The sequence below is a fragment of the Papio anubis genome, chromosome 7 (genome assembly GCF_008728515.1).
Source record: "Papio anubis isolate 15944 chromosome 7, Panubis1.0, whole genome shotgun sequence".
In the NCBI taxonomy this organism is placed as follows: domain Eukaryota; kingdom Metazoa; phylum Chordata; class Mammalia; order Primates; family Cercopithecidae; genus Papio; species Papio anubis.
The window spans coordinates 105386549-105457711 of NC_044982.1; the positions used below are offsets into that span (position 1 = coordinate 105386549).

Below are 71163 nucleotides of genomic sequence, written 5' to 3' on the forward strand. Positions count from 1 at the left end.
GTAAGCTATGCCTCAATAAAAAAAGAAAAATAAACATTTTAAATGCTGTTTTCATTGCTTTGCTATGCCAGCAGTTTGGGAAGGTGCTTTTATTTCCAAAAGCTAAATCATGTATAAGTTATATGATATTTCAAGCCATCTCTGGGGTTCTCTCCTATAATACCTTTTGTGCCCAAACTCTTACCTTATAAAATGTGACCGACTTTTAAGGGTCAAAGATGATTTTTCTCCATCTGTCATCCTTGTCCGTGGCAAATGTGGACATGTCATTCAGAATGTAGCATGGAGGCCCTGATGAAACTGGAAAAGCATGTGGAGATAAAATTCACTCTGGGATGAATCCAGATACTTCTTGCCATTGGCCAGATGTCACAGAGCTGGACGCCACCCTCCCAGAGGAAGCGATTCAACCAGTCTAAGCCAGATGTGTAGGAAGCTGCCTCGGACCCACAGGCTAACACTGTCCCGATTGTGTGGAGCATATGCTTTCAGTCAAGAGTGAAAAATGCAGGCAGGGGCACATGCCAGGAGTCTTTCAAGCATGGCCCACCCATCAGCCTACAGCAGGATGCGCTGATGCGTCCAGTCAGCAAATGTGTGTCACCACGACACAGGCTGAGGCTGATTAAACAGTAACAGAGCTCAGTGACCTAATGCTCACACTCAGCCCTTCCTGAGAACCTCGCGCCACAGTTGTCATGCTGTGGGATGTGTCAGCTTGATTCTGAGGCTGCCTGGAACCATCTGTGCTTAAACTACGTGGAGTGGCAGAAACACCCCTTCCTGTACCCAGCAGTGTGTCAAGAGACCTCAATGAGCTGCCAGGGAACATGGGTGCAGTGCGTTTTTGCTCCATGTTATTTTGAATAATCTCAAATGCAACTGCATGGCAGGCTGTTTGGGAAAAACTGTTTAGTGACTGAGTTTTGTGTCCTGGTGTGGCTTTCCAGGAGCCCACACTGCCTGCAAGGATACCCTTCTGTGCCTCTTGGTAAGCCTCCAAGGCCTCTACCTGCCCCTCCCCTTTATAGAAAGCTCTGAGTGTAGAGTTTGTCCAGATGTTCTGAACTGAGTGAGACAGACTTTGCAAGAATCCTGCCTGCTCTGATTAAAGAGAAAGAAATGTCTATGCCTACTTGCTCACAAGTGCATGCGCGCACACACACACTTCTGTGTGTTTGAGAGGAAGCAGGTAACCACACACAATGTCGTTCAGAGAAAGACACATGGATGAAGAGACAAGGACAGAGACACCCCAGGGCAGCCTATACCTGCACACAACCCCTTGGTTGACCAATAGCAGCAAATATTGTACTGAGGCAGAAGTCATGGTATGTAGTTTGCAGACCTCCTAGCCGCTGCAGAATTCACTGATACTGCATGAGGACACCCTCGATAGACTTGTTAGGCTGCCATTTTTGGCAAAGACACACACCTGTTTTCCTCCTACCTAGACGTTGGGAAAGTCAAATCGACTTCAGTCATCACTTCACCTCATCAAAAACTATGGCCTTCCTGTCTACCCAAAGATCTTCCTTTATATAATCACAGTTCTGGTTGCTTAAAAGCTGATCCTTAGAACTGCAAGCACCAGAGAAACTATCATCCATAACGTATCTCTTTCCTTTAGGTCATCAGCAGTATGTGTGCTTGGACTGTGTGCATTGACCTGTCTGCCAGTCACCATTTCAGTACCAAGCACTAAAAATAGTCACCAAAAAGTTATCTAAACCTCATATTTTTGGGATGGATTCCCCTCCCTTCACAGAGAAAATTCACAGGGTAAAGCAATGGTCACGATAATACATACCTGTGGCTCATCACCAGTCATTTACTTGGCTTTAGAATTTGTCTTTGTGCTTACACTGGAATATGAGTCTGCCTAAGGCTGTGGGAATTCACAGCACTTTAGATAAACTAAATGATCTTCCCTTTAAAGACCTGACTCAGGCAGAACCAAAGGTGGTTTAGTCTCCTGTTCTGCCTCCCTACTCAAAACCAGGCTCTGCATGCTAGATTCAGACACGTTGGAGCTAGAGGCAAGATGCCAGCCTAGGAGGAGCTTCCCTGATCACCTAGGTGCAATGGACTGAATAAATCCTTTTAGAGTTTCAGCTAATCTGCAAAGTGAGGAGCTTATAGTTAACCTTTTCTCATGCTCCCCACCCCTGTCCCATGGGTCCCTATCTACAAGTTTCTGTTTCCTCACTGTCATCATCCCAAGACTCCTTTTCATGCTGTTAATACCCATAAGACTTCAGTTAATTTTCACACGTGATGGTTAAATTTTATGTATCAACATGGCTAGGCTATGGTGCCCACTCATTTGGTCAAACACTAGCCTAGATATGCTTCACATCTAGAATTCATTGACTTTAAGTAGAGGAGATTGCCTTCAATAATCTGGGTACCCTCATTCAATCAGTTGAAAGCCTTAAGAGTAAAGACAGATTTCCCAGAGATGAAGGAATTCTGCCTCAACACTGTAACATAGAAATCTTACTGTAGTTGCCAGCCTGCCAGCCTGCCCTACAGATTTCGGACTTGCCAGCCCCTATAATCACGTGAGAAGATTCCTTAAAAGAAATATCTTAATGTACCCACCCACTCCCAACACACTATTGGTTCTGTTTCTCCGGAGAACCCTATTAGAACACAGTTCCCATTCCTATTTCCTCAACTTGTCTATTTCCTCCATCTCCACTGCCAGGTCTTCTTTTTGTTCTCCTCCCTAGACAATATGCACAGTCCCTTTTCCCCCTCTCTGTATGCATATGCATTTTAAGATCTCAGAGTAGTCTCCAAGAAGGTCTGGGTTTTACTTTTAGGAAACTTTCTTCTTTCAGCTCAACCTCACCACCTGGCTGAGCCATGAGTGGCCTCTCAGAGATCAGCTTCCATCTGGACTGCAGTGAGGGAGGCCCCTGTCTCCACATTCCAGAGAGTACAAATGGAGATGTCCAGGCTCTGAAAGCCTGAACCCTGAAGGGCATGAGATGAGGGCGGTGCCCTGTCTTTCCTTGGGTGGTTCAAACCATCTTTGGCTGCCATTGTGTCTAATGAGGTGATCAGAGCTCGGGGAAGGTCTCACTCACTGTCTTACTGTCTGCTCTGCCTGCACTTCGAGGTTGCTGCCTTCCTCTGACACCTTGTCTCCTAAAAAACTCCTTAGTTAACAGCATGGATTTTGGGGGGGCACTGAAAGGTCAAAAAGGGGAGTCTACTATTTTACATACGTATTTATTTTATAGTTGTACCCTGGTTATTTTGTTTATTTGGTGGAAACTGGTTAGACGGTTTGTTGTCTTCAGGGAAAAGGGCTAGAGAGGAAAATATAAGGTAGGAAACTACGGAGGAATGCCAGTACCTGAGAAAAAATATCACCACTAGTATGTTAGTACCTTGAGAGCAGGTTTTTGTCTTTTTTGCTTCCCCAGCACCAAAGATAGTGCCTAGTACATCACAGAAAGTCAAAAAATGTTCACTTAATAAATGAGATGAATCATTTCATTAAAACACCCTGCCTGTCTCCAGAAATCCTAAGATGTTGTTTTCTTAAAAGCAACAGACAAACAAGAAAAAAAAAATACCTTGGAGTATTAACTCTTGATTTTCTGAGGAAATGGTAAAGAAGGGCCATTTGAGTTTATTTGTGCATTCAACATACATTTCTTACACTCCGGTCATGTGCCAAGCACTGGGCCCAGAATCTCTGGGACTTAAGCTGATGAAAGAATACAGCTCCAACCTCGGGGAGTTCCCATCCAATGGCAGACAGACGAGGGCCCTGATAATTACTACACAATGTGATGAGTGTTCTCAAGTCCTGGAGAGGGTCTCCAGGAGCCAGGGAGGGAGTGACTAACTTCTGACTGCCTGGGGGTCTGAGAGAAGGCTGGGACTTGAAGCCGTAACAGGAGTTCACATGCCTGACAAGGGGCAGGGTGAGGGAAAGAGTTCAAATTCTGCCTCGGACCATGGTTCCATCAGATTACACACTTACCAGAGTTGCTGATGGGGAGCCAGATGGACAAGCAAATGTTGGCTCTCCTTTCCTTTTTCTCCTCTACTCCTGGGAGTGATGCTAATGAACAACAGTGGCCAAGTGGCAGGTGAGAGTAAGGAGGAAACTGGATCATGGGCCAACTGGATAGCCATCCCCTCCAAATCATGTGGCCGTGGCTGTACTTGAAGTCCCCAATGTGGAGCCAGGCTGATAACCCCATGGCAACCCCATGGCTACCCCATGAGGGTGGGCCCTTGGAGGAAGAGGTCCCATCTGTGACATTTACTTGGTTTACCACCTTGCGGAGAGCCAGCCACTGGGGGCTGCTTAATCAGGACAACTTGGTAACATGATAGACAGGGATTCTTAAGACAAAAGGTAGCTGCTCTGAAGAGAGTGGGTGCTGCTAAAAACCTGTTGCCTGTTAATTGCTGTGGAGTGGAATATGCCAAGGTATCTTAATTCAAATCTTACCTCACCGTCCTGGGGACCTTTTGTTGCTGTAAGTAAGGATGGTCATTGGTTCCAAGAAGAAAATTAAAGGCTGCTCCTGAGATGAGCACAGTCATTTGGATGAAAGAAAACACATGGTTGCATTTAGAGATCAGATCTCAACAAGACAGGGCACCACCTCCTGCCCAGAGAGGAACAGGCCACAGGATGCAAAACTGGAATTTATATGAGAATACTTTGCCCTTATTATAGCACCTCTAGCAGAGAATCTTGACACTCGTTTCAGGCACTAATTAGTTCTTGCACCTATTGCCATGGGTGCACATTGTATTAATATGTGCCCATTTTCCTGATGGAAGAACTGACAAGGAGATGGGCAGAAAAGATGTTCTTAGAGGAAGTCTGCTTGAGTGTGTTCATCCAGGGAGAACTGTGCCTTATTTCTTTTGCCTGAGGGCATTGTTTGCTGCTGAGCTCAGAGTCTCTGTCCTCCAGGGTTTGGCTTCATAATGTGCCCCTGAATTTGGAATAAAAATGGCAAAGCCCTACATTAGAAGCGAAGTGTTCACTGGATCACTACCTCTGAATAGTAGTGCAGCTGTTAAGGGCATGATCTCTGAAACCAGCCTTCCTGGGTTTGCACTCACGCTGTGGCACTTAACAACTGTGTGGCCTTGGTGAGTTTTCCTTCCTTCCTTCCTTCCTTCCTTCCTTCCTTCCTTCCTTCCTTCCTTCCTTCCCTCATTCTTTCCTTCCTTCCTTCCTTCCTTCCTTCCTTCCTTCCTTCCTTCCTTCCTTCCTTCCTTCCTTCCTTTCCTTCTTTCTTTCAAGATTTTATTTAAGATATTTTTGGAAGGAAGGGAATGAGGTTTTTACAAATATTTTCTATAACATGTATATATGCTCATTTTAGACAATTTGATCAGTATAAATATTAAAGAAGAGAGTAGGCCAGGTGCCGGTGGCTCACACCTGTGATCCCAGCATTTTGGGAGGCCGAAGTGGGTGGATCACTTGAGGTCAGGAGTTCGAGACCAGCCTGGCCAACATGGTGAAACCCCCTCTCTACCAAAAATACAAAAATTAGCTGGGTGTGGTGGTGGGTGCCTGTAATCCCAGTTATTCAGGAGGCTGAGGCAGGAGAATTGCTTGAACCCAGGAGGTGGAGGTTGCAGTGAGCTGAGATTGTGCCACTGTACTCCAGCTTGGGTGACAGAGAGAGACTCAGTCTCAAAAAAATTAAAAAAAAAAGAGTAAGAAAGTTAAAAACTCACTTGGAATCTTAGCTGTCAGAAGTAATCACTGTATTACTATATTTTGGTGAATATCCTTTTGATGGTGTGCATATGAGTGTGTGTGTTTGTAACTTGAATTTTTAAAATTTGAGAATATACTCTAGTCATCTTTTTATGTCAATGGATTTAAGAATATATTATATCATTTTTGGTGTAATATTTGAATACACCACAATTTATTTAACCATTCCCCTGTTAGTGAATATTTAGGGTATAAAAATATTTTACAATGTGGTTATGAAATGTTCTTTTGAATATATATCTATATTTATCTACATTTGCCTACTTATTCAACTATTTCTTCATGATAAATTCCGAGAAATGAAGTTATAGAAAATGTTTCATTTGGCGGATGGATATACACACACATTATGTATATGTGTGTATATACATACATTCACACATACACTCATACATACATGTGTACATGTACATATATAGTCATAAAATATATTTTAAACTTAAATATAGCCATTACTTCTTGAGAAGGGACTTGTATTGGGGATGTAGTCAAAGAGGAATTTGACTAAATCTGTAATGCTTTAGTTTTTTTTTTTAAGAGGGAGAAAATATATATGTAACTTAAAATTAGTTAAAATTAAATATAACAATAACAAAGAGGACAAAATAAGTAGTTATCAACTGATAGTCACATATCATATCAACTGACAGTCACATATCATTGGACATAAAACTATTTGCTTTGTTTGCTGAAAAAAAGGTAACTGTCAGGCCTCTGAGCCCAAGCTAAGCCATCATATCCCCTGTGACCTGCACGTATACATCCAGATGGCCTGAAGCAACTGAAGATCCACAAAAGAAGTGAAAATAGCCTTAACTGATGACATTTCACCATTGTGATTTGTTCCCGCCCCACCCTAACTGATATGAAATATTCTCCCCAGCCCTTAAGAAGGTACTTTGTAATATTCTCCCCCACTCTTAAGAAGGTACTCTGTAATATTCTCCCCGCCCTTGAGAATGTACTTTGTACACCTATCCCAAGCCTATAAGAACTAATGATAATCCCACCACCCTTTGCTGACTCCTTTTTGGGACTCAGCCTGCCTGCACCCAGGTGAAATAAACAGCCTTGTTGCTCACACAAAGCCTGTTTGGTGGACTCTCTTCACACGGACACACGTGACAGTAACTACTAGAAGAATAGAAATAGGATATGTCATTGTTAAACTGCCAAAACAGAAAAAAAAAATCAGAACACCTAAACCCTTGATTAATCCAACAAAAGTAAGGAATGGAAAAAAAGAAAAGAAATAATAAGAAAGCACAGTAAATAAAAAGTATAAGTGTATGAAAAAAATAAGTCCAAATACACCACTATTTAGAATCAATATAATTTGGTTAATATTTCCATTAAAAGATAGCAACTCTCTGGGTAACAAAACAAAATGCAGTTGTATGTATCTCAAAAAAAAAAGAAAAGAAAAGAAAAATATATATTAACTCGGGAAATGCTAGCATCAAGAAACAGTTGTCAATATTAATATGAGATAAAAATGAATTCAAAGCCTAAAGAGTTAATGGTCAAAAAAGAATTTTTTTGTTTTGTTTTCTTGTCCATCCATGAACCTTTGTATACAGCTTCAAAATATATAAAGAAAGCACAAGTAGAAAAAAACAAGGATTTAGAGGTGCACTGTCCAATATAGTAGTCACTAGCCACATAATCACTAGGTTATTGACCATTTAGATATGGCTAGTCCGAATTGAAATATGCTCTAAGTTGGAAAACATACATTAGATTTCAAACACTTGGTATGAAAAACAAAGTAAAATATCTCATTAATATTTTTAAAATATTGATTACATGTTGAAAATATCATACTTTAGATATGGTTAAAATTAGATATGGTTAAAATTAATCTTACCAATTTATTTTTACATATCTTAAAGTAGCTACTAGAAAATTTAAAATAACATGTGACTTTATTGGACAGCACTGAAGAGGATTTAAATTAATAAAATAAAACATTTGGACTAATAATTATATAAAAGAAACATTTTGGCTGTATCAGAAATTTTATATTCTTTTCAGTCATGCGACATTTATAAATTCATCAATTACCTGATCATAGGAAGATCTCAAAAATGTTTAAAAACTAGCTATTGCAGAGGCTCTGATATCTTTTTTTCTTTAATTTATTTTTTATTTCAATAGGTTTTTGGGGAACAGGTGGTGTTTGGCTACATGAATAAGTTCCTTTTTTTTTGTTTTGAGATGGAGTCTCACTGTGTCACCAGGCTGGAGTTCAGTGGCATGGTCTCGGGTCATTGCAACCTCTGCCTCCCAGATTCAAGCGATTCTCCTGCTTCACCCTCCTGAGTAGCTGAGACTACAGGTGCGCACCACCACCCCTGGATAATTTTTGTATTTTTAGTAGATACAGGGTTTCACCATGTTGGCCAGGATGGTCTCCATCTCTTGACCTTGTGATCTACCCACTTTGGCCTCCCAAAGTGCAGGGATTACAGGCATAAGCCACTGCACCTGGCCTTTAAATATTATTTATACAATGATCATATTTATAATAGTTTATTATTGTTGTCAATTGACGACTTTATTATTATATTTATAATATGGGTTTATAAACTGTTCCCGTGATAGTGTATAAATCTCATGAGATCTGATGGTTTTATAAAGGGGAGTTCCCCTGCACATACTCTCTCTTGCTTGCCTGCTGCCATTCAAGACGTGACTTTGCTCCTCTGCCTTCTACCATGATTGTGAGGCCTCCCCAGCCATGTGGAACTGTGAGTCAATTAAACCTCTTTCCTTTATAAATTACCTAGTCTCAGGTATGTCTTTATTAGCAGTGTGAGAGCAGGTTAATACAGATAAAACAATATTCACTCTCAATGAGTTGAGACTCCTTGGTGAGCCACTTTCTCACAGCCTTCTCTGTTCCTTCCTGTGAGCTGTGAGGTAAGCACTGTTATTATTTTCATTTTACAGACAAGGAAACTGAGTTTTAAGAGTTTAAATTATGTGCTCAAGGTCACCCACCTACAAGTGGTGAAGCTGGGTGTTTGAAGCAAGTTCTTTTGACCTTAGAACCTAAGCTTTGAACCTCTTCCTCATGGAGGATGTCAATATGAAGCTCACATACATGTTGCCATTTTTGGTCTAGTTGGCCTATGGAAGAAGACACAGTGTAGAGCTATGATATGAGGGAGAAAGGTAAGAAGATTCATGAAACAGGTGCATGTGACATTTTGAGTGGGTGGAGGATAGATAGACTCAAAGTTACAACTCCTTAAAATAATTAAAAAGGACAGGACTAAGAACACTACTACACATTGCAAAACAGTAATGGTGATGACACCATTTTGAGCCTTTACATAGCACCAGATTCAAAGGAAGGCTTAGTTAACCTAAGCTTCATGGTAACCTTAGGAGACAGGTGATATCTACTCCATTTTGTGGATGAAAACCCAAAGCTCAGAGATGTTAGTCGACTTACTCAAGGATGCACAGCTCATAAAGAGATAAATACAGATTAAAATCAGGTTTGGCTGGTTCTAAGCCTAAACCTTTCCTCCAACATAGCGGCTATTTTCAGAGCACCACTGTCATCTTCCCTCATCTGATTCTCATGGGGATCTGAAGCAGAGGAGGGACTGTTATTCCCACTCAACACAGGGCATAGCACTACAAAGGCTGTGCCCACAAATTCTCTCCGGAGCTCAGACCTGCAGATACAACAGTCTCATGCACATTTCTCCACTCAGATATCCCACAGATTCCTTAAGCCCACCACGTCCAAAACTGAACACATCATTTCATCTCCTTTGAAAATGATTGTCCGTATTCTTCCATTCATTCATTGATTCATTTAATAAATAGTTCCCAGGCTCTGGGAATAAACAGTGAACACCTCAGTAGTAAGAGACTCACTCTTCAGCCAGTTGCCTAAACCAGAAACCTAGAAATATTCCTGCATGACCCCAACCCTCCACATCTACTAATTCATCGAGTTTTTGTACGTCTCCTACTAAATATCTTTAAAATTTATCCATATCGGCCGGGCGCGGTGGCTCAAGCCTGTAATCCCAGCACTTTGGGAGGCCGAGACAGAGGCCAGTCACAAGGTCAGGGAGGTCCGAGACCATCCTGGCCTAACATGTGAAACCCGATCTCTACTAAAAACACAAAAAATTAGCCGAGGCGAGGTGGCAGTAGCCTGTGGTCCCAGCTACTTTCGGGAGGCTGAGGCAGGAGAATGGCCGAGGGAACCCGAGGCCGGAGCTTGCAGTGAGCTGAGATCTGGCCGCACTCCCAGCCTGGGCAACAGAGCAGACTCCGTCTCAAAAAAAAAAAAAAATTATCCATATATCCGTATCTCCCAGGCTTCTATTATCTCTCCGCTAGATTTTTTTTTTTTTTTTTAAATGGAACATCTTGCTTTGTTGCCAGGCCCCTGAAGATAATAGCGTCAGTCTCATTTCGCTGCAACATCTGCCTCAGGTTCAAGTGATTCTCCTGCCTCAGCCTCCCGGGTAGACCCAAACATATTATACTGCACCCGGCTAATTTTGTATTACAATAAGAGATGCCCCGATTTCGCCATGTTAACTGCTCTTGAACTCCTGATACTCATCCGCCATTAAACCTCCCAAAGTGCTGAGATTACAGGCTTCAGCCACTTCGCCTGGCTTGGCTAGAATGCTATATCAGCTTCCAGATGTCTCATGTCTCCCTATTGTTTGTCCTCCTCTTCCTTCTCCTCCTCCAATGCATATTCCCTGCTAGAAGTCTGAATGATCTTTCTAAAATGCAAATCTATGTCAATCCCCTCCACTGAATGCTCTTCAATAGCTTCTGAAACTGCTGAGGATGGCTTACAAGGCTCTAGGGCCTGGCCCCACCCACCTCTTAAGCCTCAGTTGTAACTGTTCTTCCCTGGCATTTTCTACTCAAGTTTTGCTGCACTCATTTTGGTTTTTGGAGCTTCATCACAGTGGCTCTCACTCCCAGGATTTCATACATCCTGCCTCCTCTGGCAAAACATCCTTCTGATTTCTGTTCACCTGGCTGATGTCTACACATCCTTCAGATCTCAGTTTAAATGTCTCCTCCTCAGGGAGGTCTTTTTTGACCCCATGTATTAGGTATTTGTTCCCCTGTCCCAGCACATTCCCTATTTCACCAGCCATTGTTTGTTGATATACTGACTTATTTAACACACTTTTTCTGTGAAGATCAAGTTGTCCTGCCCACCAGTGATACATACTAACTGAACATAAACAAATGAGTCAATTAATCCATGAATAGATGAATAGATGAGGGCTTAGAGTTACTAAAGAACATGGCAAAGTCTGGAAAGACAAAGTGTCTCTGGGGACTCCAGCAGGGAATTTCAGAGGCCAATGACAGCAGGTGATACTGGAGAAGTAATCAGGGACTGGAATAGGGTGGACCTTGTGTGCCTGTCCCTTTCTGGATCATCCCTGAAGGACAGTGGTCAAGGGAAGTCCTCCCAGTGGGCATAACTTTGAGTGATGTACCTGGTTGTTCACTTTGGTTGAAAGGAGGAATGGTCAGACATGTGATTCTATACTGATTCATGGCTGTGCCCATGGTTTGGCTCGATAATCAGGGACTTGGAAGGAACATGATTAGAAAACTGGTGACAAGAAAATTTGGGGAAGAGGTATGTGGATAGACCTCTGTGAATGAGCAAAAAATGTAAAGATATTTGTATTCTATATTAATGCCTATCGAAGGGTGGCCTCAGCAGAGGATTTTGATAATCAAGTGGCTAAGATGACTTGTCTGTGGATATCAGTCAGCCTCCTTCCTTAGCGCCTTCTGTCATTGCCCAGTGGCTCCTGAATGAAGTGGCCATGGTGACAGGGATGATGGTTATGCATGGGCTCAGCAACAATGACTTTCATTCAGCAAGGCCAACCTGCCTAGAGCCACCACCGTGTGCCCAATCTGCCAGCAGAAGAAACCAACACCGACTCCTTGATATGGCACCATTCTCTGGGGTGACCAGCCAGCTACCTGGCAGCTGGTTGATTACACTGGACCCCTTCCATCATCAGAAGGCCAGCATTTTGCCCTTAATGGAATAGACTCTTACTCTGAACATGGATTTGCCTTCCATTGCATGCAATACTTCTGCCAAAATACCATTTTGAACTTACAGGATCCTGAACTTACAGGATGCTTTATCCAACATCACAGTATTACACACAGCACAGCTGTGAGATTGAGGAACTGCTTCACTTCAGTGAAGTGTGGTGATGAGCCCCATGCTTGTGGAATTCACTGGTTTTACCATGTTCCCCACCATCCTGAAGCAGCTGGATTGATAGGATGGCGGAATAGCCTTTAGAAGACTCAGTCACAGTGCCAGGTAGGTGACATTACCTCATTGGGCTGGTGCAAGGTTCTCCAGGAAGTTGTATATGCTCAGAATCAGTGTCCAATATTAGCACTGTTTCTCTCATAACCAGGAATCACAGGTCCAGAAATCAAGAGGTGGAAATGAGAGTGGCACCAGTCACTATCACCCCTAGTGACCCACTAACAAAATTTTTCCTTTGTCCCTGTGACCTTTTGCTCTGCTAGCCCCTAAATGTCGGGTCTAAAGTGAATGCGCTTCCACCAGGAGACAACGTGATCCCATTCAATGAGAAGTTAAGGCTGCCACCTGGCCACTTTGGGCTTTCAGACCGCTAAATTAACAGGCAAAGAAAGTTACTGTGCTTGTGGAGATGGTTGATCCTGACTACAAAGGAGGGTGGACTGCTACTTACATAATGGAGGTAAGGAAGAGTATGTCTGGAATACATAAAATTCCTTACAGCATGTCTTAGTATTAGCATGCTCTGTGATTAAAGTCAATAGAAAATTATAGTTAGTCTCTGACTTATGATGGTTTGACATATGACTTTTTGACTTTACCATGCAAAGCAATAGGTAGTCAGTGCTTTCCTCAACTTACCATGGGACTATATGCAGATAAGCCCATTGTAAATTGAGCACCATTATAAAGCCAGGAACATTCGTACAAAAACCCAATCCAGGCAGGACTACTCATGGCTCAGACTTTTGAGGAATGAAAATTTAAGTCACCATCACCAGGTAAAGAACCATGACCAGCTAAGGTGCTTGCTGAGGGTAAAGGGAATATGGAATAAGTAATAGAAGAAGGTTGTTGTAAATACCAGCTGTGACTATGTGGTCAGTTACAGAATGGAGGACTGTAATTGTTATAAGCATTTCCTCCTTATTTTGTTATATGTTTATGTGTGTGTACAAATATCTTTCTTTCTTCCTTTTATTCTTTTTTTCTTTTTTGAGACAGACTCTCACTCTGTCGCCCAGGCTGGAGTGCAGTGGCAATATCTTGGCTCACTGCAAGATCTGCCTCCTGGGTTCATGCCATTCTCCTGCCTCAGTCTCCTGAGTAGCCAGGACTACAGGTGCCCACCACCACGCCCGGCTAATTTTTTGTATTTTTCAGTAGAGAGGGGGTTTAACCGTGTTAGCCAGGATGGTCTTGATCTCCTGACCTCGTGATCCACCTGCCTCAGGCTCCCAAAGTGCTGGGATTACAGGCGTGAGCCACCGTGCCTAGCCTCTTCCTCTTCCTCTTTGATCATGTAACACAAGATGTACTGACTTTATATCATAGAATTTAAGTATTGTTAGCTTTCCATCATAGTATTTAAGTTACAGAATATTAAAGAGTAAACATCACTTGAGGAGTTTGTATCATTTTCTGGGGAAAGGGTTAGTGCCTCTTTGATTGTATGCAGGATAGTTATATCATGTTAGGTAGAAGTATGACCTTTTACTGTCTTTATTTGGAGATAAAGTATGGTTCAAGGAAATGTGTATGGGTGCCGAGTTGACAAGAGGTAGATTTGTGATGGTTAGTTTTCTGTCAATTTGGTTGGGCCATGGTGCCCAGGTATTTGGTAAGACATTATTCTGGACGTGTCTGTGAGGGTATTTTTTTGAGGGGTGAGATTAACATTTAAGTTAATGGACTTTGAGTAAAGCAGGCTACCCTCCATAATATGGGTGGGCCTCATCCAATCAGTTGAAGGCCTCAGCAGAACAAAGACTGACCTCCCACAAGCAAGAAGGAATTCTGTCAGCAGTGGACTTCTGACTTGAATGCCAACATCAGCTCCTCCCTCAGTCTCCAGCCTGCTGGTCCATCGTGCAGATTTTGGACTTGCCATCTTCCATAATCTATGAGATTTATTTTTCCTTAAAATAAATCTCTCAGCCAGGCATGGTGGCTCATGCCTGTAATCCCAGCACTTTGGGAGGCTGAGCTGATCATATCACCTGAGGTCAGGAGTTCAAGGCCAGCCTGGCCAACATGGTGAAACCCTGTCTCTACTAAAAATACAAAAATTAGCCAGCGGTGGTGGTGCATGCTTGTCATCCCAGCTACTCAGGAGGCTGAGGTATGAGAATCACTTGAACCTGGGAGGCAGAGGTTGCAGTGAGCCAAGATTGTGCCACTGCACTCCAGCCTGGGCAACAAGAATGAAACTCCGTCTCAAAAATAAATGAAATAAAGTAAAATAAAATAAAATAAAAATAAAAAAAACTGTCTCACTCTCTATACATTCTATATGTCCTATTTCTCTGGAGAACTCTAATATAAGGGCCCCTGAGACAATGGGACAAGCTGACTCCTCATACTCTGAAGTAGATAAATGAAGTAGGGGTGAGGACGACATTGCTGCACATCAGGGTATTTAAATACAAGGAAGAGGGGCTTTTGTTTTCACATCCCCCAGTCTGCCCACCTAACTCTAGGGCTAGCAAGGTACCTATGGGAGGCCATTTTCCTGGGGGCCAGCCTTAGGGAGTGAGTCTCCACTGCTTTCTCTACTAAGAGGAGATGTGCCCCTGATGTTGAGCTTAGGTAGACCCCTCCCTCAGAGATCACCTGGAATGTTCCTGTCAGGTCTCTCAGATGAGGAAACTGAGGCCCAGCAGGGGAAGGGACCTACCCAGGTTTGCTCAGTTACATTTAGAACTAAGGTAATTACGTATCAGAACTAAAACTGATTGTCAGGTTCTTATTCTAGTGCACCGAGCATGAACACACCATACTGTTCACCTATTTTTTACCTCAGTTTATTTATTGTATTATTCAGAAGAGGGCCCCATGCTGAAAAGCACAGAGATAAAAGGGAATTGATTTAGCTTTTTTGTACTCAAAAGGTGAGTTTTAAAATATTCAAGGGATGGTTATTGATCTAAAGGAATTTACTGTCCCATCAAGGTAAACATTTTGATGAACAGTGTGATTGTAAACTGTAATTCCTAATGCCGTGAGATGGTTAACAAAAATTTGAAAGATTATCAGTGACAAGTACTCTTACAATGGTTATTGTACATGCTTATATGCTCCATTTGGTGTTTTAATTGCAGAGGTGTTCAAAATTAGTCACATAGCACAGTAAAGACTTAATGCTATTTAGGCTATCACCAGAAATATGTACAAAAAATTACAAGGCTATACTGACAGTTTAATTGGTGACTGAGGGAATTTGGGGTGCTATAGTCTCTTCCCTAATATTTTCAGGTATAGTCAACCTTAAAGGTGAGGTCTAGATAAGAGGCTCTCAAGCTTTTTGGGCTTCTATACTGTATAATTTTTGGGATTTTTAATCTTTTCTGAAATCTGTTGATGTCCCTAGTTTACCAGATATTATATGCTGTAAGAAGTTTATTGAGTACTTTATTAAGCCAGGGTTAATGAAGTAAAATTTATATATCTAGGCTCCCATCTTAAAATAGAAAAAAAGCTGTTGAGGACTTCAAGTAATTCTGCCATTTTTATTTCTATTTAAAATGTTTTCAAATTTAGCATCATTATTTTATATCATCAGATTGAGAGATTCCCTTGTTGAGAATTTTCATGCCTGTGGCAACTATAGTGATGTATCCTTTTTCATTCCAGATATTGGTTTATTTGTGCCTTCTTTCTTCTTGATTAATCTTGCCACACATTTATGAATTTTATTGTTCTTCTTATAGACGTAGCTTTTGGTTCTATTGATCTCTCAACTGTTCTTTGTTTCTTCATTAATTTCTACTCTTATTTTTCATCATTTCCTTCAATTTCCTTCCTTCTCCTTTTTTTTTTTTTTTTTTTTTTTTGAGATGGAGTCTTGCTCTGTCGCCCAGGCTGGAGTGCAGTGGCGCAATCTCAGCTTACTGCAAGCTCTGCCTCCTGCGTTCAGCCATTCTCCTGTCTCAGCCTACGGAGTAGTTGGGATGGCTCCCGCAGCCACTAAGCCCGGCTAATTTTTCATATTTTTTAGTAGAGATGGGGTTTCACCATGTTAGTCAGGATGGTCTCCATCTCCTGACCTCGTGATCCGCCTGCCTCAGCCTCCCAAAGTGCTGGGATTACAGGCGTGAGTCACTACGCCTGGCCAGACCTCTGTTTTTCTAATATATGCATTTAAAGTCATAAATTTCCTTCTAAGCCCTGGCTTTGGCTGCATACCACACATTGTGATGTCATATACTTATTATCATTTAATTCAAAATATTTTATAGTTTCCACTGTGGTTCTTCTTTGACCTATAGGTTATTTAGACATATATTGCCAATGTCCAAACATTAGAAATTTTAAAAGTTATATTGCACGATACTAATCTATAGAGTAATTTTTTACTGTGATCTTAGAACATGTGTCCTGTATAATTTCAACACTCTGGGTAGGGTGTGGTGGCTTACGCCCGTAATCCCAGCACTTTGGGAGGCCGAGGTGGGAGGATCACTTCAGCCCAGGAGTTCAAGACCAACCCTAGGCAACACAGGGGGAGACCCTGTTTCCACAAAAAATAAAACAAATTAAGATGGGTGTGAGTGGCCGCGCGCCCCTTGGTTCCAACTACTCCAGAAGGCTAAGTGGGAAGATTGAGCGTGGGAGGTTGAGGCTGCAGTGAGCCATGACAATACCCTGCACTCCAGCCTGGGTGACAAGTAAAAGACCCTATCTCAAAACAAAACAAAAAACAAAAAGCAAAACATGCCCCAAAATGCTGGAATTTGTTGAGACTTAAGTTTTGGACATACCGGGTGTGGTGGCTCATGCCTATAATCCCAGCACTTTGGGAGGCCCCAGCGGTCAGATCACTTGAGGTCAGGAGTTTAAGACCAGCCTGGCCAACATGGTGAAACTCTGTCTCTACTAAAAATACAAAAATTAGACAGGCATGGTGACGCGTGCCTGTAATCCCAGCAACTTGGGAGGCTGAGGCACGAGAATCACTGGAACTCAGGAGGCAGAGGCTGCAGTAAGCCAAGATTGCACCACTGCACTCCAGCCTGGGCAACAGAGCGAGACTCTGTCTCAAAAATAAATTTTTGTGGAACCAGGATTATATGGTCAATTTTGGAAAAGTGTTCCTATGTACACTTCAAAAGATATTGGTTGCTATAGACAATGGGAAAGACGTAAATCAACAGGTGCTCATCAGCAGTGGATTGGATAAAAGGGAATGTGGTAGATATACACCATGGAATACTAAGCAGCCATACAAAAGAATGAGATTATGTGCTTTGCAACAGCATGGATGCAACTAGAGGTCATTATCCTAAGCAAATTGACATAGAAACAGAAGACCAAATATCACATGCTCTCACTTATAAGTGGGAGCTAAACATTACACTAACATAAAGATGGGAACAATAAACACTGGAGACTCCAAAAGAGGGGAGGTAGGGAAGTGGGGCAAAGGCTAAAGAACTTTCTATCAGGTACAATGTTCACCATATGGGTGATGAGATCAGTATAGCATAAGTATATACCCTTGTAACACACCGGTATGTACCCCCTGAATCTAAAATGAAAATTTAAAAAAGAATGTGCATTCTGCATTTATTAAAAGTGTGTCTGTAATCAGATCAAGTTTGTTAAAACCTTCCCATCCATATTGTTACTTACCTTTTGTCTACTTATTCTATCAGTTACTACTACAAGAAGCGTGTTACTATCTTTTACCATGAGGCCAGGCTGGGCTCTTGTCTTGGTGAGTGCTACCTTATTTCCAAGTCTCCTTTATTCCTGGAGTCTCAGTTCTTCAGGGGCTTCAAATGAAATCCTGAGTGTTTACCATGCATGGCCGTTTCTCCCTGGTGGTCCTGAATATTTACTCCTCTCAGCTGTATGAGACTGCAGTAAGCTCTAGCCAGCTTCTCAGCTGTTCCTTCATAGCTTTCTGTGCAGTGCCGAGTGCCCAGTCTCTCAGCTGTTGCCTTAGAGTTAACAAGAGCAAGAGTGGTGCCTCCACCAGGCTTGCTAGTCTGTGTCTCCCTCCTCTCCGGGATCTTGGCCTCTCCGGGATCTTGGCCCCCCGGTTCACTGCCTGCATGGCTCTTGCACAACTTCAAACAGGTTTTATTTTCCTTACTATTATCCAGTTTTAAGCAGGTCTCCCCTTGCTGGAAGTGAAAAATCCTTTTTCAGAGAATTTTTATCTCTTTTAAAAATATGGTAAGAATTTAAAATTCAAAAAATTAAGAGTAAGTTGACCCCCAGTGGAAAGAAATACCTTCTTTACAAGGTTCAACTAAGAGCCCAAACCACAGATATGATTAACCGATAATTCGTCTAGTGAGATTTTTCACTTTGTGTTCCTCCTCCCCAATTTTATTTATTATATGAACAACAGTAATAAAGAAGCAGTTAATAACCCATGATCTCATTCTTCTAAATAAAAACACACCTCTGTTTTTATTTTTATTTTGGAGTATGTACTTTTATAATATGCCCTTTGTTCATGCATAAATTCTATCTATGGTGCCATAGTTGATGTATTTTTTCCCTTAACATCACTTCATAAAAATATTCTATCAGGCCAGGCGCCATGGCTCATGCCTGTAATCCCAGCAATTTGGGAGGTGGAGGTGGGCAGATCACTTGAGGTTGGGACCATCCTGGCTAACATGGTAAAACCCTGTCTCTATAAAAAATACAAAAATTAGCCAGGCATGGTGCCACATGCCTGTACTCCTGGCTACTTGGGAGGCTGAGGTAGGAGAATTGCTTGAACGTGTGAGGTGGAGGTTGCAATGAGCTGAGATTGCGCCACTGCACTCCTGCCCAGTGACAGAGTGAGACTTCGTCTCAAAAAAATATATATATATATAAAATATATATATAACAAAAATATATATATAACATTCTATCAGTCTATGTAATCCTCATTTTGATAGCTATATCACATAGCCTGAATTATCTTATATACTTGTCTTGAAACTTGTCTTAACTCAGTAAATTGCCTGCATATCTACTTATTTGACCAATATTTATTTTTAAAATCGAGTCTATCATAAATACTTAAAAATGGCTTTCTTTAGGCCAGGCATGGTGGCTCACGCCTGTAATCCCAGCACTTTGGGAGGCTGAGGCAGGCAGATCACAAGGTCAGTAGATCGAGACCATCCTGGCTAACAGGTGAAACCCCGTCTCTACTAAAATTGCAAAAAATTAGCCAGGCATGGTGGCGGGCACCTGTAATCCCAGCTACTCGGGCGGCTGAGGCAGGAAGAATGAGTGAACCCGAGGGAGGCCGGGCTTGCAGTAAGCTGAGATCGGGCCACTGCAGTACAGCCTGGGCAACAGAGTGAGACTCTGTCTCGAAAAGAAAAGAAAAGAAAAGAAAAGGCTTTCCTTTTAAATCTATGCTATTTTATTTCTCAAAGATTTTCCCCCATACAGTTAAATTTGAAATTTGTCACTCTTTATCCCCTTGTGATTTCTTATATTGCAGAAAAACCAAACCATAACTGGCTCTTTGCATTTGCTGAGAATGTATTTTAGAGTGCCCGCACAGCAAGAGTCTATGGTTATTGCACTAAACCACAGCAAGCATTGTAAGGAAATGAGGATGAGGATATGCTCTTGCTCTCCAGTGGCTTGGGCCCTCAAGGGAGTGCTAAGTGTTCCTTGCACATAAGTTACTTGTGTTATTCCAAGTATGATGAGGAGGTAATAGAGGCATCAAGAAAGGACCTGGGAAACTGTGAAAAGTCTAGGGGAAAACAAAGTAAGTATTTTCCTTCTTAACTGTCCTTCATATCTGGGGGAAACAGGCAAGACTTTGCTGAGAAGTTAAGTGAATAGAAATTGTTAGTAGAGAAGACAGTTGTAGGCAGAGGGAAACACACGTGTCACAATGTGGAAGCTTGTGAGAGCATCAAGTGTCAAGGAAGCAAGGCATGCTTAGCATGTAGGGGAATGGAGAGGAATGGAGAACAGTGGCCGCAAAGGTGGCCAAGTGAGGTTGAAACCTTTCTTACTTCTTTGCCCAATCAAAATTCCTCTTCTCTGAGCGCTGATATCAGCAAACAACTGCCTGGAATGAGGTTTTTTGAGGGCTTTTGAATTTTCAAGATTAATCTAACTGGTGTAGAGCATATGGAAAATCTTTTTTAAGCAAGGAACTTCTGTACCTATTCCAGACCATCAGCTCCTCCTCTCTGGGTTCCATTCCTATCCTTTCCTTTCTTTTGCAATTTGGCCTCAGTAAAAATAAATATTTAGTGCTTAAATTGGCACAGAGAACCATGAACATGTTCATCAGCTGGTTAATGAGAACTTCTGAATACCTCTTTATTAAGAGAACTGAAATTAGATATGAACTCAGATCAGTGTTCTCAAGTTGCATGTGGCTGTTTCAAGAACTCAAACCTCAGCACTACACCATTATGCTAGATGTGGAGCACAAAGAAGTCATTTGATTACTGTCAGTTACAGTTCTGAACTCTTAAGTTACGATAGCAGAGTATCATTTATTTGTTCTTTATGGAGCAAAATTTAAAAGGAATCGGGCGGGCATGGTCACTCACACCCGTAATCCCAGCACTTTGGGAGGCAGAGGCAAGCAGATTACCTGAGGTCAGGAGTTCGAGACCAGCCTGGCTAACATAGTAAAACCTTGTCTCTAGTAAAAAATACAAAAATTAGCCAGGTGTGGTGGTGCACACCTGTAATCCCAGCTACTTGGGAGGCTGAGGCAGGAGAATGGCTTGAACCTGGGAGGCAGAGGCTGCAGTGAGCCAAGATCATGCCATTGCACTCCAGCCTGGGCAACAGAGTGAGACCCATCTCAAAAAAAATAGAAAATAAAAATAAATAAAAGGAATCGGCAGCTCTGCATCTTTCACCCTAAAGGTAAACTTTCATCATTCTTAATTCTTGCTTTTTCCCATGAGTACTATACTACATGTGCCATCCCAATTGTCCCTTCCTGTGTCCATGGCAGAAATTACCAGTTGGTCCTGAGGACTTCACAGTTGAGCCCCAGTATGGCCTTAAACCCTTCCCAACCTGAGTCCCAGGCATCACAATTCATGGATTGTATGTGTTTGTGAGATGAAACCTATTTACTTCCCCAGCATCATTTCTACTTTCTCCTTTTTTTTTTTGAGACGGAGTCTTCACTTTGTTGCCAGGCTGGAGTGCAGTGGCATCATCTCAGCTCACTGTAACCCTCCATCTCCGGAGTTCAATGCTTCAACCTCCTGAGAAACAACTCAATTATAGACACGTGCCGCAAGTCGAGGCTTCAATTTTTGGCCATTTTTAGTAGTAATTTGTATTTTGTATTTGGGCCTCCCAAATTGCTGGGATTACAGGTATGAGCCACCACACCCAGCCTCCTTATTTTTTCTGACAGAAACCCTATGCTTTGAACATAAGTCTCCAGCTCTGTGGCATTCATACATTTCTTCGCAGTTCATGACACATTTACAGTCTTATTTTCCTCCTCAATCTTTAGCAATGGAGGACTTGCCTCACGTCCCCATAACAGAAACATCAATGGCAAAATATCCAGCTTGAGAATTCCTATACCAGGAACAAATCACCAGCCCAGCAGTCTTTTCCAAATGAGGAGAATTCTAAAAAGGAATTTGGAGAAAACAACACAGTTCCCAAAATTTTTTCTTATCTATGAGATTTCCTGAAAGATTTTTTTTTCTTAAGTGTAAATGATGGTAAAAAGATGGCCTTGAAATGGCCCCAACCTTCTGGCACAGAAAGCTTTTCTTTGTAGAGCTTCTGTTTGAGCTCACAGCAGACTATTTACACTACAAAAATAGCATATGCTTGTTTATTGTAAAAACAGTCACAAAATACAAAGCAAAATGTGAAAGTCCCCACTTTCCTTTCCAACTCCCTAAAGGTAATTACTATTAAAGGATTTTTAAGACAGTCTTCTATGCTTATATAAGTCTCTGTGTCTCTCTGCATGTAATGAGAGCAATTTTTTAAACAAGAATGAGATCAGCTGGGCTTGGTGGCATGTGCCTGTAGTCCCAGCTACTCAGGAGGCTGAGGCAGGAGGAGCACTTGAGCCCAAGAGTTCAAGTTTAGCCTGGGCAACATAGGGAGACCTGCATCTCTAAAAAAAAAAAAAAAAAAGAAAGAAAGAAAGATTATACCAGACATTATTCTGTGATTTGCTTTATTCCTCATATGATACACATGTGTACAGATATATATTGTATCTTTCCATGTCAATATATACAATTATACTCCTCTTTCTATCAGTAGCTGAATAATTTTTCATTATGCGGATGTACCACAATTATTGAACTTTCTACAATTACTAGGCTTTATTACTATGCGTTATTAAATGGCACGATATGTTAAATATATTTATAAAATATATATTTATGTATGAAATATAAAATATCTATATATATTTAATGTTACATTTCCTTGATCATTATTAAGGTTAAACATTAACATTTCCCCACACACTGATTAACCATTTGCATTTCTTCTATAAACTGCTTGTTTATATTCTTTGCTATTTTTAATTTTAAATTTATTTTTATTTTTTGAGACAGGGTCTTGCACTGTTGCCAAGACTGGAGTGCAGTGGTGAGATCAGAGCTCACTGCAGTCTCGTCCTCCCAGGCTTAGGTGATCCTCTCACCTCAACCTCACTTGGCTGAGTGTAGTCAGCTGGGACTACAGGCGCACACCACCACATTTGGCTAATTTTTGTATTTTTTGGTAGAGATGGGGTTCCACTATGTTGCCCAGGGTGGTCTCGAACTCCTGGGCTCAAGCAATCCTCTTGCCTCAGCCTCCCAAAGTGCTGGGGTTACAGGTGTGAGTCACCACACCGGCTTCTTTGCCTAATTTTATATAAGGTTGTCATTTTATTGATTTGAACTTGCTTGAGTGTGTTTGCAGTAATTTTCAATCATGGCCACACACTAGAACCACCCAGGGAACTTTTAAATAACAGGCCCCACCTTGTGAAATACCCTGATTCCAGTGGACTGTGGTGATGTCCAGGTGTTGAGTTTTAGATTTTCTGGGTGAGTCTGATGTGTAGTCAGGGTGGAGAGTCCCTAGTCCAGGTGATTTAGATAGCAGTGGGTGATTAGGTAGGATGGAATGCAGGGTCACAGGGAATAAGAAGTCAAGGAGCTAAGAGGCCAGGGTGTTGGAATAATTGTGTATATGGTTGTATCAGTCTGCTTGCGCTGCCATAAGAAAATACCACAGGTGGATTGGTTTCAACAATAAAATTTATTTTCTCATAGTGTTGAAAGCTAGAAAGTCCAAGACCAAAGTCTGGCTGTTTTCCTAGCTTGCAGCCAGACACTTCTCACTGTGTTCTCAAATGGCAGAGAAAGAGGGTGCTCTGGTCTCTCTTCGTTTTCTTCTGAGGACACTAATTCCATCTTTGAGGTCCTACCCTCATGACCTCATCTAAACCTAATTACCTCTCCAAAGCCCCATCTCCAAATACACATTGGTGGTTAGGGCTTCAACATAATACATTTTAGGGGGACACACACTTTCAGTCCATAACAGTGGTATCCACTATTTCATTACTCATGTTGTAATTTTGAGCTTATTATCTTTTTGTTCTGAGACTTGTTGGTTTTGCTATGTTAATCTTTCTGCTATTGTGCTTGGTTTTCACCTTTGTTCTGAATATTCACTCCACTTTCATTTGCTCCTCTTCACAGTCATATCAAAGTCACAGGTTCAGAGGGCAGCCCATTTGTAGGACCCCGTTCATCAGTGTTTACCCCCAAATTAGGAGTAGAAACCACATCTGGACATTGGAGATTCATGGATAAAATGCTTTTATATTGCTTATTCTCAGGCACCCTCATTAGACCTTTATAGTACCCAATTTTTTGGAGAGTTTTTAGGAGGCTGGGTCAGGTAGGAGCAACTAGTTTTGAAACAGAAGTAGGTGTGCATGCCCTGGAAGCACAGGAAATCCTCAGATCTGACAAGTGATTTCATAATTTGATCCAAAGTGCCATAGGCTGAAGGCAAGGAGAACAAGTGCAGTGAAAATCAAAGGAAGAGGCAATATGGGGATGTGGTATGCACCCTACAGAGAAAAGTAGAGGATCATCCTATCCCAGTCTTGCCACCAACTTGCCAAGGGGACCTAGGCCAGCACTGGCCCACCCTGGACTCACTTTACCTTTTGGTGATAGAAGGGGCTGGAGGGGTTTCTGAGGTCTCTTCCAGCCCTACATGCCTTTAACCAGCAGAACAACATCAAACCCCAAACTTTGCATTTAGAATTTAATTGTCCATGGATACAGTAAAGTCTCCATGGGTATCTTCTCTCTGGTTTATAAAGCTTTTTTTTTTTAAAGTAATTAAATCCTTAAGTCAGGAGAAAAGAATTGGGACAATTGGGTCTAAAGTGCGTAGCTTCCACACCTTTACATCTGCCTGTGGTCCTAGCCGTAGAATATTTGCCAAACAGTAACCACTTCGTTGAAGGGCATTTTACCAGGTAATGATGTTTAAAGTGCAGCACAGTGGCATTTAAACATGAATACTAAACGTTTAAAATATGCACACATGACATATAGTTCTAGAAAATTTCAAGGAAAGGAGAGTTCTATAGTACCAAAATTTATTCACCAATTTCTTGCCTGCCTGCCTTCCTCCCTCCTTTCCTTTCACAAATATATCAGCATCTTCCACGTGCCAACCATCTTACTTTGCCCAGGACTTTCCCAGCTTTAACACTGAAAGTCTCGGGTCCTGGGTACCCTTTAGTTCTCAAGTAAATGGGGACAGTTTTGCAGGCACTGCACAAAGTCTAGAGCAGTAAACAAACAACCAAACAATTACAATAGCTCATCTATCCCAGGCAGTATTTTAAAGACAAAATTTATGAGTAACATAATACATCATCCTTTACTCTATCATAGGCTTTTCCACAAAGAGCTCCTAAATTTGACTTCAAATACAAGTTCCCAGATTACCAAAAGGTAGTTCTATTGTTTTTGAATAGGGTAAAATTAAAACACTGAGATTTAGGAAGTAATAATTAACAAAATGTGGTGTTGTCTCAGTACAGTGAAATGGCTAGTTCCCATATAAACTCAATATCTATTCAAGACTGTATTAATGACTTAAAGCTAACTTTAAATCATTCTTTCACCTTTTTCTTCAGCAATCAGTTTAACAGCCATGCAATTGAAAATGTCTGAATAAAGTGCTAATAAAGAACCATTCACTGGCCAGGCGTGGTGGCTCACGCCTGTAATCCCACCACTTTGGGAGGCCAAGGCGGGCAGATCACGAGGTCAGGAGATCGAGATCATCCTGGCTAACATGGTGAAACCCCGTCTCTACTAAAAACAATACACAAAACTAGCTGGGCGTGGCGGCAGGCACCTGTAGTCCCAACTACTCGGGAGGCTGAGGCAGGAGAATGGCGTGAACCCAGGAAGTGACACTTGCAGTGAGCTGATATCGTGCCACTGCACTCCAGCCTGCAGAATGGGCAACAGAGCAAGACTCTGTCTCAAAAAAAGAAAAAAAAGAAAAGAAAGAAAAAGAACCTTTCACTAAAATATAATATACATCCACATTTGAACTGTACAGCTCAATGAGTTTTACACGGTGCAAGCACTGCACCATTTTAAAGTACTTGCATGTACACCATCTCACTTAACTTTCACAGCCATTCTGGAGATAGGCAAGCCAGATGGCATTATTTACAGTTGAAAAACTGAAGCCCAGGCAAATTCAATGGCTTGTGCAGCATCACTCAGCTAGTAAGGGGTATAGCTGGGATTTGAACCCTGGTCTCTGAGCTCTTATTGTCAACTCCTGGTCTCTATTTTCTATACTGGAGTAATAGGTAAACAGCAGAAAGAATGAAGAAGGAGGGAAGGAAGACAGAGAAAATTATCAAGTCACATTTCTGGGTGACAGGGCACTAAAGAGAAGTGCTCTGCTTGTTTGCTTTCAGTCAAGAAAAATGTTTAGAAATTCAACACAATCAGACTTAACATTAAGACCTCTTTCATTAAAATTCATCATATTCTATAAACAGTAATTTGTACTCAAATATTCCCAGAGTGATGTAGATAGAACAAACAAGAGAGTCCTTCTTCAGTGTTAAGATAATAGAGGATGAAGATGATTAAGAATGCACAGTCTTGGGCTGGGCGCGGTGGCTCACGCCTGTAATCCCTGCACTTTGGGAGGCCGAGGCGGGCGGATCACAAGGTCAGGAGATCGAGACCATCCTGGCTAACACGGTGAAACCCCGTCTCTACTAAAATACAAAAAATTAGCTGGGCGCGGTGGCGGGCGCCTGTAGTCCCAGCTACTCGGGAGGCTGAGGCAGGAGAATGGCGTGAACCCGGGAGGCGGAGCTTGCAGTGAGCCGAGATGGTGCCACTGCACTCCAGCCTGGGCGACAGAGTGAAGACTCCGCCTCGGAAAAAAAAAAAAAAGAATGCACAGTCTTTCTCGTGAGGACTTTGCAATTTGTAGGTAAGACAGTATGCAAATGGCTGCATTTCAAGAGTGACGTAGTGCCAGAAAGGAGAAAAGAAACACCGAGAATAACAATTACAAGGCCCTTATGGAGGTGAGGTAGCATGTGAGCTGGGCCTGAGAGGCATTTCATCTGAGAAGGCAGGGAATGAAGGTTCAGGCAACAGGCCCTGAGTGGGTAAAGGCATGGGAATGGGGGTGAGGGTGGGGAAAGTAAGTAAAGGACATTTGTTACAGAACAGTGACTTGTCAATTTAGCTGGGAAGTTGGGCAGAAGGAAGACCATACTTTGGTTCCTTTAGCACATCAAATGCTTTGCCTAGCCACTCTGACTCGAGTTCTCACTATACACACCGCTTATGCAACCTACTTTCTATGAACCACACCTGACGAGCCCAATTTGTTGATTCCGAGCCATACATCTAACCCAATAACGAACCACACCACTCAATGATCTATGATTTAACATTAAACTTTATGCGCGACTTCAGGACAGCTTATTCTTCCTTATAAGACCCGTCTGCTACAGCCCAATAATTTAACACTGGTCCCGACCATTCCACACCTTTGGTAAAATCTCTTAACGCCTGATCCCAGTGACCACTCTCACCAAGGAGCATATTGCTAAAAGCACAACATCACTCTGAGGTGAGGCTACAAGGAGCATCTCACACTTCGCCCTGGGTCTCCATTGCTCCCTCTGATGGAAGCCAGTTGCCATGTGATGAGGTGCCCTATGGAGAGGCCCACATGGCAAGGTATTGTGAAAGGCCTCCAACCAGTAGCCATCTAGAAAAGGAGGCCCAGTCCAACCGCTTCTGAGATGAATCCTGCCAACGTGAGCTTGGAGATGGATTATCTCCCTATCCTGCCTTGGGATGATCACAGCCGCCACCAACACCACTGCCTGGTGAGAGGTCAAGCCAGTGAACCCAAGGTAAACAGGACAGAAACCTGACCCACAGAAACAGATAATGTGTGTTGTTTTGAGCTGCTAAATTAAAGAGCAATAGATAACTAATTCAAACACCATAAAATTCTAACATTTTATTCTATCACACGAACCAAGTAATACCAATAAATGCCATTACTATACATATATTTTTGGGACACAATTACATGTGATTTTTTTTTATTTATTTTTATTGACAAGGTTTATAAGAACAAATTAAATATTTAAAATCAAAGGCCAATTATTAGGTCTCATTTAGTTGCTTATTTTGTTCACTTCTATTTACCTTTCCCTAGTGTCTGAGTAACTATCAAGAAACAAGTCAAATTTTTGAAAATACCTGTCAACATTCAACATATATTTTTATATATTTCTGTTCTATGATGCAAACATAGTTTTAACACTTACTTGGTACATCAATTGTGTCATTCTGTCATAAGCAGCATGTTTTAAAATTCAGATTTAATAAACTGATTTAATACAGTAAATTTGAAAGACAAAATCAGTCTCATTCAGGAGTGGTCCATTATGTTGATCATCTAGAATCAACACTGATTAGCCAAACTTTAAAAGCCAAGAGCCCCAATTCCAGAGAAACATTAAATTTCTTTAACATAAAAGTATATTATTTCTGAGACACACCTTGTCAGAGATATCCACGATTGCCTGCACATTATATTCTGGCATTATAATCTGGTACTTTAATCGTAATCATGAAGGTGGCTAGGTTTCTGGTAAATATCAGCATTTTATATAGGCAAAAGCAGTTAATAAAATTTGGTTCATTTACTATAAACCAAATGAGCTTGTACTTAATCCCACCCTTTCCCAAAGTTTTTGAAGCTTTGATATGTTGGTTTTTGGTCTGTTCTTAATAGAAAATGTACCTACAGATACTTTTACAGAGTTAATACTAAAATTACAAATTGATGACACTTTTGAGGCAAAGCAGGATAACTGTCTGTTCCTTCAGTGTTCCATCACTGAATTGACTTTCACTGCTCCATCATACTGTCTGGCTGAACACTGACATTCCATAGTCTACAACTGTAAAGATACCTACCTACGTGAGTTTAAAAAGTGGTCTGCACAAAAGAAATAAAAAAAACTTTATATACAACAAACTTTTTTAAAAATACAAAAATAGCATCTGTCACTTTTGTCATGCTGACAATCTGACATATATACACATGCAGGAGAAAAGTTCCAATTCAGTCAACTGGACAACTGTAGCTTGTATATTTTTAATACGATGGACACACCGCTGTTGAATTTTCATACTGACAGAGATGTGTATTCAAAATATTTCATATACTAAATACTGCAATCTCTGTGTGTATAAATCCCAGTCATAATAGTTTTTGTTCTACTTGATTAAAAAGTATGCCTTGCTTAGCTAATATTATGCACCAAAACCACAACAGTTCAAGAATCTATGATGTTATATAAAGAAACCCAAAATGTACAAAATACAACTATAAAAGCAAGGAACAATGAATGCCATGCAAGATTTTCAACTAAAAGTGGCATGGAAATGCAATTTAAAATAGCAAACAGAAATTCACATAACACTCAAGATAAAAGGTCAGCAGTAAGTTCTAACGTTAAGCGCATCAAGGATTTGTAGCAAACACATTCTTTGCTGGTATAATGGTATAACCAGATCTTCAAATCTATGGAATGAGTCATCTCTGTCCCTCTATCTCAAGAAATTAGCTCTTTTACAGTTGCTTTTATGAAATCTTTTTCTTTCTTGAAGCTTCTAATCATAAGTGGATAATTTTCATAGACCTTTTTGCAAACCTGTTTCATTGTGACTTGGCTTCCAAGTTAGCACTGGCCAGTAATTTCTTTTATTGTTTCCTTTAATTTCATTCAGTTTCTTCAACTTTTTCAAATTAAAGATTCATCTGAACTCTCCCTCAGACTTACTTTTCGTAACTGTTTCGACCTCTCGGTGCCAAGTATCTGCTTTCTTAATGCCACTTTTCTCACAGATTTTTTACTTTAGAAGTAGTTTTCGTTTAGGTTTTTCTTTTGGCTGTCTTTTGGTGGCTCTTCACTTTTCTTATCTTCATCATCTGAAGACTTTTGTTTTTCTTTTCATCTTCATCACTACCAGATTTTATCTGACAGAATTCCAGGACATTTGGTTAGCTTTTAGCCTTCTTGCCATTCCAGAACTGTTCCGCTTCCTTTTACTGCCTTTGCTAGAAGTTGTTTTAAGATTTTGGCAATGGTTTGCCAGAAGACTTGATGCATTAAGAAATTCAAGATCCTCTTTGCTAGTTCACTATTTTACAATTTATCTTCTCCAAATCAAGAACCTCACAGATGCTCTTAACATGGCATTTCTAAATTTTTTCAACATTCCTTCCTTCGCTTTATTGACACCTCCTTTTTTCAAGTGGAAAGCCACTGAACTGACCCACATTCTTCTTTAATGAGGACACAGTGCCTGGCCTGTTGTAAAGCAGTTTGTGTAGATTTCTAAGTTCGTCGGTTTTCTTCTTACTTAGAAAAAAAATGTATCCTCTCCATTTCACAAAGTTTCTGCCCCTTTCCTTGTGCAATTGTAAATGGCTCTCTCTGTAAGGAAGCGGACTTGCATTGTCAACCTCTACTTTTTCTTCTCCTCTTGCCTTCCACGATGGTTCTTTTTCCTCCTCCCCGCCGCCGCCGTTGTCCTCATCCTCTTCCTCTTTCTCCTCTCTGGGACTGGGCATTTCGGTTCTTTTTTCGTCGCGGGCTGGGTGGGGGTTCCCTCTCCCTCCGCAGCAGGGGCCGAGGCGGACATGATGTGAACCGCGGACCCCGCTTGATACTGCATAATCAAATGTTTCAACATATAGAAGATCTCAGTGAACCATTATTTTCAAAGTGACCAATGCATGATGTTATCATATCATGCAAGTGTAAAAGATCCAAAGTTCAAGAAAAATCAAGTTTTGATGGAGTATCAAAAAAGAAGCCAAGGCAACAAGGCAAAACCCTGTCTCTACAAAAAATACAAAAAATTAGCTAGGTGTGGTAGTACACACCTGTAGTCTCAACTACTCTGGAGGCTGAGGTGGGAGGTTCACCCGTGTCCCTAGAGACTGAGGCTCCAGTAAGCCGTGATCATACCACTGCATTCCAGCCTAGGCAACGGAGCAAGATCCCATCTCATAAAAAAGAAAAAAAAGAAATATCCACAATGATGTAAAATGGCCATCTGTATGAGATTGGCCTTTCTTCACATTTTTTCAAGCAAATATCACACAATAAATGGAATGCAGATGCAAATGACAAATCAAACATCAAAGAAATTTGCAAAAGATTTTAGATTGTACTACTTTGGGTTTAGAAATTTTCTTTTCATAAAAGCATTTATAACAATATTTGGTGAGCTGTTAAAGAATATTTTAAATATTTCTGATTTAATTTCTAGTGATAAATACAAATAGATATAACCTACATACACAAAAGCTCCTTGGGCCATCAATACATTTTTACGAGTGTGAAGGAATCCTGACCCCAAAACTTTGAGAACTGCTACCTTCCCCTCCACTTTCTTCCTTCCCTAGAATTTCTTCCTTGGAAGAAACATTCCTTTGCCATTCTACATTAACTTACTTAGTTCCACTGAGGCCAGTTTTGCTACCTCTCTCTCATCTTTCCACATCCCTCTCTTGACACAAAACCTGACCAAAGGAGTCTACCAGCCCACCCCATTTCCAGTGATTAGCTGTCAGGTGGGCTAAGCCAAGCAAATCTGGGTTTTCTCTGAGACTAGTCCTGTCTTTCTGGGAGATATGGAACCACAGGGACAAGATTGGCAACTGAGGGGTGGTCAGAATTCATCTTGCCTAAATGGGAAGAGGTTAGGCAAGTTTCTAGAATGCCAGACTGCTTTCTAGAAAGTCAAAGATAACTATACTTTCTGCCATGACTGTGAGAATGCCCATTTCATTGCACACTTTCTAACATTTTTACCAATCTCATATATAACAGCTGGTACCTAGAAGAAAAAAAGGCTGGGTGGGGTGGTTCATTCCTGAATCCCAGCACTTTGGGAGGCCAAGGTGAGTGGATCACCTGAGGTCAGGAGTTCCAGACCAGCCTGGCCAACATGGTGAAACCTCATCTATACTAAAATTACAAAAATTATCTGGGCATGGTGGCAGGCACCTGTAATCCCAGTTACTCAGGAGGCTGAGGCAGGAGAATCACTTGAACCTGGGAGGTGCAGGTTGTAGTGAGTCAAGATCATGCCTTTGCACTCCAGCCTGGGTGACAAGAGCGAGACTTCATCTCAAAAAAAATTTTTTCCATACAATATAATTTGTTCCATCTCTAGAAAATGAATCAGCAATGAGAAATGAAAGCCACCTCTTGGAAGGTTTCAAGGATTTAGCTCTACCTATTGATGTCCAAAGCATTAGTTAAGGTAGAAAACACACACACACACACACTCTCACTCACTCACTTACCCCTATGTATTCAGTACCAGGAAACATGAATGACTAGATGGTATAGTCATCCAACACAACCACAGAATAACTGAAGGCACTGTGTAGAGGAGTAACTTATGACATGGATCTACAATATTGTTGAGTGAAAAAGCAGATTACAAAAACAAAATCTGATTTTGTAAGGGAGAGGGAACACATACGAGCACAGGAGAAAAGAGATGAGCAGAGGACTGGAAAGATACAAAATTCTCATGGTGGTGCCTTCTGAGTGGTAGAATTATCGGTATGATTTTCTAGTTTTGCCTAAAAATTTTCTAAACTTCTTAAAATAAGTTTTTGTTATGCATATTATAAAACATCCATCACCCCAGGAAACTTCACCTTGAGCACAAACTCTACAATATGTTCAATGTTTGTTCAGTTTAATATTTAAGAGATGATCTTTTTGGAAAGACATCTAAAATGATGACCTATATTTGAACCTATGCATTAATATTTTTCAATAATATGCTTTACATTTTGTAATTTTGATAAGGTTAAGCTTTATAACCGTCTTGAAAACATAAGTGTTCTATTTGTCTTTAAAATATGACCTACAATATGCCAGGTTTTAAACAGTAAATGATGCTCAAAAATCGCAATATAAATTCAGGCAGTGTTCCTTACATGGAGTGTTTAAGTGATTCTAATACTGTTCTTTTTCACTGGTTATGAAAACACAGAACAATTATTTAAGCATCTAAGTATTCAGGTCTTTTGTTTCTCCTCCATTCTATTAGTTTTATAGTAATTTTAAGGCCTGTGAGGATGAAGTTGTCTGTGACAGCTACCACAAAGCTTACTATAAGCAGACAAATTTCAAACAGGTTTATCACCACTACCATCCCCACCATACAACTGTCTCAATCAAGGGCAACACAATTCAAGGTTAGCAAGGCAAACTCTTTACCTGTCACTGCTTAAGAAAGGATTTTTTGGTCTTATTTAGAAATAACTTTCTGTATCTATTTTTCTCCACAAATCCACTGAGACCAACGTGTGGCTCTATCTCAAGCACCAACAAGCAAAACTGCCTGCCAGTATGTTCATTTTCTGTATCTTTCTAAATGTAGGGCATGGCTATCTTTTGATATCATAATTTTTTGAAGACTGATGCAGAAACTTCTTCTTGAAAGTTCAGCCGGGTGCAGTAGCTCATGTCTGTAATCCCAGCACTTTGGGAGGCTGAGGCAGGCAGATCACGAAGTCAGGAGTTCAAGACCAGCCTGGCCAACATGGTGAAACCTGTCTCTACTAATACTACAAAAATTAGCCAGATGCGGTAGGAGGTGCCTGTAATCCCAGCTACTCAGGAGGCTGAGGCAGGAAAATCACTTGAGCCTGGCTGGCAGAGGTTCCAGTGAGTCAAGATCGTACCACTGCACTCCAGCCTGGCTGATAGAGTGACACTCTGTCCCCACACAAAAAAAAATTCAGATATACAGCAGTTGTAATTCTTCTGAAGGCTGGTTATGGGACACATTACTTTCATACTTTGCTGTTCAATAAATATGGGGTGGAGAATAAAGTAAATTGACAGAATTATCATATAAAATAAAATTCTAAGTCCTCTGAAAACAAACGAAACTTAAAACACACACACACACACACAAACGGTTTTCCCTGCTAATCATTTTACAACCACGTAGATAACCCAGAGCCCACAAAAGCAGAATAAAAATTCTAACACTTGGTAAAATGAAAATGCACATATATCCCTGTCATCTAAAAAAATGCTTAAGGATTCAAAGACAGAGAGCAATTACAGCTACTGAGAACATCATTGTAAGCAAACTGAGGCAGAGAAAGGAAACGTGCTGATGAGGATTTGAACCACCTAAGCTGCAGAAACCCACTGGGGGTTTCCTAGGTTCCGAGCTGGCATTATCTTTCAGAACGATCTTCTAGAAGAGATCACATAACACTGTTACAAAGGATCTGGAGAAAGGGACCCTGGCTTCATGACTCCGACTCTCCAGTCATGATTTACATTTTCACTTCTTACACTCTCTTTCATATGAAGTCAATTTACAGACTTTCATCAAGCCCTTAGAGACTTTTTGTACTATCCACGACAAGTTCTTGATGTTATCTCTGCACTTTTGACAAATTCTTAGCAGTTAACTTACAAGGCAGTTAAGATTTTTGTTCCAGCACAACATAGTTAGGATAGGGTCAGACATTCAACAAAACAAATATTTCCCAAGCATTTATTGAGTGGGAGATAAAAAGCACAAAGCATAATTATAAAACATTCTCCCCTGCCACCATAAACATTTTTTTAAAGCCTTACAGAACACAGTATAACATGACCAAAGCAAAAATAGTAAGGACGAAAGAGAGGAGGAAGGGGAAATATCAGCATAAACTAAATATGACCCAGAAGAGCCTTGATGGTCAGACATGCAAAGCCAAATTGGGTAGGGTTAGTGGGTGGCTGTCAGGGGCACATTCTACAGGGGAAAAATAGCTGATACAGAAGCCTGAAAGGAAAAGCAGGCAGAGCGCCTGTACAGGACTCTTACCTGCAGCATCCACGGTACAATGCGCCTTTCCAGAACATAGCAGTGGCCAGCCCGGCCCTGGGGAGAGGGATCGCTCAAACAGCACCAGAGGCTGCATTCCAACTTTTCCTCCCTCAACGAGTCCGTTTTCATTGTTAGTTTCTCCTTAAACACAAACTTAAAAACGATTGGCTGAACATGCAGGAACAAGGAAAACCTGACTGAAGAATGAGGCCTTTACACTTAAGGGCCTTGGGTCCGCGTAAAGTTGCTCAGGTCTGTAATCACACAACTTTGGGAGGCAGAGGTGGGTCATTTGAGGTCAGGAGTTCGAGACCAGCCTGGCCAACAAGGTGAAACCCCATCTCTACTAAACAACGCAAAAGTTAGCCACGCATGGCGGCGGGCGCCTGTAATCCCAGCTACTTGGGAGGCTGAGGCAGGAGAATCACTTGAACCCATGGATTGTCAAGAGAAGGAGGCTGCAGTAAGCCGAGATCGCCCCACTGCACTGCAGCCTGGGCGACAGAGTGAGACTCCATCTCAACAAGCGCCTGCCATCATGCCCAGCTAACTTTTGTATTTTTAGTAAAGACAGGGTTTTACCATGTTGGCCAGGCTGGTCTAGAACTCCTGACCTCAGGTGATCCACCCCCCTCAGCCTCCCAAAGTGCTAGGATTACAGGAAAGAGCCACTGCGCCCTGTCAAAAACAGAAAATCTTAAAGGCCTTTCCCTTTTCCCCGCCTGGGCTCAAACATCAGCTGGAGCCGCCCTGCCACGCCCCCTCGCGGTTCTGGGGAGCAGGCCGGCTGACTGAGCGCGATCATGGTCCCCGAAAGGGCTGCGGGCGACGCGGGCTCCCAGCTCGGGGCTCCGGGACGAGGGCGAGAGGTGCCAGCAGCCCCCAAGCCAGCCCCCCGCAAGGAGAAAGAGAGATGCGCCCTCCGCCTCCTCCCACCCAAGCCTCAGGCAGTCCTGGCTATCGGGGCGGGCTAGTCACAGGAGTAAGGGGCGCGTTGGCCCCGCCCGGAGAACCAGGGCCTCTCCCGGGCAGGCTCCCCTTTGTCCCGGTACTTCCGGAGCCTCCTCTCCACCCTCGCCCTGCCCCTTGGGGCCGCCGCTGGGCGCTGACACGGACACGGACCCACAGACGCGGACATCTTACCCTCATCTCCGGCGGCAGGGGCGCGGAAGGTGAGCCGGTGAGGAGCCGCTGTTATGGCCGCGACCACCCGGTGGGGCCGCTCCGCTGCGCTCTCGCGGCTCCGCCTCTTCCCACTGCCTTGACTCTAGTCGGAGCACTGCAGGGAAACCGCAAGGGACACCGAGGCCTCTGCAGGGAGCTGTGGGGCGGCCCCTGGGCGGCTGCTCCCCTTGTAACCGACTCCACCGACAGGAGGCGGGGCTCCTGTGAAGCGGCAGCTTAAAAGGGCAACAGCACCACCGCCCCCGCTGCGGCCTGGGAAGGGGCTGCCTCCACCCCGTACCCCTCCCTCTCATCCCTCACCCCTCACCCCTCACCCCTCACCCCCCACCCGTCACTCCCGCGCGCCCAGTGAGCACCCATTTCGGCGGGTGCAGGAGTCCAGAGCATGGGCGCGCTTCCGGCTGCCCTCTCCTTGCCTTGACCCAACACTACTGGACCCATCTGGTCCGTTCCTCACACTGGCAGACTGGAGGCTCCGGGCGGCACAACCGCCAATGTGTGTGTGTTTTGGCGGGGAGGCACAAAACCACCAACTCGTGTGTGTGTCTCCCAAGGGAACAGCACTGCTGAGTTCAGGCTGAGTATTAGCTCGTAGACTGTCAGCAAAATACAGTCACAAGAAGGCTATGTGCTGTTTTGTCTTTTGCAGTGACATCATGTTTGCAGTGACATCATGTGGCTCATGTTTTATGTTTTTCAGAGTTCATTAGTTTCTGTTTGTTCTCAGTTAATATCCAGCTCAATAGATTGTGTAAGTAGAATACCCCCTGAAAGTCACCAACATAAAATATAGTGAAAAATTTGTCACCCACTTAAACTATAGTTGAAAACATGTACTCATTAGTTTTGTGTAGCCGACACTGGATACTGGGTAAGGGCACAGGATCCCAGGGCTAGACTGCCTGGGTTCAAGTTCCGATTGAGCCACTTGCTGGCTTTGAAATGCTTGACAGCTTTAAGCCTCAGTTTCTTTTCTTTTCTTTTCTTTTTTTTTTTAAACTTAATCCCAAATGTGATAGTAAGTCTCAGTTTCTTGATCTGAAAAACAGAAATTATTCAATGAGAGTCTGTATGAAAACTTTAAAGGTTTTAAAGCCCCTATCTGGCTCAGGAAAGTTCTCAGCTTTAGCTGTTAAAGTTTTAAAAGCCACTTTAAAGTTTTTAAAGTCACTGCCTGGCTCAGGAAAGCCCTCAGCTTTAGCCATTGATAGCTATGATTATTATTGTGCTGGGTACACATGCATTAATGAGGCAGGAAAATGCTCAAGGATAACAACCGATACCCAGATTATCTCATCAGACCGAGACAGATGCGTATGCGTGCATGCTCATGTTTTAGCTCAGAGCCATTTGTCTAAAAGGCTGTTGAATTCAGAGGCCCAGGCAGTATCAACTTTACTTTGTAGTGGAGCCATCAGTTTTGTTAATCAATGAAATTGACATAACACTCTTTTTTTCTTTTTAGCACCAGCCATGTGCCTAGAGCTAACTGTGTCAAGAAGAGCATGCTTCAAGTGGCTGGAGTGAGCAGTTCAACCTGTGGAGGAATGAGAAATGATAGTGTTGAGACCAGAAACACAAAACCCAGGGTAAGGTAGGAATCACTGAAAGTCAGGCAAAGGAACTGGCATCCAGTGATGCGTCAGGCTTTGCCAGCCTCTGGCCCACAGGTGGCTTAGGAGGAAAAATTAGAGATCCAGACCCGAGGCACAGATCCTGAGGAATGCGGCAGCTCTGGGCTGTCTGGCGAGAGTCAGGTGCTGCTTCATCCTGGGAGCTTTAGGCAAGTCCCTTTTCCTCCCAGAGCTCCAGTATCCCTTCTATCAAATGATGATGTTCTGCCTTTCTCCCAGGATGGCTGTGGGGGTCCGAGGAGGCAGTGGCCATAAAGGGATGCTATATTAACTGCAGATGCAGCCGTGGGAGCACTTTGCTGGCTGCGTGAGTTCAGACTCTTCAGGCTATTGGCACCAGGGTCTATGGTGGTGTGACATGTGGGATGTAAGGTTTGATGCCTGCTCCGACTCGTCTTGCTAACACACACGCTAAACATTTGACAAATCATGGCCGAGGAAAGGGCAGTCCTGGGGAGAGCTGCCTTCCAAGGCAGGCTGGCTTCAATGCAGTCCGGGGCATGACTGAGATAGGCTTATGTGGTGAGGAATTGGAGAATAACTGGGTAAAAAGCTGCCATGGGCAGAGGTGTAGTGTGGAGTCGCGCTCGAGGGACTGGCCAAAGCAGGGAGCAGGAACAGAATGAGGAAGAGGAAGCTCTGTATGGGGGAGGTGGGGCATAGAGGTGGAGAGGGAACCTTCAAAAGGGGAATCTGAAGAGTGTGACTTATTTGGGGTTCAATGCTGTAGGCAGTAGGGAGCCATGGAAGGCTCTTAGGTGGAAAGTATGACAGCTGGACATTGGTGGAGGCAAGCCCTGTCTCCATGAGGCAAGCGTGGGGTGGTCCTCTGAGCACACCAGGCACGGTGGTGGGCTGGTGGAAATGCCTCGTAGAGCATGCAATGTTGTGACTCTGCCTTGTGCCAGTGTGCCCGTGTGGCTGCATGTCCCAGATCCATGCGGCACCTGCCAGGTGAGGGAGTGCTGGGCACCTGCAGGTGGCAGAGAAGGCAGCGTATGCGTGTTTTTTGTGGGCATGTGTGTTAGTGTGTGCATGCAGGCCGTGGGGCCTCACAGCATGTGTGTGCACACTCCGGCGTGTGCGTGTGTGTCCCCCACCCTCAGGCTGCTCCACCATGCGTGTGACCTGCCATGTGATTTGATGCTGTCTTTCAGAATCACTATCGGTGTTCCCTGAGGAGCGTCAGCCTTGGTAGGTACATGCGTTGCTGCCTGCTGCATGAAGGTCTGCCTGCCCGCTGCCCCAGCCCCACATGGGGGCACACCTGAGACTCAGAGGCCAGGCTCCCTGCCCCTCCCTTCTGGGCTGCAGACTTGCTCTTTGCCTCTTTCTGTCCTTGTGCTGCTGGCTGTCACCTCCCTGCTTGCTGAGCCATGGGACTGGTGTCACTGCTCCAAGGCCTCCATGGCTGGGCCACAGGGCTCTTAGGGCAATCCCATGCCAAACTGGCAGATGTGGAGCCAGCCATCAGAGGAAGGACCCACAGAGCTTGTGGTTTTATGGTGTAAGGGGCTGGAAGCTTGGAGGGTTGTGTGTGGGGCGCGGAATCTGGTCAGAGATCTGGGCACATCATCCTGGGCACTGTACCTGTCATGCAGTCTGGGTCATGCCAGGGCAGGGTATCCAGCTCCCAGCCTGGGGTGCAGAGAGCCAAATCACTGCAGATTAGGATGATGGTTAGGGTCCCACATCCTCTATCTGTCGCTTAATCCAGTGGTGATCGAGGATAAAAGCCTGAGAGTCCCATACACACAGTCATCCCACAACACACTTCACAGACCAGGCAGGGACACACAGTCCCCTTCCCTCCCTCCCAGGTACCATCATAGCTGCTAGTGTGGACTGAAGGCAGGGTCCCTGGCCCCCGCTGAAGCACTACCGCCGACCAGCAGGCTCACTCACCTTGGCCTGTTGCTCCTAGGGGTCTCCTGTGCTATTCAGCCAAGGAGACCACAGTGCCTGCTGGCCCAGCCAAATCCTGCCTAGCGAGCCCACCTGCCTGTCCTGCCACGGACTCTCCCTCTTCTGCTTTTCCCATCATAAAGGGCCCAGCCTCACCTATGCAACCTGCAGCCCCCTGCCTACCAGTTGAGGCTCCCCTGTTAGACTTATAAGTCTATGTCCGTGGCATCGGGCTACCTGTCCTCCTTGCCTTCCCCAGGGTCCCTCAGAGGACCCTGAGCTTTCTGACTGCCCAGAGGGGCCTGTGGTGCTCACTCCAGCCAGCCATCCCCTTATAGCTTCACCATTTTGTTTCAAGCAGTGTTCCTTCTCTATCAGGCCTGGTGGCTGTTGGGTGGGGCTCCCCAAGCAAGAGGTGGCCCTGGGCCAGTGGGTTGGAAGACGGTGACCAGAAAAGAGGGAAGTCCTGGGGGCTGGCATTGGTCTGAACTGTGGGTGGACTGCCTGGATGCTATGAGAGAGGTCAGCGTGTGTGGGGTGCGGAGGACCGCCGCAGCCCCCGGGCACTACCTATGAAGCTCTGGCTTCTCCCTCCATCTTCTTCCCCTTTCCCTTCCAGCCTCTCTTTTCCAGGAACCTTGCCATGCCCACACTTACACTCTCCCCTTCCCGGCCCTCTCGCAGCTGCTACGGTGCACCCATGCTCTGTACTTGCCTCACCAGCTCTGGCTTTTCTCTAACCTGTTTTCTCTCTGCGTTCTCTCCAATGCCAGCTAATTGGGTCAGGCAAGTCCATCCCGTCCTGAGAGCCCCAGGTCCCACTTTGACCTCTGAAGTGATGAACAGATCCTCCTCTTCTCAGAGACCTCCTCTCCAAGCCTGCCTGGGTGGGTGCCCTGTGACTTGACAGTGGCTCCCACAGCCCCAGAGCCAGCCCCCTTCATCTTTGACTTAGTCTGTTGTAGTGGTGAGCTGCCACATCCAGCTGTGACCATTGCTGAAAACTTGTGCCCCCTCTGTGGTATGCCCCTGCCCTGTTCTATAAATAGCTATAAATACACACACACACACGTGGCTGACTGCCTGGCCTCTAGCACTGGGAATCAGTCCTCGTGCTGTCCTTGCGGAGACTTGTGGCCCAACAAGAGGAAGCTGTCTCCTGACATTGCCCCTCGAAAGGGCACCACCTCCAGGGAGCCTCCCTGTCATGCCCGGCCTGTGGACAGCCAGCCCCCGCCATCCTTCCCGCCTTCTGGGCAAGCATGGGGGTGCTGTGCGGGCAGCTCTGTGGACTGACAGTCTTCCAGTCCTACTCTCCCTCGGCTGAGACCCCAACTCATTTCTGGATGACAGAGAATGTGTCCTCTGCTGGGTGTGTTTTCTGTGGAGCTCAGGGGAGGGAAAAGTCCAAGCCATTTTTATGCTTTTGGGAGCGGTGAAAAGGTCACACCCTTTCCAAGGGACTCTTTTCCTGGAAAGTCCCTGGAGCTTAGCTGGCTCTTATCTTGTGACGCCGGCTCTGGCCACTAGGGGGCAGGGCCGTGAACTCAGCCTGGAGGGAGCCTGCGGGGCAGCAGGCACTCTGGACAGACAGCCCACCTGGTGCAGACAGGAGAAGGAGGCAGGAGGACGGAATGGAAGACACCTGGGGTGGGTGAAAGTCAGTGCTGGTATCTGTCTTCCCGGCCACAGCTAGATCAGTCTTCTGAACCTGTTGGCCGTCAGGGCTGCACTGTGCCCATTAGGCACCATGGCAGTCCCTGTGAAATCTACCAGGTGTCACCAGGCAGCATACAGGCAACAGGCCTGGAAGATCCCCAGCAGCCCAACTGGACATGCTCAGACGCTCTGGGGCTCCTCTTTCAATGGGACAAACTGCAGGACCCACTGAGGGAAACGGGAACATACCAGGCTGAGCAGTATGGCTAAATCCATTTATTCCCAAATAAAAAACAAGAAAACGGGAGTCCCGTCACTAGGGAGCCATGACTCCATCCCTGCCTCCTTCCTCGCTCCTATGCTAGCAATAAATAAGTTTCCCAGCTGCAAATAACTATCAGAACCTCTTCTTCATATGCCAGCTGCAACCTCCGCTAGGTACGATACATACAGAATGTTACACAGATACAGTATGTACATGGGGGAAGGGCGGGTCACCCCTAGCAGCCCGTGCCCTCGCCTGGTCTACAGTTAGCTCCACTGTCCCGCCTCAGATGCCTCTCTGAGTAAGATGATGGGAGCACCCCTGAGGAAAAAGTAAGGAGGCCATCACACCTCCTCCAAACAAACCAACTCCATCAACCTCTGGCTCTTAAATAACAAACATCATCATCCAGAAATGTAAAGACTCAGCCTTGGTCAAGGTGGTAAAGGGTCTGTTTCTCTCCCTCCATTAGACAGGGGTCTTGTGTTGCTACCTAATGATAAAGGGGTGACTGGGAAGGGGTTGTAGGGACATAGTGTGGGCGAAGACTGCAGACCCACTTCCCCAGGCTTATGCTGACAGGGGCCTGCTTTTATTTATTTTTATTCCATGATTTTTTTTAAATCCAGTAACTTCTTTTTCATAACTTTTAAAAAAACTTTGCATAAAACTTTTTTTTAACTTTTTTTCACAACTTTTTTGTCACAACTTTTCCACCGTATTTTTTATCCCATAACTTTTTCATTCCACAACTTTTAATTCCTGTAACCTTTTTAGTTTATGTTCTTTTAATAAACACACTTACATAGTTACAATTTTGTGAGAATAAAAACTGATTATCTCATGCCAATGTTCCCGGCATTTGCACAGTCTCAATACCTTTAATACTAGAATTTTCAAGACACACAAAATTTTAAGGCAAAAACAGCACCTTGCAACAATTTCATAATTTATTACATTATAGTAGCATCACAGAAGCAGTCAAGAATGCCACGTTAGACAAAAGTCAGTATTTCTATTATACATTCTGTTTACAAGAAATCATAAGTTGGTCAAAGTAAGTCTAAGAAAACTTGGCAAATAAAGCTTTGGACTGGAACTGGCATTTCTTTCTCTACTTTTCCTTCCCCTAGATTCTTTCTTTTAAACTATGGTGTTCATATTTTAAAATGTTTTAACTTATTTCAAGACATTAATACAGCAGTTACGTTTTTGAATAGTTATTTGAAAGTGACTGTAAGATAAAGTTTTAGAGAAGCTATTATGGATAGGGGTGATTTACATTTTCATGTTTTGTAGAAAGCAGCTTTGGTTTTAGAACTGAGTTTTTTCATTTTGGGAAAACCTATCAGGTTTAATCAAACACTTTAAAAATAATTTTCATATATTGCAGTCTTTCAATAGGCATTTTGATTCTTTACTTCCTACAGAAATTCAAATTTATTCAGTTGAACTCACACTTTAACTCTAACCTTCTAATGTCGCCTTCTAAGCAAATTGAAAGCTGCCTTATACTGAATGAGGAAGAGAACAAATACTTGGCTGAATGAGGTATTGCAAATGACTGCATACACTTAGAAGAAAGACTTAAGTTATTGTCATAGGATTTCCATCTTTTTAGCTTTTTCTTAAACTTATGACAAAATACCTACACAAAGAGTAGTATTTCAGGTAATATAGCACATTTATTTTTCAAACTGACATTCAGCTTAAATATGCCGGTATGTGATTTAATCCATAGGTCCCTGATGAACACATTATTGTCAGATAGGTTACAGATGCTAAACGCTATCTGAAGGTCATTCCTAGACATTTATATGTGTCAGGGTAAAAGTGAAGTGATTTGAACTATCAAAATACCTTTGAAATAATTTCTCAATGTATTAGAAAAACCCAGTTTCAGAATGATAAAGAAAAACTGTTAGACCAAATAATTTGGCTAATTAACAGTGGTACAATCCCTTTTTAGGTGATAATCCCTTTTTAGGTTATCAAAAAGGAGTAATATCTTCATGAGTCCAGAGCACATACAAATCCTAAGGGGAGTACCATAGTAACGCACTCATTCTTGGCTCCAAAACAAATGAAACGTATTCTATCCTGCACACATCTGCCAGAGCAGGCCACTTTCCTCTTTTGGGAGATTTAAAAATCTGCCCAAAATGTTATTACGCCCATCCCCAATACACAGAAAAAGGGAGAAAGGCTCTCTCCAGTGTTCCATCTTTAAACAACTGTAAATGTCACTACTCACAGTGGCACATTACAAACTAATAAACAGCGCACTTGAGGGCAAACCACATATTGAGCTAATGAAGAGCTCACTGTGATTAGGAGTCGATCAAGCATACTAGCAGAACATAAGCAAATTTTATCTGAATTCTGTAATGAATATACATGCTGCAATAACATTAAAAAATCATGGCAGCCTATTCCAAACCAGCAAGAACAGTTTTGTGCATATAGTGGGTCTTTGCGTGTTTGAACTCCCAACACATAGGGCAAACTCGATATGCGTGCTAATGACCTACAGTTATCAAATAAAAAGAAAAATGTTAAAGGATGCCATAGTGAACATGAGGGAAAGACCCACTTGAATTTTTACAAATAAATTTATATTAAGTTAGAAACACAAATAAACATGAGTGGCTCTAACGTTCAAATGAAGTAAATGAATTGTGTAGGAGATTAACCCCTAAACTTTTTTTGTTTGTTTGTTTTTAAATTTCTTGACCAGCTCTTAGATGATGGTGATGTTTATCTCCCTGATCTCAGGACTGTGAAAACAATGGCATGCAGGGGTTGCTGCCCAAGCCTCGGTGCTCCTGGAGAGTCCTGCGTTAGAGGAAGCAGCTGCAAGATCTGCTGTGCTGTGGGGTTGTCGTGGGGAGAACCCTCTCTGGCCTCTCCTGGTGCAGGCTCGACGCTGTCAGTGAGGCTCAGCCACGAAGATCTTCAGACAGAGGGAGGAGGGGATCTGAGGTCAGTGCGAGCCTCCCCTGCTCCTGCCCGCCCACCCCGCCTGAGCGCTCTACCCACCACCCTGCTTGTCAGCACACCCAAGCTAATGCGGGATTGGGGCTCCTAGAGCGGGCTGATCAGCAGGGCTCTGGGCAGTGGTCAAGAATTTGTCGTGCCCCTCATTATGGTCACCCACAAGCCACAACACCTGTCCCTGCAGCTCCAGCAGGTTCACCTGGAGGGAGGGGTGCTTAGCTGCCATGCCGGTGCCAGTGCCCAAATTCACCCTCACCCCTACTCCCACCCCCACAGAGATGTTGCACACCCTACTTGCATCTCCTGGTCCTGGGCCAGCCTGATGATGTCCTCCTCTCCCAGTGACGCATTTTGGCACTGCCCCCTGTCTGGTGTACTTTCCTGTGAGAGGACACAACTCAGATGCTGAGGCCCCTCTGACGGCCCTGCAGCTCCCCCTGCCGTACCCTGGCCTCCCGCTCACTTATGGTGTCTGTCCCGAGAGGTGGATGAATCGAAGCTCTAGTTTCTCCCCATGCTCCTTCAGGTCCACCTTGTCCTCCATAAAGTTGCTCTGGAGCCAAAATAATGGGGTCACATCTCAAGAACCACCTGCCTTGCCCCACCCACACCGTTCTTGGCCCCCTGAAGGGCTCGGTGGGTCTCCCCACACACAGACTCACCCCCAGTCCCTGGGGTCCTCTGGGATGAAGCCCTTGGGTGAGCCAGGGGCTGGCAGCACACCCTTTGCTCTTCCTGGGCACTGGCTCCAGCGTCGTTTGAAAAATGCCTGCAGAGGCAAAGAGGTGAAGGTATTCTTGTAAGGACATACACAGAACAACCCGGGGCAGGGGTGGGCGCCCAGCCCTTCCCATGGGGCTCAGAGTGTGCACCTGTTGGTCACAGGTGAAATGGTGTTTGACCACTGGCTCCCAGAAGGAGTGAAAGTCACAGAAATCAGAGAAGGCAGGAAACCAAGAACATAAGGGGATCTGGGAGGGACCAGCGAGGAAGGTGACAAAGTAGGGGCAGGGAAAGTCAGGCTCACCTGACCTCCTGGCTCTCCCGGTCCTCAGGGATGTCCTGCATGGGCTGAGGTGCCTCCTCCTCCTCACTGTCCAGATGTCCTCCTCCATCCCTTCTAGGGAGTGGCCAGAGGGGTCCTCAGACAACCCAACAAGGGAAGTGGGGGCCCACCTCTGCCCCCACCCTCACTGTGTAGCCCTGAGCCAGCCCATTCCCAGAGGGGAATGAGCTGTTCTGTATTATTACTTTTAAGAACCAAGATCTTGCTATACTGCCCAGGCACAGTCCCACTACCGATTGGTGCCGGAGTCCTGACCTGGTCCCTTTCTGACCTGGGCCAGTTCTCCCGTCCTTAGGCAACCTGATGGCCTCCTGCTCCCAGGAGGTCACCATATTGATACCGAACTTAGCGCGGACACCCGGTCGGCATAATGACCAGCTGTGTTAAAGGTCTCTTCCAACTCCTCAATCCTATGCTGCTAACAGTCCCCCTTTCCTCCTGGGGCTCTCGCCTCTTCCTCCGAGTGGTCTCCCGTACCTTCCCCAGGGAGAGCCATGAGGCTCAACCTGGCTTTAGCTGCTGTTTCTGCTGGCTGGTAGCTTCCAGGTGCTCCTAAGAGGCCAGGAAAGAGGGTGAGAAGGCACGGAGGTTGCCAGGTTGTCCCTCTTGGGGCCCTGTCCTCAGCAACTCCCTCCCCTGGGTCTCCTGCAACTTTTGGTGGGCCATCTTAGCTACCACTTTGCCTTGAGCTTCCTGCTGCAGCTGGTCCAGGAGCTGGGTTTGCAGCAGCACTGCTCAGCAGCACCTCTTCAGAGGTCAGGCTAAGCGATGGTGGCCACCGCTGATAAGCAGGTACTGCTGCAGGTGACCCGGGTACTGGTCTCGCTGCTCTGAGCCTCTTGGCTCTTCAGCTCCACCTGCAGGAAGACCTTGGGCATGAGGGCATGTGGTGGCTAGCTTCCAGATTCCTGGCCCATTAATAGGGTAGTGAGGGCACTGTGGTGCTCTGTGGCCTGTCCAGGCCCCTGGTCCCTTGCTCCAGGCCTAATGTCTCCCTTGCCTAGAACCCCATGCCTCCCTCCCCAGCCTCAAATTTCAGGTCCTTCTTCCAACTATTTAAACTGTAAGCCACAGACTGGTCTGCCTAGCAGCAAGGGTGGGAGTTCCCTGGTTGTCCCTGGATTTGTAGTGCTGCCCTTTCCAGAGATTTGAGGCGGAGCCAGATATCCAAAAAGAGGGCATGAGTGGGGAATCAGTAATACAGTCTACTTCAACAAGAAAGTATAAAGTAGAGGCAGTGGCTTATGTGCTGTAATCCCAGCACTTTAGGAGGCCGAGGCAGGTGGATTACTTAAACTCAGGAATTTGAGACCAGACTGGGCAACATGGCAAAACCCCATCTCTACTAAGAATACAAAAAATTAGCTGGGTGTGGTGGCACATGCCTGTAGTCCCAGCTACTTAGGAGGTTGAGGTGAGAGGCTTGCTTGAGCCCAGGAAGTTGAGGCTGCAGTGAGCCGAGATCACCGTGCCACTGCACTCCAGCCTGGGTGACAGAGCGAGACCCTGTCTCAAAAAAAAAAAAAAAAAAAAAAAAAAGGGTTTAAAGTAGAAGCATCTCTATGCATGACTGAAGTCATGCTTTCCATGTATTTTTTTCCAACTTGCCTTTTTTCTCTCTAAAATACTGTATTTTAAGCTTTCTCCCTGGTACTGGCACTCATAAGCATTATTTCTGAATGGTTGTATCAGGATCCATTATCTGACTCATTGTCCATACCGGAGATACTGCACTCTTTCTGCCATACCAGTCACCCTTCTGACCCCGCTCTGTGTCCAGTTATCTACTAATATACATACTCGATCTATTTAGGACTTAAAGTTAAGAATAAATAGTTATCCCAGCTACTCAGGAGGCCGAGGCAGGAGAATGGCATGAACTCCGAGGCGGAGCTTTGCAGGAGCCCAGATCAGCACTGCACTCCAGCCTGGGCGACAGAGCAAGACTCTGTCTCAAAAATAAATAAATAAATAAATAGTTATCATAGTTCCTAACACTTCAAAAAGAATGTATCTTCCTAAAAATAGAATGGCTTGGTGGTTATGATAATTTTACGTTAGTCAACCGGGATATTGAAATAAACATTTCATTTCTTCTTGTATCTATTTTTCACTTCTCTGTCATTTTGATGGGTAAAGTTTCATTTGGAAGGATTTTTATTTCACAATAGAAATAGCATATGACATGAGAATGAGAACTCTGAAAGGTTCAACTTTCTAGTAATTAGTTTCCTAAGATTGTCACAAGCTACCATAGTCAACTTGCCAGTCTGTATGGAAAGTGAGTTAACATTATGTACAACTTAAGCACTTTACTTTCTATCAGATACAGAAAAATAAGTGGTGTGTTTGGAGAAGTATTGGGCTAGGAGTCAGGAAGCTTGACTGTTAGTCCCAACCCTGCTTCTTCAGCTGAGCACCCCTAGGCAATAACTCAGCAGCTATTTCTTAAATACCTAATGAGTTTCAGGCTTTGCTGTTGGTCTGGGAATATAGACATAGATATTGCATTCATGATTCTCCAAGGCTCCCCTCCTTGCCCTGGCTCACAGTGAGCTTTCTTATGCATTGTGTAAATCTCTCTCCTAACAGGCCCAACTCTCTCTCCAACCTGCTTCCCAGGGTAGTTGTGAGGATCAAATGAGAGAGAATATTTGTAAAAGCAAATTGTTGCATTTAATTTAATTGTTGTAAAAGCAAATTATTACATTTAAAATGCAATAAAAATATTACCCATGGAAAATTATTTTAAAGTTGTTCTTAGAATTTTAAACAGCACACAAACCTATTCTATGATTTTATTTTAAATAGATATGAAAGTTTTACAATGGACCACTGATATGGTTGAAAATCTTGGCTTGATTATTCTCCGAGAAAATGATACAGTGGTTTGTGTGATTAATTTTCTAAAATTGCCAGCCAAAAAAAACCCAAAACCTTTTTTGAGTGGAGTGACTGGATCAGTTAAAGGAACATTGACTGTGTAGTGGAGAAATGTTTTTTGTCTTCACTAACAGCTTGCCTTTGATTCAAGCTGCAGCATATCATGAGTGATGAGATCTGTGTGCAGGTAACTGACATTTACCTGGCAGAAAATAGTAATGGGGCCACCGGAGGCCAGCCGAATACACAGAACTCAAGGAGCCTCCTGGAGTCAACGTATCCGCGGAAAGCCGGGCAGCTAATGTCAGATGAGAAATACTTTAAGGTGAGAGTTGCTCATATAGTCAAAGACCTTGCTGGTGACAATGTAAGTTGTTAAAATTCTCTGAACCAGAACTTAAAGCCAGGGTAATTTGACCCAATGATTCTACTCCTGAAACTTTTTTTTTTTTTGAGGTGGATTCTCACTCTGTCGCCCAGGCTGGAATGCAGTGGCACGATCTTGGCTCACTGCAACCTCCATCTCCCAGGTTCAAGCGATTCTCCTGCCTCAGCCTCCCGAGTAGCTGAGATTACAGGCACCTGCCACCATGCCTGGCTAATTTTTTGTATCTTTAGTAGAGACGGAGTTTCACCGTGTTAGCCAGGATGGTCTCAATCTTCTGACCTCGTGATCTGCCCCCTCAGCCTCCCAAAGTGCTGGGATTATAGGTGTGAGCCACCGTGCCTGGACCTCCTGGAACTTTTTAGAGTTCCTAATGAGTTCACCAGAGAAATACGAAGTGGAAATAACTATCTCCCTGGACAATCTACTTTGTTTCTTTTTTGGCTTTAAAAACAAACAAACAAAAAGAAAACTAGTTATATATGATTTTTACAGTTGTATATTCTTTTCTCTGAACATTTTTCATAGTATGCTTTGTAAATATTATTGTTAGAAAATGTTGGTACATGAAACCCAGGGTCATGGTTATTATAGAAAAGAAAATGTAGGCCTGGCACACATGGCTCACACTTGTAATCCCAGCACTCTGGGAGGACAAGGTGGGCGGATCACTTGACACTAGCTTGGGCAACATGGCAAAACCCCATCTTTGCAAAAAATACAAGAATGCAAAAATTAGCCAGGTGTGGTGGCTTGTGCCTGTAGTCCCAGCTACTTAAGAGACTGAAGTGGGAGGATGGCTTAAGCCTGGGAGGTCGAGGCTGCAGTGAGGCCTGATTGCATCACTGCACTCCAGCCTGGGTGACAGAGCAAGAGCCTATCTCAAAAAAAAAAAAAAAACAAAAAAGAAAAGAAAAAAAATGCAGAAAAAACATCACCTTAACATTCTTTCCTGAAATTACCATTGATGACATTTCTAGACTTTTCTATGCTTGAGTATATATTTTGAAAGAGTTTATACTGGACAAATGGTCTTTAACTTTGTTTTGTTTTGACACAGGGTCAGGTTCTCTTGCCCAGGGTGGAGTACAGTGACGTGGTCTTAGCTCACTGCAACCTCTGACTCCTGGGTTCAGGCAATCATTGTGCCTCAGCCACCCTGGTAGCTGGAATTACAGGCATGTACCACTATACCGGCTAATTTTTGTATTTTCAGTAGAGATGTGTGTCAGATCCCAGAGTCCAGGTCCTGCTCATGCTGAAGTCTGAGGGGAGTGGGTGGGTAAACAGAAAGAACACTCCAGGGGGCTGTAGGCAGGTGAAAGATAGTTTTATTCAGCAGCAGCTCTCATTAACAGCTTTCTTACACTAGCTCTCCTCTTAGGAGCTTACTCTTAACACTGTTTGCCCTGCTTGAGCCAGCTGCCCCCACACAGAGCTGCGCAGCTGACTCTCCCTTGCCTTCAGTGTAAGCAGCTTAACTCGTTCTCTCTCTGGGCATGAGCAAGCCCAGCTGTGTCCTGGCTCCCTCCCATCGGTCTGCAAGATGGACAGCTTTGGCTCTCTCTTTCTCTGGATGCCAGCACGCCCACCATGTCAAGCCATGTGTGGCTAGCCATGTGTACTAAAATGACTTTCCTAAAAAAAGAACTGGCTGGGCATGGTGGCTCATGCCTGTAATCCCAGCACTTTGGGAGGCCAAGGCGGGTGGATAACAAGGCCAGGAGTTCAAGACCAGCCTGGCCAACATGGTGAAACTCCAGCTCTACTAAAAATACAAAAATTAGCCAGGTGTGGTGGCACGTGCCTATAGTCCTAGCTACTTGGGAGGCTGAGGCAGGATAATTGCTTGAACTTGGGAGACAGAGGTTGCAGTGAGCCAAGACCGTGCCATTGCACTCCATCCTGGGCAATAGAGTTAGATTCTGTCTCAAAAAAAAAAAAAAAGAAAAAGAAAAAGAAAAAAAAAAAAACTCTGCAGTTTCAACTATACTCATTTAACGCTTTTAAAAAATGTATTATAATTAGATATGTACCAAGGTTTAGTGTACCCTTGAAAAATACTGGCTTGAGATTTTGGTCCAAATCTGTCCCTATCTGCCAGAATGCCTTCTAAATACAGATCTGATAATGTTGTTTCTCTCTTTTATTGATGACCAAAGCCAGCAGTTATTGAGAAATAAGTGACAGTAACTGTACTAAGCATTTTACACGCATTCCCTCATTGAAACCCCACAACAATCCTGTGATTATTACTCCTATTTTACAGATGAGGAAATTGAGGCTGGGTGAGCCCAGCCCCATGGCTAATAAGTGGCAGGGCCTGAATCCAAACCCGGAGAGTCTGTCTCCAAAGCCTGAGCTTAACCTTGAAGCAATCTGCTTCCTTCATGGGCACCAGGTATGGAATAAATTCCTAACTCCTTGGGAAGGCATTCAAGGCCTTTCCCAGTCTGGTCCCAGCTATTTTTGGAAACTCTCCTCTGCCCTTCCTCCCACCACTGTGCAGTCCACACCACTCAGTTCCCAACACAGTGTCCCGCTACTCTTCAATACCTTTGTTCATGCTCTTCCCTCTTGTTCCTGTCTCTTGTTCCATATGCCCTATCAAACTTTTTTTTTCTTTTGAGGCAGGGTCTTGCTCTGTCACTCAGGCTGGAGTGCAGTGGCACAGTCATGGCTCATTGTAGCCTCAACTCCCTGGCCTCAAGTGATCCTCCTACCTCAGCTTCCCGAGCAGCTGGGACCACAGGCAAGGGCCACCACGCTGGGCTATTTTTTCTTTTTGAGATGGAGTCTTGCTCTGTCACCCAGGCTGGAGTGCAGTGGCACGATCTCTGTTCACTGCCAACTCCACCTCCCGGGTTCATGCCATTCTCCTGCCTCAGTCTCCTGAGTAGCTGGGACCACAGGCACCAGCCACCACGCCCAGCTAATTTTTCGTATTTTTAGTAGAGATGGGGTTTCACTGTGTTAGCTAGGATGGTCTCAATCTCCTGACTTCATGATCTGCCCACCTTGGCGTCCCAAAGTGCTGGGATTATAGGCATGAGCCACCACACCTGGCCTAATTTTTTCCCTTTTTTTCTTTTGTTTTTGAGACAGAGTCTCGCTGTGACAGGCTGGAGTGCAGTGGTCGGATCTCAGCTCACTGCAAGCTCCGCCTCCCAGGTTTACTAATTCTTTTTTTTTTTTTTAAGGGACAGGGTCTCACTGTGCTGCCCAGGTTGGCCTCAAACTTCTGGCCTTAAGCGATCCTCTCACCTTGGCCTCCCAAAGTGCTGGGATGACAGGCATGAGACACTACGCCTGGCCACCTGTCAGACTTTCCACACAGCATCTTCAAGGCTCTGTTCAAATGTCACCTCCCAGCAGGGTGCAGTGGCTCATGCCTGACATCCCAGCACTTTGTGAGGCCAAGGCGGGTGGATCACTTGAGATGAGGAGTCCGAGACCAGCCTGGCCAACATGGTGAAGCCCCATCTCTACTAAAAATACAAAAAGTTAGCTGGGCGTGGTGGCAGGCGCCTGTAATCTTAGCTACTTGGGAAGCTGAGGCAGGAGAATCGCTTGAACCCAGGAGGCAAAGGTTGCAGTGAACTGCGATCATGTCATTGCACTCCAGCTTGGGTGACAGAGCAAGTCTCTGTCTCAAAAAAAAAAAAAAAGTATCTATTCTTTGACCCACCAATTCTAATTCTGGGAATTCTAAGGAAATGATAAAATTATATGTCAATAAACAAGACCAAAAAGATTCGTTAAAAGAGGTTTATCACAACACTGGTGAAAATTTAGAAATGATCTAAATGTCCCACAACAAAGGAATAATTATATAGCTCACTGCAGTCTTGAACGCCTGTGCTCAAGGGATCCTCCTGCCTCAGCCTCCCAAGTAACTGGGACTACAGGCAACTGCTATTTTTATAGGTAGAAAACGGTCAGATAGGCCGGGCGCGGTGGCTCACGCCTGTAATCTCAGCACTTTGGGAGGTCGAGGCGGGCGGATCACGAGGTGAGGAGATCGAGACCATCCTGGCTAACATGGTGAAACCCCCTTTCTACTAAAAATACAAAAAATTAGCTGGGTGTGGTGGCGGGCGCCTGTAGTCCCACCTACTTGGGAAGCTGAGGCAGGCAAGTGGTGTGAACCCGGGAGGCGGAGGTTGCAGTGAGCCAAGATCGCGCCACTGCACTTCAGCCTGGGCAAGAGAGCGAAACTCCGTCTCAAAAAAAAAAAAAAGATCAGATATATGGTTCAATCTAATATTTGACTTCATACAACAAAATAATATTGTATTCCATAAAACAAAATATGAGGTGATTATTTTAAGTGAAGTAAAGATATTTATTGTCAAAATATATTCACAATACATGTAAGAAAGAATGTACACCTGAGCATACAGTATAATCCCAATATTATTTTCATTATTATTTTTTTTGAGACAGAGTCTCTGTCACCCAGGCTGGAGTGCAGTGGTGCAGTCTCGGCTCATTGTAACCTCTGCCTCTCAGGTTCAAGTGATTCTCCTGCCTCAGCCTCCTGGGTGGCTGGGATTACAGGCCTGTGCAGCCACATCTGGCGAATTCTATTTTTCTCTTCAAGTTTAGAATTCCTGGTTTATTGGGAAAACTTCATAATGAAAACTTCAATTGCCCTTTTCTACAACTTACAAAATAATACTTTGATATTTAAAATGAATTGTTTTTCATTATGTAAGTAGAAATGGTAAAAAATAGTAATAACTCATCTGATGCATCATATATATGCTATTCAGGGAAACTCAAATCCCTGAATTCTCCTGTGGCATGTTTTACATCACACATTTTAAATCTGTTTACCAAGAAAGACCAGGATTTTAACTATATGTAGGTTTCTACTGACAGTTGCAATCTGTCAGAAGCCTGTCTACATGATTAGAGCCCAGATAAATCTGAAGTTTAGAAAAGCAAGCCATTTTTCTCCTTAGACTGTTTTAGAGGCACTTTTGTGACTGGAATGGCTCTCCTAATCCTTTACTACACAACTTAACCAGATCTATCAGTCATGATAAATTAGACTGATAGATTAGATCTATCAGTCCATCTTTCAATCCAGTTACTCTGGTTTTGAACATATAAACACAAAACGCTACAGATTTATTAATATAGCATTTTCCAACACCCTAACCCTATACAGAACTTTATTTTTTTTTATTTTTTTTTTTTTTTTGAGACGGAGTCTCGCGCTGTCGCCCAGGCTGGAGTGCAGTGGCGCGATCTCGGCTCATTGCAAGCTCCGCCTCCCGGGTTCACACCATTCTCCTGCCTCAGCCTCCTGAGTAGCTGGGACTACAGGCGCCCACCACCGCGCCCGGCTAATTTTTTGTATTTTTAGTAGAGACGGGGTTTCACTGTGGTCTCGATCTCCTGACCTTGTGATCCGCCCGCCTCCGCCTCCCAAAGTGCTGGGATTACAGGCGTGAGCCACCGCGCCCGGCTACAGAACTTTAAAAGAGAAAATTTCATCTAAATATTTCACACCTAAGAAAGTCTTACTAACCATGGCAACAGGTTTGGACCACGAAACAATACTTTCTTAGATGATATATAGAGTCAACATGAAGCTTAGCAAAAATGAATTATTCAGGGCCGGGCTCAGTGGCTCACACCTGTAATCCCAGCATTTTGGGATGCTGAGGTGGCCGAATCATGAGGTCAGGAGATCGAGACCATCCTGGCTAACACGGTGAAACCCTGTCTCTACTAAAAATATAAAAAATCAGCCAGGCTTGGTGGCGGGTGCCTGTAGTCCCAGCTACTCGGGAGGGTGAGGCGGGAGAATGGCGTGAACCCGGGAGGCAGAGCTCGCAGTGAACCAAGATCACGCCACTGCACTCCAGCCTGGGCGACAGAGCAAGACTCTCTCTCAAAAAAAAAAAAAATTATTATTCAGGATATTAGTGAGAAATTCTCACAAACAATATGCATTTAGGAAACTATTTTGCTTCTTTAAATCGTTTGAAGTCTTGAAAAAAAAAAGCTTTTTTTGGCATTTCTTTCAGAATGTTTGGTCATTGACAATTTTTGTTTGTTTTGAGACAGAGTCTTGCTCTGTTGCCCAGGCTGGAGTGCAATGCAACGATCTCAGTTCACTGCAACTTCTACCTCTCCGGTTCAAGCGATTTTCCTGCCTCAGCCTCCCCAGTAGCTGGGATTACAGGCATGTGCCACCACGCCCGGCTAATTTTTGTATTTTCAGTAGAGACAGGGTTTCACCATGTTTGCCAGGCTGGTCTTGAACTCGTGACCTCAGGTGATCGGCCTGTCTCAGCCTCCCAAAGTGCTGAGATTACAAGCTTGAGTCACCACACCCAGCCAGTCATTGACAATTTTTACCATTACCTTCCTCTTCTCCTTAGCCCTTAACAGACCCAGTTCATTCTATTTGGAAATAACAAGAACTTGATCGGATTATTAAATCTTGGAAACCAGCTCATTTTTACCTTATAAAGTGTTAAGTTTCATGTTCATATTATCTTACAAATGTAGCATCAATGTTATGGGTAGATATAAGGAAATATTGGCATAATATAGGTAATTAGTAAAAATACACAACTTCACCAAACATAATAAAAGGTGAACATAAAACTATAACACTACTTTAAAAATATTTTCTCCCAAATTATTTTAGCATTTTTGACTATGAACACTGCCAAAAAATAGGTTCAAAGTAGCCTAGACAAACAGTTTCTTTTTCTGGAATCCATCTTGGCAGTGGCGATTTTCTCCCACGCTCGTTCCCAAGTTAGGCGGATGTGTAGAAGTCCCTAGGCTTGGTATTGCTCAGAAGGTCATCTTTATTGTTGGGGAGGCAGTAGCAGAAGAAAGCACAGCTGATGAGGATAATCGTGGCTGCCCACCCATGGCCGTAGGGCCAGTTATAGATGTAAGTGACAGCAAGGGCTGGCCTGAAGGTTGAAGGTTTGGGTGTACTTCACGGGGTAAATTACCAGGGAGATGATCTGGAACACAGCAGCCAAGACAAAGAGACCTCCAATCACTCTTAGGAAGACAAGCATCTGGGGTACACACAGGATGAAGAAGAAGGAGAGGATGAAACAGATCACCAGGATGCTGAAGCCCCAGAAGAGCATGGCAGCTGCTGCTCTACCCAACGCGTACTCCATGAGGCTCTAGCAGCCGTCCTCTTAGGACCCGCTGCCGTCGCTGCCCTCGTGGAAACATCTCCACCATAGCAAGGACGTCTGGACGTGGTCGCTTGACTGCTGCCTGCCGCGGCCGGCCAGGGCTATGATGTCCAAGGCGATGGCGCTGAGTAGGAGGAGGGTCAGGATCCAGCGGCAGCGCTCGCAGGCCAGGCTGCAGCGGATCACGTTGACCCGCAGTGTGGGGCCGGGCGCGGTGTGGGGCCGGGCGGAGGAGCGCGCGGGCCCGGGCGGCGGCGGGGAGTCGCTCCTTGTTGTATTTTTAATATAGACAGGGTTTCACCATGTTGGCCAGGCTAGTCTCGAAATCCTGGCCTCAAGTGATCCACCCGCCTCGGCCTCCCAAAGTGTTGGGACTACAGGCGTAAGCCACCGTGCCCGGCGCAATATTATTCTTTTGTGCTTGTTTTAAAGTTGTACATATGCTTAGAAAAATGTTGGTAAGATAGTAACTCTTCAGCAGTGGGATTAGGGATGACTTTTGTTTTCATTTTGCTTGTCTTTTTCTTTAATGAGTATATATTACTGTGTGACAGATGAAGTAAAGCAGGAAGAAGGGTAGCCATGGTATTTGAGAAAGAGCATTGGAGGTGTGTGTTTGAGATGGAGTCTCACTGTCACCCAGGGTGAAGTGCAGTTGCACAATCTCGGCTCACTGCAACCTCTGCTTCCCGGGTTCAAGCAATTCTCCTGCCTCAGCCTTCCCAGTAGCTGGGATTACAGGCATCTGCCACCACACCCAGATAATTTTTGTATTTTTAGTAGAGATAGGGTTTTGCCATGTTGGCCAGGCTTGTCTCAAACTCCTGACCTCAGGTGATCTGCCTGTCTCACGTGGTGGCTCACGCTGTAATCTCAGCATTTTGGGAGGCCGAAGCGGGCAGATCACCTGAGCACAGGAGTTTGAGACCAGCCTGGCCAACATAGTGAAATCCTGACTCTACTAAAAATAAAAAATTAGACTGGGCGCGGTGGCTCACGCCTGTAATCCCAGCACTTTGGGAGGCCGAGACGGGCAGATCACGAGGTCAGGAGATAGAGACCATCCTGGCTAACACAGCGAAACCCTGTCTCTACTAAAACTACAAAAAAAAAAAAAAAAAATTAGCCGGGCATGGTGGCGGGCACCTGTAGTCCCAGCTACACGGGAGGCTGAGGCACGAGAATGGCGTGAACCCCAGGGGCAGAGCTTGCAGTGAGCTGAGATTGCGCCACTGCACTCCACACTGGGCAACAGAGCGAGACTCCGTCTCAAAAAAAAAAAAAAAAATTAGCTGGGTGTGGTGGTGCATGCCTGTAGTCCCAGCTACTCAGGAGGCTAAGGAATGATAATAGTTTGAACCCAGGAGACAGAGGTTGCAGTCAGCTGAAATTGAGTCACTGCACTCCAGTGTGGATGACAGAGCGAGACCCTGTCTCCAAAGAAATAAAAATAAAGGTCGGGTGTGGTGGCTCATGCCTGTAATCCCAGTACTTTGGGAGGCCAAGGCAGGCAGATCACTTGAGGTCAGGAGTTTGAGAGCAGCTTGGCCAACGTGGTGAAACCCTGTCTACTAAAAATATTTTTAAAAATTAGCTGGGCATGGTGGCACATGCCTGTAGTCCCAGCTACTTGGGAGGCTGAGGCAGGAGAATTGCTTGAATCTGGGAGGCGGAGGTTGCAGTGAGCCGAGATTGAGCCACTGTACTCCAGTGTGGACAAGAGCGAGACCCTGTCTCAAAAGAAATAAAGGCCAGGTGTAGTGGCTCACACCTGTAATCCTAGCACTTTAGGAGGCTGAGGCAGGCAGATCACTTGAGGTCAGGAGTTTGAGAGCAGCCTGGCCAACGTGGTGAAACCCCATCTCTACTAAAAACACAAAAATTAGCTGGGCATGGTGGCAGATGCCTGTAATCCCAGCTACTTGGGAGGCTGAGGCAGGAGAATCAGTTGAACCTGGGAGGTGGAGGTTGCAGTGAGCTGAGATTTTGCCACTGCACTCCAGCCTGGGCGACAGAGCTAGAGTCCGTCTCAAAAATAAATTAAAAAACAAAGTTTTAAGAACAGGCTTTAGGTTTCTATAGCCCATTGGGAAAAGGGTATGGCATGATCAGATGATTTGCAGGAGTTACAAATGCAAATTTAAACAATCAAACAGCATCTAACACATCTTTAACAATTAAAAAATAAACACTATAATAAAACCATAAAAATATTGATAAGCTTCTACTATGAACTACATGATAGTGACAGGGGAATGAGAGCAAGGGTCCTATCTGCCCACTATTGTATTACCAGTATCTGGATCGTAGAACTTTGCTTAGCATGTGATAGGGCTTTGCCATTTATACTGAGAACAGATGATCAAGTTATCAATAATTGATAAAAGCAACAGTAATCAGTATTTTAATTGCTGTAAATGGACATTTGAAATAGCAATAAGATTCTAGAATGGCAATGACTGAGTTGGAATGTAGGTGTTTTCATTAATGTCCTACACGTATTTAAATTCTGAGTAGCCATTTTTCCTGGTAAATTGTGAAAGCAGGACACGGTTCTCCAAGGTTCACAGGTAAACCATCCCACCAGAGCACCAACGAGCAGACTGCTACATTTTACTTTATTTTGCTTGTAAGGAAAACCAATTGACTAAGCTGTCCCCAGATTTCTGGTTATAACAGATGTATTTCTAAAACAATCAGTAAATTAACAAAATTATGGCAGACAGTGCCATATCCCTGGAATTCCAAAAGCCCTGGATTAATGATGAGACCCGAGTTAAGTCCCAGCACTGCCACTTATTGGCAGCCATCTTAGAGTCTATTTCCTTATTTGTAAAAGGGACCTCTTAATCTGGGATTGCCTACATCATGGCGCCACTGTAGAAATCTGGTTAAGGAAACTGTATAATGAGACATAACTGAAGATTGACTTTTATTTAGAGATGGGGGTCTCACTCTGTTACCCCAGGCTGGAGTGCAGTGGTGCAATCATAGCTCACTGCAGCCTCAACCTCCGAGGCTCAAGCAATCCTCCCACCTCGGCCTCCGAAGTCACTGGAACTGTAGGCACATTCCGCCATGCCCCACTCTTAATATAATTAACTTTAAAATGTGGTTGGAGATTATAAGGGCCCTAAAGCCTTTGCCTGCTTTGTATTTTCTGCCAACCCCTCATTTCCCAATCTTTGCCAGAACCCCAGCAACTAAGAGAAGGGCGTCCAGTTTTTGGTTGTCAGAATCCATCACTAAGCCGGATGCTTTGCATAGAGCCCTTTGCTGGGAAATTCCTCTGGTTCCATCTCTCTCCCAACGTTTACTGACCAAGGATCCTTCCTTTCTGCCTTTGTCCTTCCCTCACTCACAAAGGTTCACAGGTAAACCATCCTACCCCAGAGAGCACCAAAAAAGCAGACTGCTACATTTTACTTTATTTTGCTTGTAAGGAAAACAATTGACTAAGTTGTCCCAAAAATGTTAGTGTTCACTGATCAAGAAGGAAATGAGGTCAGAAGGCAAACTTTTCACTTCCTCTCAAATATAAATTGCAGGTATCACAGAAAATTGTAACAACACATGCAACATGGCTGGTTTTCAACATACAGAGAGTCCAAGCAAGAAGAGTGAGTACTGAAGATCAACAGAGGTCAGATTGGGGGCACTACTACAGGAAGTCTGAAATCTATCCACGCAGTTTTTCCCTCCCACAGTCCAGGCTCAACACTTCTTCCTATTCCAAGGTGGCTTCTCCATATGTAGAAATCCAGGCTGTTCCATATATATTCCTTGCCCAGCTGTGTTTCACAAGGCATCTCCACAAGCCAAGCCCCGACTCAAATTCTGTACAGGAAGTTCCCGTTGCTGTCAAAGAACTCTCGGCCCCTCTGCACTACTTTGCTGCTGAAGTTACCCGGCTCCTCTGCCTTCAACTCCTCCAGCTTCTGATCACTTGGCAATGCACCACTGCCAGTTCTTCTGGTGCTCTCAGAATCACTGGAGTACTTCTGTAGCTCTCTTGGATGACCTAGGGGTACAGCAACAGGCACAAAGCTCTCCTCCAGGTGCTGGATTTCTTTATTTCTTCCCTTCCATCTCCTTGGTGTATTTGTCCTGTGAGTGTCTGACTCTATCACTTTCAAAGCTGTGCTGTGATTCGCGTCTTTGGATGAGGCTTCACGCCCCGGCATAAGCAAAGAACCTGATACAGAGTGGCCTGCAGGGAGCAGCTCTGAGGTATTTCCAGCGCCCCGGAGCTGCTGGAGAGAGTGGGCAAGCCCAGCTTTCTTAAGGACTTTTTGATCCTGCTTCAGCTTCTGCTCCAACGTGGGTACAAACTTGCTTCTTAAAACTCTTCGGATCACATCAGTGCTGACATTAAAGCCTTCAGCCAACCTGGGAACTGACCAGGACTCTGGAAATTCCTCACGTAAATACCTATGGGAAGAAGGAGCAGGTCTGCAAGTTGTAAAGAAGGCTCCTATCAGAACATCTAACTTGCAATACGTATTATAAAGAAGAGGGGTTGAGGCCTGGCATGGTGGCTCACACCTGTAATCCCAGAACTTTGAGAGGCCGAGATAGGTGATTCGCTTGAGCCCAGGAGTTCGAGACCAGCCTGGCCAATGTGGTGAAACCCAATCTCTACTAAAAATACAAAAATTAGCTAAGTGTGGTGGCTCATGCCTGTAATCTCAGCTGCTTGGGAGACTGAGGCACAAGAATCGCTTCAACCTGGGAAGTGAAGATTGTAGTGAGCCGAGATTGTGCCACTGCACTCCAGCCTGGGCAACAGAGTGAGAATCTCTCAAAAAAACAAAAAAACAGGGCTTGAAAAACCGCAAATGTAGTCCCTATCTTGTGCTAGCTAAATGGCTGTGTTCCATTCCTGTGTGTCAAGAGCAACACCTGACCACTGTCAGTCAGGTCACTTCATTTCATATCAACTCAGCTCCTCTCACTGACATCTAATACCACATTAGGTCCTGGGGATGCAGAACTGACCTTCCCTTTACATAGTTTGGGAGTGGGGACACACACAATGAATGACATTATGGTAAAGGTTATAGCACAGGATGCAAAGACAGCACCCCAGGAGGGAGACTCAGATATAGGGAATAAGAACACTTACAGCCAGGCCCAGGAATTGCTTCATGAAGTCCAAGCTAGAGTTGGTCTGAAAGGATGAAAGGAGTAATAAGCTGACAGAAGGGAGGAGAGAAGGAGATATGAAAGGTAATGATGATAAAGTGAACACTTGTGAAATGCAAAGTAGCACATCACCTTTGTTGGGAATAGCTCAACTGACAGTGAGGTAAGAGGTAGATCACACTTAGGGGTCTGGAGTTTATCGCAAGGCAAGAGCAAGTCAAGGAAAAATTTTAAGCAGTGGAATGCCATGGATAACTTTTCATTTTGAAGTTCCACCTACAGCCTGGCACAGTGGCTCACTCCCAGCACTTTGAGAGGCTGACGCAGGGGGATTGCTTGAGCCCAGGAGTTCGAGACCAGCCTGGGAAACACACTGAGATCCCATCTCTATTAAAAAAAGAAAAAAAGGAGTTCAACCTAGTGGTAGTTTTTCAGTGACAAAAATATAGGCAGAAAGATTGGTCAAGAGACTGTTACAGTAATCCAGTCTCAAGTGAGATAGTCAATGGAGCATAGGAGGAAAGTGAGTTGAGAAATATTTTAGAAAAGTCAAATAGTACAACTTGGTACTAAGGGACTAAACATTGGGGGAAGAAGCATCAAGGTCAAGATTCAGGATTTTAGCTTGGGTAATTAATTAGCAGGTTATAGGAAAAACAGGAACAGAATGAAGTTGTCAGGGAACAACAATGAATTGTATTTTGTACATGTTGAGTTTGAGGAAACGGTGATATCCAAAACAGAGATGTCTAGTACACAGTTGAATATATGCCTTTAGAGTTCAGGAAAAAAACATGAACTGGAGATGACAGATTTGGAAGTCATAAGCCAATAGCAGGGGTGACTGAGTGGCTAGCATCAGGCAGGGAAATATGCAGAGTGAGCTAAAATGACAAGGACACAACTCTAAGAAATAACAAGATTTAAGATATAGGAAGTAGAAGAGGAGCCTAGGAAGTTAACTGAGAAAAGCAGCCCTAGAAACAAAGAAACAAACAAACAAACAAAATCAGAAGGGAATGGTACCCTGGAGTCAAAGGAGAAGAGAATTTTAAGAAAGCAGTTCACCATGGCACATGTACACCTATGTAACAAACCTGTACATTCTGCACATGTACCCCAGAACTTAAAGTAAAATTAAAAAAATAAAAATAAAGGCTGTACCGTATGGTGGCTCACACCCGCCTGTAATCCTAGCACTTTGGGAGGCTGAGGCAGGCAGATCACTTGAGGTCAGGAGGTCAAGACCAGCCTGGTCAACATGGTGAAACCCCATCTCTACTAAAAATACAAAAAGAAAAAAAAAAAAGAAAAAGAAAAAAATTAGCTGGGCATAGTGCTGTGCACTTGTAATTTCATCTACTCAGAAGGCTAAGGCACGAGAATCGCTTGAATCCAGGAGGCGGAGGTTGCAGTGAGCCAAGATCATGCCACTGCACTCCAGCCTGGCGACAGAGTGAGACTCCGGCTCAAACAAACAAACAAAAAAACGAAAAGAGAATCAGTGGCAATAAATAAATAAATAAAGAGAGAGAGAGAAAAGAAAGCAGTTTCAGTTGGGTGCAGTAGCTCACACCTGTAATCCTAACACTTTGGGAGGCCAAGGCAGGCAGATCGCTTGAGCTCAGAAGTTGGAGACCAGGTTGGGCAACATGGCAAAATCCTGTCTTTATTTAATTTTTTTATTTTTTTTAATTTAAAAGGCAGTTTTTACAAGGGCAAATGCTGCTGAATTTAACGAGGCTAAAGACTACAAAGTGTCATTTGAGCCTAGCACTGAGGAAGTCACTGATGGATTTAAGGAGAGCAGTTTTATTGCAGTGATACAAACAAAAAACCAAGGGTAGGTACCCTGGGAACCAGCTGGGAATAAAAGAATGAGAGAGAGCTTTAGGTTGAGGACAGAGGTTCCTGAGTAAGCAGGGAGAAATATGACCTAAAGCATACAGAGAATTGGTCCCAGACAAGTGAAGGGCTCCCATTTCCTCTGAAATGAGAGTAGAGCATAAGTTTGAGAGTAGTGGGCAAAGAGGAAGACCAGGAAGCTCAAAGTTCTTACTTATTGGACTGTTTTTTTCTCTTAAAAGGACATTTATTGACCACAAAAAAGGGAGATAAGTACGAAGGTGGAAGGTTTGAAAAAGCTATTGTTGAAGACAGGAGACAGGCCGGCATGGTGGCTCATGCCTGTAATCCCAGCACTTTGGGAGGCCGAGGTGGGTGGATCACCTGAGGTCAGGAGTTTGAGACCAGCCTGGCCAACATGGTGAAACTGTGTCTCTACTAAAAATACAAAAATTAGCCAGGTGTGGTGGTGCACACCTGTAATCCCAGCTACTCCGGAGGCTGAGGCCCAAGATCTCTTGAACCCAGAGGCAGAGGCTGCAGTGAGCTGAGATTTCACCACTGCACTCTGGCCTGGGAAACAGAGTGAGACTGTCTCAAACAAAAAACAAACAAAAAAAAGAGAGGAAATTAGACCTGACTGAGGACCCAGAAGGTGCTACAGGCTCACAAAATCTTGACCAGCTCTACAGAATCCCCTTTATTTTAAATTTCAATTCCAGAGTCATTCTGATGGAAATGAAAAATAGTACGTAAGTACTATTTATGTACTAAGTATGTATTACATATTGGTATTATGTACTAATGTGCTAAGTAGGGCTACTTAGCAATATTTATCAAAATGCAAACGCATTTGTCTTTTGACCTGGCAACCTTACTTCTGGGAATGTATATAACAAATACTCCTGGCAGGTATGTAGAATGATACATATACATAGTTATTCACTGGAGCACTATTAGTGAGCAACAGAAATGGAAACAACCCAACTAAATGCCCATAAGAAAAGACAGGTTAAATAATACATTCTGGCCAGGCGTGGTGGCTCACGCCTCTAATCCCAGCACTTTGGGAGGCCGAGATGGGAAGATCAGTTGAGGCCAGAAGTTTGAGACCAGCCTGGTCATCATGGTGAGACCCCCATCTCTGTCAAATAAATAAATAGATAGGAGAAAAAATTGTTTAAATAAAAATTAAAAACCACTGTCATATACTGCCTCAAAAAAATATAACAACACTATCTATAAAAAAGAATTGAGGGCCAGGCGCAGTGGCTCGCTCAGGGCATGGAGCCTGGTTTTTGGTAGAGAAAAACTATTAAAAATAGTACAGCCGCAAACAGTGGCTCACGCCTGTAATCCCAACACTTCAGAAGGCTGAGGTGGGACGATCGCTTGAGCCCTGGAATTGTAGACTAGCATGGGCAACATGATGAGACTGTCTCTACAAAAAATAAACAAAATTAACTAGGCATGGTGGCATGCACCTGTAGTCCCAGCTACTTGGGAGGCCGAAGTGGGAGGATTGCTTGGGCCCAGGAGGTAGAGGGTGCAGTGACCTGTGATCACACCATTGTACTCCAGCTTTGGCGACAGAGTGAGACCCCCATTTACCAAAAAAAAAAAAAAAAAGTACCCACAGGAGAGTGGGTGGGACAAATAATTCTCAATGTGTAAACCATGTTATACTGTTAGGATGTTGAGCCATATGTAACACTTTACCTACTCAAAACAAAAAAAACTTAAAATCTCTTTTAAGCTTTTCCTAAATTATAGATCCTCTCTTCAGAAAAATGCACCTAACTATGGAAGCACCAGCATCCCTGTACCTTAGGTTGGGAACGTCATGATCTACATGCAGGGGTTAAATGTTGTGATGTCTGCAATTTACTATTTAAAAACTTCAGCAAAAATGAAACAACCACGTCATAACGTTAAAAACTACTAAAACCAGGCGGGGCGCAGTGGCTCATGCCTGTAATTCCAGCACTCTGGGAGGCCGAGGCGGGCGAATCACTTCAGGTCAGGAGTTCGAGGTGATTGCGGAAACCACGTGTCTTTAAAAAACAAAACAATACACTATTAAATCTAGATGATGACAGGTTTAGGAAAGTTCGTTATATTACTCTACTTTTCTGATAATAAATTTCAATGATAAAAAGTAAATGCAAATATAAAAGCAGTATCAAAAAAGCCAAACCCGTGCTCTGGCCTCCAGTATCCTTCATTTCTTGTCACAGCAGATACAAACAAGGTACCCTGAGTCTTACCGGATCTGCTCCATGGCTTCCCGAGTCAGGGTTCTGGGCGGGGCACCAGGCGCCTCCATTTGCCTCCGAATTTTCTGGAATCGGATTGCTTTTTTCTGTCCTTTCAGGGTGCTGGGGGAAGAGAATCAATGGCAGAAGCCATGCGTGGAAGCAGAATGGATGTTTGAAGAGCCTCAGGCTAAATCATGGAGCGCCCAGCCCTCTTCTCTTTGACCGCAAGGGCAACCGGGCCGTGTTGCCGGCTTAGAGCTGCTCTGTACACCCAGAAAGCTAACACCTAGAACAATAACTGCCTGTAAGCATGCCGAACTCTCTAAACTAATGATGAAATACGTCACTAATGAAGGGACCAGTGGTCCCTGGGGAGCTGAACACCTCACGCTGCGCGACTAACAGTAAAAGGAAACAAGGGCCGCCGCGCAAGCAGCGGCAGGACACCCGGCGCCAAGGGGGCGCGGCCTGGGGCGCCGGGACGCGAGGCCCAGCTTCAAGCTGAGGGCCCGAGGAGAAGCCGGTACCTCTCCACCTCCTGCAGCTCCCGTTCCTCCGGCTCCCAGTCGGAATCGGGGTCCGGCTCCCGGCCGATAGGGCCTGGGCCCGCCACCCCCCGGGTCGCGAACCCACAGCGAGCGACGGCAGCGCAAACGCGCCCCCCCAGCAAGACACTCAGGGAAACCGCCATGTCGACGCAAACCAGCCTTCAGCAGTCTGCTACGAAACAGCAGCGGAAGTAGCCGGGTAAGGCCGGAAGTGGAAGGGGCGGGCCGGAAGCTGGGTAGTAGCAAGCATTTCCCTCTTCATTTGGTGGCCGTGAGATCTGGTCTCACGCTGCTCAGTGGCCCACCCTTTCTGGCTGTAGCTGTGGAGAGGGCTTGGCTGAAACGTGAGGGCCGAAATGAGGTACAGGACGCTCCTGGAAAACTGCATAAATTTTAATTAAAGTACGGATTCAGTTTCCAAGAGCCGTCCCTCCGCCCCAGCGGCTCCCCAGGCCTGCCTGTCTCCGCCACCTTGGTGGGCAGGGCTTCCGCTCGGCAGTCTTCTGACGGCGACAGCCCAGTGCCTTGGGCACTCGGCTTCTCTGGGAAAGGGGCTCTTTGTCTCCTGGATGACCTCCAGCCCCGGGCCGCACCTAGGGTTCAGACCCATCACCTAGCGATAAACCCAGGCTAAGGCTTGATAAGCAGAAATGAGTACATGGCTGGCCTTGGCGCCTCTTCATCTTCTAGTCTTTACTGATCCCCAGTTAATCTTAGGTTATTGAGGAATTCTTGGTGTCTTTGTATTTTGCCTTTTACAAATGGGGTTCCTGGGCAGGGCTTTTCAAAGAGGAACTTGGTGGCAGTCTTTCATTTAGCAAAGATTGAATGCCCTTTGGAAACCTGGGGAGGTTCTCCAGGAGAGGTAGAGTGCTTCCCTCCTGCTTTTACCTGAACTGATTGATGTTGAGGAGTGCTCTGGAACGCTGCAGCACGGGTGCAGACGCAGGGCAGAGGGAAACCTTGGCTGTTCTGTGTTCAGAGTTTACCATGGAGGGCAAGGTGCATTCAGTCCATGAGTCAGATGCCACTCTTTCCGGTTGCAGAAGATAGCCCTGCTTTGGGGTTAAAGTGGGTGGCACTGATCCTGCCAGGACTCGGTTTATGGCTTCTAGCCTTCTGCTGGCTTGTCCTTCTGCAGTGGAAACATGGATGTCCCTGAGTTGGTACTCACAGAAGAGATTGGCTCACCTCTTTCCCAGCTGTGGCCCAATTACCAACACAGAGGAAGGGCATCCCATGCTTCCCAATCCACTGTCTTTCCCACACTGTATTGTAATTGGTATGGTATGTCCACTTGTCCATGTTCCTATTACCTCTGTTGAGTGCTAGGACTGTATTTCTGCCATTTTTATCACCAGGGTCTAGTGTACAGAAAGGATTAAATAGTCCTGGTGCGGTGGCTCACACCTGTAATCCTAGCACTTTGGGAGGCTGAGTCTGGTGGATCACCTGAGCTCAGGAGTTCAAGACTAGCCTGGGCTAAATGGCGAAAACAAAAAATATAAAAGTCAGGCATGGTGGTGTGTGCCTGTAGTCCCAGCTACTCGGGAGGCTGAGGCAGGAGAATTACTTGAGCCTGTCAGTGGAGGTTGCAGTGAGGTGAGATCAAGCCATTGTACTTCAGCCTGGGTGACAGAGCGTGACCTTGTCTCAGAAAAAAAAAACAAAAGAAAAGAAAACAAAAAAGAAAGGAGTAAATAAATGGGTACCCTAACTTCCCCATTCTTACACCGGTGGAAGTGCCTTATATTTTGGGGGCATCCAAGCTCTATACTTGCTAGTGGGATTTACACAGGTCAAAATGACCAAAGATAGTTTTGCATACTTACGGCTAGTCAGCCTGATTCTGGCACTGGAAAAATAGCGCCTCCCAGCCTTCTTCATTGACAATGAACAGGAGTTGATGGCTGCCGGCTCTCCTGTCCAGGTGAAGTTCTTGGGCTGCAGATGGCACCAGGGAACATGTGGGATTGCAGCATTCATGCTTGGCAGTGCCCCTAAGATCCTGGGGATCGATTTATGGGGCAGAACTGGATGCAGCAAATGAGGAGGGCCCTGCTCTGTGGCAGCCCCTCTTAGGAGCACAAATAGAACCAGACTCCCAGGTTTCAGTTTTTGACTGCCTAGCCTGTCCTAACGAAATCTAGGCTAGAGGAGAAGAGCAGCCCCTTACCACATTTTTATGTGAGTTTGGATGGAGCGTTGGACGAAGGAGGTAACTGAAAAAAAATCTAGGCCATGGCCACTATTTAACCAGATACTCCTTTGAGGTTCAACAAAAACAGTAAACCCAACAGGTTTGCTACTAGCCCAGGGAATAGTGAAAGCAGCAGCTCTTTTGTTGGCCCAAATCTGTTTACTTATCTCCCATTAGAGCCAGGGCACTGACAGTGCTAGGGAGAAAATTATACAGAAGCCACTGAGGGTGGTGGCCTTGTTATTTGTCAGTCATGAGTGTGGGGTTATTTGGGGACAGGAATATAGAGAGCAGGTTTCCTGTAAATGAGAAAGTTTGGAGCTACACTTTGCTGTATGTCATATCTAAAACAAAGGAGCTTGGGAACAGACGTAAAAGGAATCAACAGACCCTCTCCCAAGGTCCAGCTAGTGCACTCTGCTTTCCCAGGCTCCACTGACAGATACCATCACACAAGCCTCCTTTGTTGAGACCACCACCATGTGTTGGGACGACAGCCCTTGTTCCCTTTTCCTCTGGGAGGCTTCACAGGGACCCTCACCCGACTCTCATGAAGTTTTTTCTGGCCCTGGGGGCCAGGGTGCTGCAGACAGGTGAGCTGCTCTACAATACCCAAGCTTCGGATGAGAGTCTCCCTTTGTAGCAGGGCCTTCATCCGCTCCAGCTCCTCCTCTTCCACAATTTGTTGAGGCCTCATGGTGTCCAGCTGTCCTGGCAGCAGCTACAAGGTACATGAGAGATAAATGCAGGATCTCCAAGGATGAGTCCCAAACCATCGCCCAGGATGGCTGCAGGCCTCCTGCCCACTCTACCCTCATCCCTTCCCTGACCCAGGACAGTTCCTTTTCCTGTCCATTCTCTCACTTCATCTTCCAAAGGATCAGATTCAATTTACTGATTAGGAACTCCTCTCTCTCTTGTGCATGGGGGGAGAGGACAGCAGAGATTCATTCCCCTCTCTAGTTGTCCCAACCCATTTTCCCGCAGAAAGATAAGAGCCACAAAACCCCTGGCACCTCTTTCTCCCAGCTGTGGTTCCTGTAAGCCAAGCGGGTGGAATGGCTCCGGAGCCCTGCCCTGGGTTGGCTTTTCTCCCCAGCTGATTCACCCTGGTTCTGGTCCTTGGCCTTTTGCCTCTTACTGCCCAAGGTCTCCTGCTGTTCCTGCTTAAGGCGGATCTCCTCCAGTTGCTGCCTGACAAGACACAGCAGCTTCAGACACTAGAGAAATGGTGTTGGGAAGAAGAGGGGTGAGGAAAAATGGGGATGGGGAAAGAGTAGGAAATTATAATCTGTTCTTAGGACTGATGGGAGAGCAATGACGGGGGAAGACAGGAAACCTACTAAACTGAAAAGAGTCACTAAGAGTCTGATAGGATTTATAGCTCCATTCCTCTGCTCAAGTGTCTGACTTCCTCTTCCCCTGCTGGGAAGCAATGCAGCTTCAGGACTTGACCCACCTAGGTGTGCAGAGGAGAATGTCGGTCAAAGTACCTGGCACACTCCTCTCTGGCCTTGGAAGCAGCAGTCTCCTGGAAGAGGGAGCCATTGTGCTTGAAGAAGCGGGCATACTTCTCTGTGTCAGGCCCAGGGTAGATCCGCCGGTATTTTCCCAGGTGAGAATCCTCATATCGTTCCTGGTCCAGCATTGCCACATGGGATGACTCGGTTTTTTCTTTCCTGTGGAAAGCAAGCTCAAGTGAGTCAGAGGAGAGCTGTAGGAATGTTCAGTAGGGAAAGGAAGACTGACTAAGGTTTGGAGCCCCTCCTGCTGGGTTCTTGACCTCCTGGGCCCGTGCCCAAGTAGGGAAAGCTGCCAAGCCCATCTTTGGCAAGCCCCAAATGTGGGTAGCCATGAAAATAGGCTTGGGCCGGGCGCAGTGGCTCACGCCTGTAATCCCAGCACTTTGGGAGGCCGAGACGGGCAGATCACGAGGTCAGGAGATCGAGACTATCCTGGCTAACATGATGAAACCCCGTCTCTACTAAAAATACAAAAAATTAGCCGGGCGTGGTGGTGGGTGCCTGTGGTCCCAGCTACTCGGGAGGCTGAGGCAGGAGAATGGCGTGAACCCAGGAGGCGGAACTTGCAGTGAGCCGAGATCACGCCACCTCACTCCAGCCTGGGTGACAGAGCGAGACTCCCCGTCTCACAAAAAAAAAAAAAAAAGAAAATAGTCTTGACTTCCAGAAATCTGATTTGCTTTTCTTTTCTTTTTTGAGACAGGTTCTTGCACTGTTGCCCAGGCTGGAGTACACTGGCACAATCTCCTCTCACTGCAACCTCTGCCTCCTAGGTTTAAGCAGTTCTCCTGCCTCAGCCTCCCAAGTAGCTGGGATTACAGGCATGCACCACCATGCCTGGCCAATTTTTGTATTTTTAGTAGAGACAGGGTTTCACCATGTTGGCAAGGCTGGACATCAAGTGATCCACCCACCTTGGCCTCCCAAAGTGCTGGGATTATAGGCGTCAGCCACTGTACTCGGCCTGATTTTCATCTTAAGTGGAGAGGAGTCTACTCGTAAGCTAGTACTCCATTATCATAGTCTTTTAGGTTTCTGATTGTAAAAGTAACATATGTTTTGATATAAGTTTTCCATTTGGAAAAAAAAAAAAAGTGGCCAGGCATGGTGGCTCACACCTGTAATTCCAGCACTTTGGGAGGCCAAGGCAGGTGGATCACTTGAAGTTGGGAATTCGAGACCAGCCTGGTCAACATAGTGAAACCCTGTTTCTACTAAAAATACAAAAATTATCTGGGCATGGTGATGTGTGCCTGTAGTCCCAGTTACTTGGGAGGCTGAGGCAGGAAAATTTTTTGAACCCAGGAGGTGGAAGTTGCAGTGAGCCAAGATCGCGGCACTGCACTCCAGCCTAGATGACAGAGTGAGACTAGTCTCAAAAAAAAAAAAAAAGAAAAGAAAAAGAAAAAAGTAATATATGTTCATTACAGAACATTTAGAAGAGCAGAAAGAAGATAAAGTCTCCCATAATCTTACTATGCAATTAGCCTGTTGATTATGAGCATGGATCTAAGGCAGGACCTCCTGACTTTGAATCCTGGCTCTGCCACTCACTAGCTTGTGTGTCCGTCCGTCTGTCCATCCGTCCTTCCTTTTTTTTTTGAGACAAAGTCTTGCTCTGTTGTCCAGGCTGGACTGCAACCTCCGCTTCCTGGGTTCAAGCAATTCTTTTGCCTCAGCCTCCCAAGTAGCTGGTACTACAGGCATACACCACCACGCCCAGCTAATTTTTGTATTTTTAGTAGAGATGGGGTTTCACCATTTTGGCCAGGATGGTCTCGATCTCTTGACCTCCTGATTTGCCTGCCTTGGCCTCCCAAAGGGCTGAGATTACAGGCGTGAGTCACTGCGCCTGACCACTTGCTTGCTTTCTTTAAATGAAAATGAAATAATACAACAATATTTTTATTTTATTTTTTAATTTAATTTTTTGAA

At 44.6% G+C, this 71163-nt stretch overlaps 1 protein-coding gene, 2 long non-coding RNA genes and 2 pseudogenes across 10 annotated transcripts in view; 1 reads left to right on the forward strand and 4 right to left on the reverse strand.

Annotated features, from left to right (window-relative positions):
• The window catches only part of LOC116275776, a 5840-nt gene extending 647 nt beyond the window's left edge, over positions 1–5193 (reverse strand). Inside the window, exons 1-2 of the long non-coding RNA XR_004185071.1 lie at positions 4481–5193; positions 1–300 (exon numbers count right to left, since the gene is read on the reverse strand). The exon at positions 1–300 is cut by the window's left edge and continues 647 nt beyond it. This is a non-coding gene — a long non-coding RNA (uncharacterized LOC116275776). The remainder of the gene's footprint in view (positions 301–4480) is intronic.
• Positions 5194–29226: 24033 nt separating this feature from the next.
• LOC101021885 lies at positions 29227–36028 on the reverse strand (annotated as a pseudogene).
• A 158-nt stretch (positions 36029–36186) lies between these two features.
• LOC103881579 lies at positions 36187–44947 on the forward strand. Of its 5 annotated transcripts, XR_004185074.1 has the most exons (5): positions 36193–36298; positions 36429–36479; positions 37194–37317; positions 38520–38556; positions 39183–44947. It is a non-coding gene; the product is annotated as an uncharacterized LOC103881579 (long non-coding RNA). The 5 variants fall into 5 exon arrangements; XR_004185072.1 differs by having other exon boundaries at positions 36187–36479; XR_004185073.1 differs by lacking the exon at positions 37194–37317 and having other exon boundaries at positions 36187–36479.
• A 9755-nt stretch (positions 44948–54702) lies between these two features.
• Positions 54703–56006, reverse strand: LOC101021152 (annotated as a pseudogene). The gene has a single exon (XR_163715.4). The product of XR_163715.4 is annotated as a p53 apoptosis effector related to PMP-22 pseudogene (transcript).
• A 3116-nt stretch (positions 56007–59122) lies between these two features.
• NGRN (neugrin, neurite outgrowth associated) lies at positions 59123–68906 on the reverse strand. Of its 3 annotated transcripts, XM_031668410.1 has the most exons (6): positions 68722–68906; positions 68247–68426; positions 67338–67449; positions 66397–66640; positions 64967–65077; positions 59491–60140 (listed from the first exon to the last, which is right to left on the reverse strand). In XM_031668410.1, exons 2-6 carry the CDS (start codon positions 68400–68402, stop codon positions 59540–59542), a joined length of 1224 nt encoding a protein of 407 aa, XP_031524270.1. In that variant the 5' UTR covers positions 68403–68426; positions 68722–68906; the 3' UTR covers positions 59491–59539. The 3 variants fall into 3 exon arrangements, with proteins under 3 accessions (XP_003901436.1, XP_031524270.1, XP_031524269.1); XM_031668409.1 differs by lacking the exon at positions 68722–68906 and having other exon boundaries at positions 67338–67513; positions 68247–68272; XM_003901387.5 differs by lacking the exons at positions 66397–66640; positions 67338–67449; positions 68247–68426; positions 68722–68906 and adding an exon at positions 65485–65697 and having other exon boundaries at positions 59123–60140.
• Positions 68907–71163: the final 2257 nt, after the last annotated feature.

Excerpts from the sequence above, each read along its gene's own strand:
- NGRN (XM_031668410.1), bottom strand. The coding sequence starts at position 68,402 with ATGAGGCCTCAACAAATTGTGGAAGAGGAGGAGCTGGAGCGGATGAAG. Across the intron at positions 67,450-68,246 it reads AAAAACTTCATGAGAGTCGG|CCCAAGAACTTCACCTGGAC; the intron begins GTGAGGGTCCCT and ends TGCCATCTGCAG. Across the intron at positions 66,641-67,337 it reads CAGAATCAGGCTGACTAGCC|AAGGACAAGCCAGCAGAAGG; the intron begins GTAAGTATGCAA and ends TTTCCACTGCAG.